Raw genomic sequence first — 71,702 nt, 5'->3', positions numbered from 1 at the left:
ACCGACCTACACCCACAGCCCCACACTGCCTGTCTTTAAACTTCAATTTGCGGCCCGGCTTTGCGGTGCACATATGTAATCCCAGCTTCGCAGAAAGCTGAAGCAGAAGAATCACAAGTTTGAGACTGGCTTTAGCAACACAGCAAGACCCTGTCTCAAAAAAAAACAAATGAAAAAAAAGGACTGGGAATATAGGGAAATAGCTCAGCAACCCTGGGTTCAATCCTCAATACCTGCCTCAAAAATGAGTAAATAAACTGGGCATCATGGCACACGTCTGTAATCCCAGTGGCTTGGGAGGCCGAGGCAGGAGGATCACAGATTCAAAGCCAGCCTCAGCAATTTAATAAGGCTCCAAGCAACTTAGCAAGACCCTGTCTCAAAAATTTTTAAAAAGGGGCTGGGATGTAGCTTAGTGCCCTGGGTTCAATCTCTGGTATAAATAAATAAATAAATACATATAAATAAATAAATTTAAGTTTCTAAAAGAAAGGATTACAAAAGATGAGATCAGGTTAATTTTTTTTTCTAGAATTGGGGATGGAACCCAGGGTTCACACATGCTGGGCAAGTTTCCAGGGAAGATTTCTGATCCAAACAAATAGTATCATTGACTAACATAAAGCATAACTAACATAAAGTATAATTGTTTTCCTTTAAAAGTAGGTTTATTCTTGAGTAGGGCACCGTGGTGCACACTTGTAATCCCAGTGGCTCAGGAGGCTAAGGCAGGAGGATCACGAGTTTAAAGCCAGCTTCAGCAAAAGCGAGGCACTAAGCAACTCAGTGAGACCTGTCTCTAAATAAGTTACAAAATAGGGCTGGGGATGTGGCTCAGTGGTTGAGTGCCCTTGAATTCAATCTCCAGTACTAGAAGAAAAAAAAAAAAAAGTAGGTTTATTCTTGTTTTTCTAGTTATAAGAGAAATGCTGGAAAAAAAGAGAGAAATGATAGATAATAAACAATTTGCAAACTATAAAAAAGTAGAAAGAAAAAAATTTCTGTCCCCACCATTCAAAGGTAACTAGTATTAAAATGTCAGTTTATTTCTTTTCTTTCTATATGTATATATTTCTTTTGTTTTGATATAGCCATCATCAAACCCTGTGTTAAATATTGGGTTTAGTTTTTCTTTCTTTTTTCTTTTTTGTACTAGGGATTGAACCCTGGGGGGAATTTTACCATTGAGCTACATTCCCAGCCCTTTTTATTTTTTTATTTTGAGAGAGGGTCTCATTAAGTTGTCTATGGTATACCTAAATTTCTGAGGCTAGCCTCAAACTTATAACCCTCCTGCCTCAGGCTTCCAAGTCACTTGGATTATGGGTGTGCATCACGGTGCCAAGCTAGTTGTTTCCATTTATCTCATTAAAAATCACTTGATCATATTATATTAAACTTTCCATGGATACAACTCATAGGTTATATTCTTATATTTGATTGTTTACATCATTGCTATTTTTGACATTAATAGGGGCTGGAATTGGCATTTTAGTGCAGAAAGCTTTTATTATATTTAGAATTTTTATTCAGTAGATTTGCAGAATTAAATTACTAGGTAATAAAGTACAAGTATTTTGAGGTTCTTTACTCTTACTGAAACATTATGCTGCATAGCATTTGTTCGTGTATACTCTGGCCAGCAGTACATGAGGACCCTTCTCACTGCTGATTCTCTTCATGAAAATATCTGCAATTTATTGGACGTGGAAAGTAAGAAAGGGGAGGCATCTCATTGTTTTCCTGATTTGCATTTCTTTGATCTTTGGTGTGAGCATTTTCCCCCGTTTGGAATATAGTCTGAATCAAAAACCTCAACATTGGCTAAGCCCCAGGGGGTGAGTCATTTGGGTTTGGCAGATTAAATGGAACAAATCACCTTCCCTGCATCTGACAAATCCCTGTCTGGAATGCCAAAGGCCAGAAAACTGCCAGACGCCCTGGTAGAAGCCAGGGATACAGTGAGGTCCCTGTGGACCACATTCCTCTCGGCTCTCACGACCTGGGAGAACATTCCCAGCCATGACACAGCAGCGTGGGGACTCCCACATTCGATTCTTGCCCTGCTGGGGCACTGCAGGCGAGAGCTGTGGTTTTGATCTGTAGATGATTTGATGATGAACACCTCCAGTGGAAGAGGGCAGTCCAGACCAAGTGAGGGGGACAGAAGCAGGTGGGTGGGAAGGTGAGAGACACCAATGTCAGCGTTACAATGAGCGCCCAGTGCCCAAGCAAGAGGCGTGGGGAGTCCTGCCAGCAACAGAAATCTCCAGTGGAACTGGCAGCATCTGAGTGCTAGTATCCAACGCAAGTGAATAGAGAATAGTTGCTTTTCTCCCATTACTGAACATACACTTAAGACAAAGGAAACAGAGCCATCTACAAGTAGATTGGGCCACCAGTGTAGGGTGACCTTGCTTTATAACTACCCACTTTTGCTAAAACTAGCTCACTCCTGAGACCAGCATTAATCCCTTCTTAGGCAGTGGCCTGCAACCTAACCACTAGGTCCACCTCATATATATTAACATTTTGCCATAGGGAGATATATATATATGGAGATATATATATATATATATATATAGATATATATAGATATATAGATATATAGATAGATATATAGATAGATATATAGATAGATATATAGATAGATATAGATAGATATAGATATAGATATATAAAATCAAAAATATATATATACCTATTGCAAAATGTTAAGAGTGATTATTTCTGGATTTGGGGGGATGATGAATGCTCTTTACATTCTTTATACTTTTAAATTATTTGTCATTTTTTTAAAAAAATAAACAATTACTATTTTATAATTGAAAATAGCCAAACACTACAAATCATTGTAAAAATAGTTCAAGTGAAAATTGAATTGGAAGGAACTTCTAGTGGCAGAATGAACACTGGAATTTATCTCTGCTTTCTACATGAAATGTCACTAAAAGGTGACAAAAGAATCAAAGCAGGGCTGGGGTTGTGGCTCAGCGGTAGAGCTCGAGTTCAAAGCCAGCCTCAGCAAGGGCAAGGTGCCAGGCAACTCAGTGAGTCCCTGTCTCTAAAAAAAAATACAAAATAGGGCTGGGGATGTGGCTCAGTGGCCGAGTGCCCCTGAGTTCAATCCCTGATGCTAAAAAACAAACAAACAAACGAAAAAAAACCCACGGGTTATAAAATGTCTGAAGTGTTAGACATGCCACTTACTCTAATCTGAGCATTACATTTGTATTGGAATGTCAAGCTGTACACCACATGTACAATTTCTATGTGTCAATTAATATATATATATATATATATATATATATATATATATATATATATTTTTTTTTTTTTTTTTTTTTTTTTTTTTTTTTTTTTTTTAATGCAGGCTATGCTCCTTAGAGGGCCTGGTATGACATCATAGGTGTTTAATAAGTATTTGTTAGTGAATGGGTGAGTGGGTAAAGGATCAGCCTTGCTTTGAACTGAGGCCTCCGGTTGCCCTAACTTATGGTAAGAAATCACCATAAGAACTTTCCCACATGGAGATACTGTGTCTGGTTCCCCCAGGGCCAAGGCCAGGGTGAGGTGAGCATTACGGCTCCATGAACCTGCACCCCATCCTTAGGGTCAATGAGGCTTCTTGGTGCAGCTGCTCCCCCCTAAAAGTATGGGGCAGAACCAGGGCTGGGTGGTGAGGAGAAGCTGAGGGCTGGACACGGAGGGGAGGCAGGCTGGGAGGTACACCCAGGGGAGTCCCTGCCCTCGACTGGGCCAAGACAGGATTTCACTGTATTACCATGTTCTCTTCTGTGATGTGTACATTTAAAAACTCTATGCCTTTATTTCCTATTCAAACATCCTTCCTGTGTGTGTGTGTGTGTGTGTGTGTGTGTGTGTGTGATACAGGGGATGGAACCCAGGGCCACTTACATGCTAGGCAAGTGCTCTACCACTTTAACTCTCTTTTTAAAAAAAATACTTATTTTTTAGTTGTAGTTGGACACATTACCTTTATTTTATTTATTTTTATGTGGTGCTGAGGATCAAACCCAGGGCCTCATACACACACACACACACACACACACACACACACACACACATATATATATATAAAACAGACTAGTGAATGGATAAACAAAATGGTATACCTGGGCCTGGTGATACATACCACTAATCCCAGCAGCTCAGGAGGCTGAGGCAGGAGGATCGTGAGTTCAAAGCCAGCCTCTGCAGGAGCGAGGTGCTAAGCAACTCAGTGAGACCCTGACTCTAAATAAAATACAATATAGGGGGATATAGCTCAGTTGGTAGAGTGCTTGCCTCTCATGTAAAAGGCTCTGGGTTCAATCCCCGGCACCATAAATAAATAAATACATAGATAGATAGATAAATAAATAAATAAATAAATAAAAGAAATAGGGCTGGGGATGTGGTTCAGTGATCAAATGCCCCTGTATTCAATCCGCGATACCTGCTCCCCAAAGTTTGAGGCCAGCATCAGAAACTTAGCAAGACCCTAAGCAACTTAGTGAGACCTTGTCTCAAAGTAAAAAAAAAAATTTAAAAAGCAAATAGAAAAAGGGCAGGGGATGGAGCTGATTGGTGGAATATTATTAAACCTAAAAAGGGAAGGAAATTCTGATCATGAATGAACTGCATCATGAATGAACACTGAGGACATTGTGCCGTTCACAGAAGGCAAATGCTACATGATTCCTTTAGGTACCTCTGTACCTGGTACCTAGAGCAGTCAAATTCACAGGGACAGAAGGTGGGATGGTGGTTGCCAGGGGCAGGGGAGGGAGAAATGGGGAATGGGTGCTTACTAAATACGGAGTTCAGTGAATGAACAACAGTGATGGCTGCATAACAATGTGAATGTACTTAATGCCACTTAACAGCACACTTAAAATGGACCAAGATGGTAAATATTAGGTACAGTCTGCTGCAATTTAAAAATAAAACAGTACAAGGTGTACAGGATAGTACTGCGTTGTTCCATGTGAGCGATGGAGGGAACGCAAAGGCTGTTCCCTGCTACAGGAAATAGAGGAGGCTGTGCCAGTCTGCAGGGAAAAATGAAGTGAGTTCTGGAAGGTGACAATTCTACTCTTTAAAAAAAATTATATATATATATATATATATATATATATATATATGTATATATATATAATTTATATAAAACAGTGGGATTTTTTTTTTTTTTTGCACAATGCTACTTTTAATCCAGGTCCCCTTGACTGCATTTCCTGTTTGCCACACATGGAAGCTGCTTCCTGCTACCTGGCTCAGCTTCCCAAGGCAAGCACCTTGTTTTCCCTTCCCAGGTGAGCTACCTGCACGTAGCCAATAGGCACCCCCAGGCCTGCCATCCCATTGTGCCCAGCGGAGTTCAGAGCATCCGTGGTCAAGCTTATGATATGGCCAGCAGGCAGGTGGGCTTTCTGGTGATTTGGAAACAGCTGAGAATCAGAACAGCTGCCGTTTCCTGTATGAGATCCTGGTAAAGCCATGTGCGAGACTGGGCCAGGAAGGGTGAGAGAGGAAGCGGAGGAGGCTGATGTTCATCTACGACGGGCTCCGGTCCCGGGGGCTACTGTGACCTCTAGGAGAAATACCCATCCCAAGGCCCCCAAATCAAGACCTTGGTCTTACTTCCCAGCTGGCTGGGGCCTCCACTAAGTAGGAGAGGAGCCTGCTCAAAGTGACCTCATTTAGATCAGGCCACTCCATGGATCCCTGTCAACACTCTGGACAGCACTTGGCAGTGAGGAGCCAGGCCAGAGGAGGGGAACACAATGGACTTCCTTGGAGACAGAAGTAGCTCACAACATCTGCAAAAGGGCCAGCCATGCTCTGGAGCAGCCAAGTGCGGGAAGGTTCCGGAGGGGGCAAGGCCACTTCATGGACTTGGTTTGGTGAGTTGGAGGCTGCAAGGTCACTGTGTGATTCTCAAGCTGAGCAAAGGTTTGGACAGTTTTTGAGGAGGAGGTCACATACGAGCTCTAAATAATAGAAGCATCCAGAAGGAAATAACCAAAGGTTTCTGCCAATTGATCTGGAGACTGGGAAAAGGTCCCACAGTTATTAATAACCTCTGTGTTCTGGGAACTCATTTCATACTCCAGACAAAGGGATTAAAAAGTGGCTGTTGGATGCAAAGGTACTTTTAGCCAAAGCTCTACTTTCAGTTCTCCCAATAAATGAGAATGAGCATTTTCCCCCCCAGAACACTGAGAGTCGATGGGCCCCCTGACAGATCTGGTGAGCTGGGATCTGGGCGGTTGATTGGCATGTTTTTATAACCACTCCATCTCTGTGGTGTGGTTTCTTGGGGGCAATTCCCATTCCAATCTGCTCTGAGTATGGGGGTGAAAACATTTCCTTGTATGGCTTCTGGGAAAGAGAGGCCAGGACAAAGCTCACTGCAGGCCTCAGAACTTAGTTCCACATCTTGGAGATAGTCACTCTGTTAATGTATCCTTGAAAGTGAAGGCGATGAACTTCGTCTTGTCCAGCAGAGTTATGGTGATGTTGGCTGTGTGGCTGCCCTTTTGTCATCTTGAGGTCTTCTGCCTACTTTATAAGAGGCTACAAATACATGGATTAGACACCTGAGAGTGTTACAGAGACATGGTTTCCTGTAGGGACAGTTGAAGAAATGATGGTGAACAACTTTCGGTCACTTACTAAATTATGAGCAGCTTGAGGTTAGGGTAAGTGTCTCACCCATCGCCAGACCCGACAGAGTGCCCATTGAGAGCAGCTGCTCTGTAAATTAGTACTGAACCCATGGAGTGCTGTTGTAACATGGTAATATTTCAGAGGGTAACTAGCCACTACTTCTAACTCATTTCTGGGAGGATTTATTTCAGTGTCCCTGCTAAGGAGACGAGAACTGTCTCTTGGCCTTATTCCTTTCCTGCTCCCATTGCTGGAGTCCTCAGTCTTCAGACCAGGAGTAAGTCCATGCCAGGTTCTACCAATGGTTCTCAGTCCAACCCCAGCCAAGTCCACATCTCCTCTGTGAACTTTGCACATTCGAAGATAAGACTTTCTGGGCTGTGGTTGTGGCTCAGAGGGAGAGCACTCACCTAGCATGCGTGAGGCACTGGGTTCGATCCTCAGCACCACATAAAAATAAAATGAAGATATTGTGTCTACCTAAAAGTAAATAAATAAATATTTTTTAAAAGACTTTCTATACTGTCCTTCTTCCTGCAGCCGTATATGTCTATGGATGTGAAAGTTGGCTAGAGGTGTTCTAATTCTATCAAATTGTCCGGCCACCTACATTACTATAACCGGTCTCCTGCTTCTTTCCACCTGTTTTCCTTACTGCAGGAAGAGTAAGTATTAAAACATAATCTGAATAGCTAAAATTAAAAAGTGGCATAACAAGTGTTGGCAGGGATGGGGAGGAACTGAAAAGCTCATGATGATTTCATGAGAATGCAAGAAATGGTTCAGCCATTCTGAAAAACAGTTACCTGCCTCATAAAGGTGAACACCTCCATCCCAGAAATTCACTTCTGAGCATTTATGCAAACTTTGAAACAAATCAGGTGTGGGTTTTTTTCTCCTCGAGATATTTTGTTTCTTCCATGTTTTGACTTGAAACCCTGGAACTGCCTCCTCCAGCTGCGGCCTCCAACAATACTATGGGTGCAGAGTTCTAAGCTCTGACTCTTCTCTCTCTGATTCTCTGTCTAAATGAGGGACAGGCCAGGTGTGGTGGTGCACACCCATGATCCCAGTGACTCAGAATGCTGAGACAGGAGGTTTGCAAGTTTGAGGTCAGCCTCCACAACTTAGGGAGAACATGTCTCAATAAATTAATTAATTAATTAATTAATAAAGGGCTGGGGATGTAGCTCAGAAATAGAGCACTTCTGCATTCAATCCCCATTACCTCCCCACACACAGATAATAAATAAATAGGTAGATAGATACATAGATAAATAAAGGGCAGAAATTAAAACTACACTGAGATATCTCTATATATCCACTGGGATGGCTAAAATTTAAACTCTTCAATAGCAAATATTGGCAAGGATGTTGAGCAACTGGGACTCTCACACATTTTGCTGTCCAATAGTGAGGCAGGTTCCTATAAAGTTTGAATATACTTATCATATTACCCAGATATCCCACTCCTTGGTATTTACTAAGGAGATGTGAAAACATGTTTATCACTTAAAACTATATACATGAGCTGGGGTGCAGTGGCGCCTGCCTGTAATCCTAGTGACTAGGAGGCTGAGGTACGAGGATTACAAGTTTGAGGACAGTCTCAGCAATTTAGCAAAATCATCAGCAACTTAGTAAGACCCCATCTCAAAATAAAAAATAAAAAGCTGGGGACCAGGCACAGTGGCACACACCTAAAATCCTAGTGAGTCAGGAGGATTGAGAGTTCAAAGCCAGGTACTAAGCAACTCAGTGAGACCCTGTCTATAAATAAAATACAGAATAAGGCTGGGAATTCGGCTCAGTGGTTGAATGCCCCTGAGTTCCATCCCTGGTACCCTCCACCAAAAATAAATAAATAAAAGCTGGGGATGTAGCTCATTGAAAACATTCCTGGGTTCAGTCCCTAGCACCAAATACATAAATAAAACCTCACACATGAGGTAGACACTGAGATGCATACCTGTAATACCAGTAACTCAGGAAGCTGAGACTGAAGGATTGCAAGTTCAAGGCCAACATTAACAACGTAGTGAGATCCTGTCTCAAAATAAAATGAAATTAAGGTGCTGTAGCTCAGTGGTAGAGCACTCCTGGATTCAACCCTAATACCCATAAATAAATATTTTTAAAAAAATGTGTGCATGAAAGTTCAGTGCTTGATTCATGCTAGTAAAAAATCGGAAGCAATTCTGATATATATCAGCTGGTGAATGGGCAGACTATACTCCATTCCCACAGTGGGAAATTGTCTAGAAATAAAAAGAAAAAGAAAAAACACACAAAAATGAATCCATGCTGCACGAGTCCATTCATATGAAATAAAAGTCTGTAATATCCTCGGAAATGAGGTCAGTGATTGTCAGAACCAAGGGAAGGGAGACTGGGTGCAGAGCATCCTGAGGGAATTTGAGGGGTGGTGGAAATATTCTGCACCTTGATTGTGGTGCTGGACACACAAATGTGTAGATGTGTGAAAATTCATTCAACACTCCACTTAAAATTTTTTAAATACAATAAAGTTTTATTGCATGTAAATTATATTTGAATAAAGCTAATATTTGAAAAATGAGGGACAAAGAGTAATTACATTGAAAACACGAAGGGTAAAATCAATTTACAATTCTTTTCCCTCTACTCTCCCTGATCCCTAGAACTGGGGATTGAACCCAGGGGTGCTCTACCACTGAGCAGCATCTCTAGCCCTTCATATTTTTTTTTATTTTTTATTTTGAGACAGGGTCTTCCTAAATTTCCCAGACTGGCCTCAAACTTGCTATCCTCCTGCCTCAGCCTCCTGAGTAGCTGATATTACAGGCATGTGCCACTGCACCCAGCTTTTTTCCCTACTTAAATTAAAACTTTTCCATTTCTTGGGGCTGGGGTTGTGGCTCAGCAGTAGAGCACTCGCCTCGCATTTGCGGGACCCTGGGTTTGATCATCAGCACCACATAAAAATAAATAAGTGAAATAAAGGTATTGAGTCCAACTACAACTAAAAAATAAATATTAAAGGGGGGAAAAAAAAACCTTTCTGTTTCTTCATTAAAGTGGGAGCAGGTGTCAGGAAGTGGACAGCACATAGGATTTGGGTCCAACAGGCTCAGAGAGGGCTCTCTTGTCCACACACCAGGACTGTGACCTTGAGCCCCTTGCTTAGCCTGTCTGTGCCTCAGTTTGCTTCTGTATTATACTTTGGCATTAAAAAATAAAGCAGACTGGGGATATAGCTCAGTTGGTAGAGTGCTTGCCTCGCATGCACAAGGCCCTAGGTTCAATCCCCAGCACCACAACATAAATAAAAAATAAGACAAAACTCATGCAATGTTTGGTGGGATCCTGGGGATGGAATCCAGTGCTTCTAGTATGCTAATGCTCTACCACTGAGCTGCACACCGAGATCTATACATGTAAGTTTTATGGGTCTACATATACAGTAAGTATATTTAAAGTGTCTCTTGGTACCCGGCATATAGTTTAAGTCATGTTATCCTCCCAGGAGCAAGTTCTGTACATAAAGCGACACTAAAATTTGTTTAGTTTTGGAGGAACGTGTGTGTGGGGGGGGTTCAATGCATTTGAATGATCTTTTAATCTCTTGAAACATGGTTTTTGGAAGGAAAAATAAAGAAAAACTTAGCTATTGGGCTTGAGTCGCCTACTTAAAGGATCTGGCTGCTGAACAAATAGAGAATGGGTTTAACATCAGTGAAAGCCCTACTTCCCGACACATGTAGCATCTGAGCCGAGCAATTAATTGAAACCTACACCCTCTGCACAAGTGACTTTTATGGCTTCCCCCCCACACCCCCAGGTTATTAAAAGGAAGGGTCAACTTCCCTCCTGGTTAGTGGGAAATTTTTCATGACACATACCTGCTCCGTGATTTGTTGGCCAATTTTCCATCTAGCAGGCAGCTGTGAGTAATGTTTAAACAGAAAAAGAGGCTGAATTATGCAAGACATGTTTACAATGTAAAGAGGGGGAGAATTTCCCCCCCCTGGCCACACCGGGGATGTATGCATGGGCTTCCTTGCATTTTCCTAGCAAAACAGATGTCCAACACCTCCCCCTGGACTTCCGACAGCCCTTGCTCTCAGTTCACTGAGACCCTTGGAAGCTCTGTTTGAAGGCAGCAACACCTGCTAACAGGAAGACACAAGGAGGGAGGTTTCTGTTTCCTGACTTTGTTGGGATGAGAAGAATGTTCTGAACCCACGGCAGCCTCTATACCCTGATCACTCAGTCCAGCAGGACCAGGAATGGCTTTGGCAGCTTGCTTTTTCCCTCTTGAGCTCATCTCTGCCAGTAAAATTAATTTCCAGGGCTATGTGTTATGATCAGACTTACTCTCTTAAACCTACAATTGTTTCAAATCTGCCAGTTTTTTTTTTTTTTTTTTGGCGGGGGGAAGCAATTGCTTGTATTCGGATATTTTTGTTTTCCTATGACAAATAGGAAACCAAACTTTTTCCTATGACAAACTACAACCTGGGGAAATCCGGAAATTATTGGCACATGGGGGTGAAAAGTCAAGGGAATGTCAGGCATGGCTAGATCAAGGCGCTCAAGGGTGCCAGGAATCTAGCTTCTCCTATTGTTTGGTTTAGTGTTAAAAGTGATAGAAATCACAAGGTGCTGCAAGTAATCAAACACGTGCTCGAAAGTGGGTGGGGAAGGCAAACCTTTACTTCTGGAGGAAGGGTGTGCAAACGGAACCTGGCTAGCAAGCGAGCCTGAGCTGCCAGTCCGCCGGCTTCTAACTCTAATCTAACCCAGCATAGCCCTTCACTCTGATTGGAGGAGCTTGGGGTGACGATCTACTGGATTGGCCAATTTTAGAATTAGGGCGGGCAAAAGGGAAGAGCTAATGGGATCCAATTAAAGCTGAATACTGTGTTCTGAAAATGGACCGCCAGACTTTCTATTTCTCACAAAAGGACCCAGAGCAGCCCCAGGAGCTGCTGAAGCCCTGTGGAAAGAGTCCCTATTCACAAGGTACTACACAAAGTACTAGCAAGAATCCTGGGGGGACAGGGGGTGTCTTGTTTGCTCAAATTCCATAATATGCTGTTCCCTGTGATGTGGGTCTTACAGCCACTTGCAAGACTTCTGGTTGGGGTCACTTTGTACAGTGGTCCGATTTATGCTGTGAATATAGCATATATTGCTGTTCTGCCCCTGCAACTGATTTTTTCAATGCACGTTTCTTTCTCTTCCTCTCCCCAAGCTCCTCCCTAATATCTCCCCCTCTCCAATCTCAGGAGAAATAGGATTACCTTTCTTTCCCATTTAAAGCAGATGTGTCTTTAAAGGGTGTGTCCTTGAGCACCCACCCACCATAGGAACAAAGTATTCCAGACTTTGGGAATGGTACCAGAAGATCTCAGAAATGACCATCTCCCAAATTAAGAAGTGAATGACCACTGCAACGGAACAAGTGGAATGTAGTCTTTGAGTCACCTCTTTAAAAGCCTGCAGTCCCTACTGAGGGACAGAATCACAGCCTCTGGGACAGGAGTCCCCTGTGTTTCTTATTCCTTTTTCTCACAACCGTGTCCTCATTATTGGATTAGCATCAGTGAAAAGGATCTAGTTTCTGGGAACAGCTTCATTCCAGTCTCATTGGTTGACAGTGGAGAAAGATGGTGAATTCAAGAAAATTGGGGGACTGATGGACAAGGGAAGGGTCCTGGGCAACTGAAACCACAGACGTCTGCCCCAGCGCTCTTTCCTAGTAATTTCTTAGCACAGTGTTCTGAATCACAGGTCTTCCCTGAACCCCACAGCGGCATCAAGTGGTTTCCTCCTTTCCTTATTCCTTCCCAGTGACCTAGTTCGGTCACTGTCATTAGTCACCCACAGAGGCCCCTTTCACTTACTGGGCACTTCCTGGGTACCTGTTCGGTGCAGCTAATTGCCAAGATGGAGGAGAAATTGAGATGGTCACAGGGCAGGACAAGATACAACTAAAGAGAGACAGACACAGGCAGGCAAACACTAAGCTTCAGTGGGCCCTGTCCCTTGACCCCTCACAGTTTGTGTCCCTGTCCTGTGTTTGTCAATCAGAAAAGCTCTCTGGATGTGACACCCCAATCTGGTGGGGGTGAGCCTTGAGAGGTGCACGGTGGTGGCATGGAGGAACCAATTGCTCAGACCTTGCGTGGTCTCAGAGCTGTCCCTCAGCCCAGCTAGCTAGGGCCGCATCAGAACTTCCTTGTCAGTGAGGATTTGTGATTGTTTCAAATGAAGAATGTTGGAAGTTAGAAGGACCTCAATGAAGGGCCTTCTCTGTCTGATGCAAATACCTAGGCCCAGAGAGGGCAAGGAGCTGTTCCACTGCAACCCAGTGAGTTTCCACGTGATCAGAAGAGAGTCCTAGCCCTTGGCTCCCTCCCGACATCTCCTGCCCCCGTCTTTGCTAGAGCCTGGGCTGTATGTAATATGGATTGATTTCATTTCCTGGGATGGGAACAAATTAATCAAGTGAGAGATGAAATAAAGGGCAAAAATCTTTGGTTTCCAGAGTGCCAGAAAAGGAAGATAAATTACAGAGAAACATGTTTGAATGGGGGCAATAAGAAAGTAGACTAGCTAATACTGACTGGAAGTGGGAGTGAGGGAGTACACAGAAGGAGAACCTACAGCCCCTAGATAGCAATAGTTTGAATGTGGCCAGTATCATAATGTATTGATTCCAAGACACTTGTGAATTCTAAGGCACTTCATTATTTTATGTACCCACTGTATCCACTGAAGAAAGAAAACATTTTGCTGAGTACACTTTGATACATCATTGGTTAATTTCTATGGTTAAATCCATGGCCCGTAGAGACAAGCTCTCTTCTGGTCTGTTTTCTGCTGCTATAACAGGATATTATAGACTGAGTAGATTATGAACAATAGAAGTTTATTTGGCTCACAGTTCTGGGGGCTGGGAAGTCCAAGATCTAGAGGTTGCATCTGGGGAAGACTGTATCACATTGTGAGAGAGTACAAGAAAGAGGAAAAGGGGGCAGGGTCCACTTGGGGACCACCCCTCTTTGTAACTAACTCACTTGTGGGATGGTAGCATTAACTTGTTCATGAGAACAGAGCCCTCCTGGGCTAATCACCTCCTAAAAGACTCTGCCTTTCAAAACCATTACATTGGCAACTAAATTTCAACATGAAAAAAAAAAAAATTGTTTCAACATGGGTTTTGGAGTAGACATTAAGATCATAGCAGGTTCCTTAGCATTAGACAACCAGAAATGGCCTTCTGTGAGCTTGGATCCTTGGTGACTCTAATAGAATCCTCTCATTTTTAACGTGTCCATGAATGGCTTGGGTATACAATTATTGATTAGAAAAATGAAAATTTTCAGACCAATCAGCAGCACAAAAATGTTTGCAGAGAAAATAAGCAACCCGGAAGACTACCCAAGAGTACAGTTTCACATCTTCCTAAAACAGAACAAAAGATACAGAAGAAAATTGATTTGGAACTTCTAGAAGTTTTGGTGCTGAAAATATCGTACTCTGTAAAGACATAGCCTGGTGTGGGGGTGTGCACCTGGAATTGCAGCTACTCAGGAGGCTGAGAGAGGGAGTTGGCAAGTTCAAGGTCAGCCTGGGCAACTTAGTAAAACCCTGTCTCAGAATAAAAAAATAAATAAAAATAAAAAGGGTTGGGAATATAGCTCAGTGCTTTAGCACCCCTGGGTTCAATACCCAGCACTATAATATATAGCTAAATAAAATGTAGCGAGGGGAAAGGAACACAGGCCCTGGAGCCAGGTTGACCTGAGTTTCAATCCTGGCTTTAAGCTCCGAGCCCCAAGTTGAATTAATATCCCCAGGAGTGATGAGGGTGGTGACAAGTTCAAGAATAGCTGGGGGATCCTGTGCTTCCTACCCTTTCTCTGCAATGTGGGAGGAGCCAAGCTACATCTGATTTGGGGAAGGCTTTAGTTTCTTTTGACTCTTCCTTAATTAATTATTTAATTTGAAGGATGGCAGCTCACAAAAACTAGAAGGATAATTATAGAATTTCAGGGTTGGAAACAACCTTAGCTTTCTGATTAGTGCAAGGTCACTGCCAAAGTGCTAAATTCAAGGGTCCATTCCCAGACTCCATTTTACTTAATCTGCTCAGCAACCTGGGATCCAGCTGGTCACTCTCTCCTCTGTGTCCTGGTTTTCCACCCACCTCACTATTTCTGCCTCTTTGTGTCTTTTGCTGGTTTCCTGCTCATTGCCCTGACCTCAAAACATCAGGATGCTTCTTCTGGGCATTTGCTGCTGCTTGTGATCTCATTTTGGCCCCTAACTGAATCCTGAATCGGTGTCTCCAGCTCAGAACTCTGCTCTGAACTTCAAGCTTGATCTCCAGCCACAGACTCTATCTTTACTTGATATTCTATAGACACCTCCAACCCAGCATTTCTAAAACCAAACTACTGATGATAACTCTTTCTTCAAACACCTTCTTCCTATAGACTTCTCATCTCAAAGCAGCTTCCTTATTCCAGTAGCCCACATCTCCTTTTATTAAAAAAAAAAAAAAAAAAAAAAAAATATATATATATATATATATATATATATATATATATATATATATATTTTTTTTTTTTTTTTTTTTTTTTTTTTTTTTTTGGTCAGTGGACCTGAGCAGAAGGAAGACAGCTGGTGAGCCAGAGCAGAGGGAGCATCAGGTAGGGCCCAGACTGCCGGCTCACCTGACATATGGAGCTATGGGAATGTGTGCACCACTTGCCTGTGTTAGCTTTCAGGTAGTAAATTGAAGGGGAAAAAGTCACCTTGAAATAATGAGCCCAGTGAGCGACTTATGACTTTCCAGTGCTGATTCTGTGTTAACATTGAATCAGATAATTGGTTAAGTGCAATTTTGCAAAGTAGTAACAGTTATACAATTTGCATGGACTAAACTATTAGAGGCAGTCTTAATTATACCAGGCATGTATCAACAAGAATTTTATTTTAAGTGAATTATAGAGCTGGTATTGATGCTCAGTGGTAGTGATAGGGGACACACAGACATGAGTGGCTGGCACAATGTTCTATAGATTGTGCTGACCCCACATGCTCTCACTTTTTGTTGTTGTTGTTGTTTAATAATTTTTTTAGTTGTAGATGGACACATGCCTATATTTTATTTATTTTTATGTGGTGCTGGGGATCAAACCCAGTGCCTCACATATGCTAGATGAGTGCTCTACCACTGAGCCACAACCCCAGCCCCACATGCTTTCTCTTCAAAAAGCAACTGTCTGGCTTAAGTCCACAGAATGTGTCACATTCCTCAGCAAATAACCTGTTATCTCAAGGAGAAATGCAGCCCCCAAATACTAATAAGAAGAACACAGATCACAAGTTACCCTGAAAGGGAGGGGTCTTTTGTGATCCTTACACAGACCAGATCCCAGAACTCAGAGAGATAAGGAAAATTCCCTCAATCATAAAATTGGTCAGAACAGGTTCCAATTGGAACTGCTCAGCTCGGGCCAAAGTGACTTAGGGATGCCTTGCACAATGGGGACTTGAAAGTCTGATGTCATACTTTTGTCAGTCAAAAGTCAAGAGGTGATATGACCAATGTGATTCTGCAACCTATACCATCAGAAAAGTCAGAAATTATACCCCATTTGATTCAAAGGTATGAATTGTCAAGATCATTGTATTGTCATGAGTAACTAATAAAAAAAAAACCTTAAAACAACAAAAAAAAGTCAAGAGGTGAATCTGGGAAAGACTCTCTGAAAACTTCCCTGGAACTCCCCAGTATACTGGAGGGCAGGAAGAGTGCATCATCCCTGTTCTCTCTGAAAGGACCCACTCTCTCATTTGAGAGTGTCCCTTTACCCCCTTTTCCATCTCTTCTAATAAACTCATGCCTGTTTCTCTGAGTGACAGGTCTGAAGTCTTTCTGCCATGATTGCAAAAATCAGGGTAAAGGGGGACCTTCTTGGGCTGGGGTCGTGGCTCAGTGGTAGAGCGCTTGCCTAGCATGCACGAGGCACTGGGTTCTATCCTCAGCACCACATAAATGTAAAATAAAGATATTGTGTCCACCCAAAACTAAAAAATAAATATTAAAAAAGGGGGACCTTTATGCTGCCTCAGTTTCCCAGGAAGGCCCTGTAACAGTAGAGTACTTGCTAGTATGTGTGAGGTCCTGGGATTTGATTTTTTTTTTTTTTTTTGGTGGAGGGAGAATACTTCGATATTTACTATCTAGCTCAGTTGTAAAAACAGAAACAGAAGAGAAATTGACATATTCCTTCAGGAGAAAAAAAAAATCAATGATTAACCTATATTGCTGCCAAAATATCTCAACAGTTTCTCTTTGGGTACAAAAAAATTGGGTGCTTTCTTTGTTTCCTCTTGTAAAAATCCGGCTTTCCCCCAATCCAGTCTTATACTGCACTTTCCTTGTGAATAACCAAATCACAAAAGATCCTGTGAATGAAGCTACCCAAGGACAACAGCATTACTTATGGCACATTTGCTACGGAAACTATGTTTGGCAAGTATCGAATGTCTGAATTTCTTTTCCTGGGCATCGCAGGGTTGACAGCATTTATTTATAACCAGAGAGATTCTAAATTTGGCCACTATCAGCACAGAAAAGTAGTGTCTATGCCACCGCTGCAAATTCATTTCCTTCTGTTAGCACAAATAGAAGCAGAACAGGTCACCAAGGCACTTGGTAAACAAATTAATTATAAAGCAGATTGGTTACTGGAATAAGAGAAATTTGTATGTAGGTATGTGAAACAGTCTTTAATTGGATCTATGGGACATTCACTCTGGACTTAAGGTAAGCCCTAACTCCCCAAACAGGGTTTTTAAAGTTTGTTTTTGAGAAGAACAAGGCCACAAATATATCACTCAGCTATAACTTGAAAAAATGGTTTCAAAATGTTGAGATTTACTAACTGAGGTAGGGAAATGCCACACATTCTAAGTGCAATGTGTACTTTGTGCTTCTAATTTAGACTTCATAAACCAGAAAGAAAACCAGATTGAGCACAGCAATTGGAAAATAGATCAAGGGCTAAAGATTGTGTTTAGGGATTATGGCAGTAGAGTTCTCTTGTATGGCAATAATGTTTTCTTTCTTTCTTTCCTTCCTTCTTTTTTTTTTTTTTTTTTAATTAAAATAAAGCTAGGCACCATTGGAGAAAGGCCTCCTGGAAGCCTGCTTGCCTTTGACCTCTACAATATTAACTCTTCCTTGGATTTCAATGGCTTGTACCCTGTTGCTCAATCCTAACAGATTCCAGACTGCCAGCCCTTACAGTGAGCCAATTCTAAATAAACTCACAAGGAAGACCAGCATGTATTTTGGAAGGACAGGTAAAATGGTGAGGAGGCAGGTGGAATGGACAAAATCCTGAGCCTCATGGACCCTTATCTATGCTGCCCACCCATAAACAGAACAGGAGCTTCTTGGGGTGGAAGGAGAATACTTTTTTTTTTTTTAGAAGAGGATCATCCAGGGTACCCTGCCATGAGGACACTCATGTGCTCAATTTGTTCCTTTTTCTCTGTTTATTCCTAATTCCATTGCTTTGGACATTAGTGTCCCACTTTGGAGAATTATCAGTCATAGCTCCTAAGCTGCAAAGGGAATTCCGGGTTTCTTACAAACTTTAGATGTTCTCTGGACTATTTCAATGCCAGTTAACCCTGGGCCACTAAAGGGGACTATGGAAAAGTGTTGAGAGTCCCAAGAGCTCAGACCTTGCTGGGATTGGTATCTGAAAATGGCTCAATGACTATAGAAGGTGGGGGAAGAGGCCTCATCAGGAAGAATATGTGCTGCTCAATCCTCCCAGGGCTAGAGTCTGAACCAGGATACGTGAGTTGGGAGGGTGCCAGGTCTCTCAAGGTACCAGATAAACATGTGAGTCAATGTCATTTCCCTGTAGCAGCAGGAAGGATTTTTTTTTGCTGAGTTGAGATACAACCTAAGGCCTTGAGGATTACTTGGCCAATGCTTGGCCTTTGAGCTGCACTCCCTGTGTTTTCCATTTCTTTAGGAATGTCACCCTGAGGATTGTGCCAATACATTCTTAGTATTTTGTGATGATCCTTTGCATCCACTCTTGTCACCTATTTCCCCCTCTCTGTACTGGGGACTGAATATAGAGGCACTCTCTCACTGAGCAACTGATGAGATGAAAGTCCTTTCTCCACTTCTGCTGGAGGGTGGGGCTGGCAAGCAGCAGGACTCTAGCTGAGAAAGCCCTTCTTAGTGTTAGCAGCTCATCACAGAAGAGGATGCTTGTTGGCCTCAGCTGCAGGGATCGCAGCTCCAGGGATCGCAGCCAGCAGAGCTGGATTCTTCTGGGCTACTGTCAAGTAGGGTGTTGTAACTCTGAATAGCAGACCCTAGCAGCTCACCACCAATTTCCTTCTGGGGTTTTGTCTTGCAAATTTGAAGAAGGAAATCCAGTCAACAACAGGAAAGCAGGAGTGAAGGAAGCAGCATTTAAGTGTGAAGAAAATAGGACAAGGTAAGAGAACCTGAAAACAGCTTGCTATTTAAATATACTAACTTCATGGATTGGCCTTTATACATTATTTTTTTTTAAATTTTTAGTTGTAGATGAACACAGTGCCTTTATTTATTTATTTTTATGTGGTGCTGAGGATCAAACCCAGTGCCTCACACATGCTAGGCAAATGCTCTACCACTGAGCCACGGCCCCAACCTTATATTTTAAAAGCCTTAATTGGGCCCCATTAACTGTCCTATCTTATTCGCTATATCCTCTGTCCTTTTTATTTGTTGAGACAGGGACTCCATAAGTTGCTGATGCTTTCCTGGAACTTGGGATCCTCCTGACTCAGCCTCCAAGCTGCTGGGATTACAGGCGTGTGACACCATGCCCAGCTCTATTTTCCTCTTGATACGTTTATTTATTTTTTTTTTTTGTAGTGCTGGGTATTTAACTCAGGGCCTCACACATGCTTGGCAAAGGCTCTGCAACCATGCCACACTCCCACCTTAAATGTTATTTTAAATAAATCATGTTTTAATAAAACACAAACAAAACAGATTTGGGGCTGGGAGTGCAACTCAGTAGTAGAACATGTGACAAGCATGCTTAAAGCTCTGGGTTCCAGCCCCAGGACCACAAAATATAAATAAGATAAAATAAACAACAGAGCCATCATTCTAATATATACTGAAGGACAGTAAATTATAAAATTATTTGCTCGTAAATATTGTACAGTTAATCTAAGCTATATTTATTCATGAAGTTTTAAGCTAAAGTTTTTCATGGTTTGAGCGGCCACATTCTGTATTGCATGTATTTTCAATAATTGGCATATATTTTCAATAACTATCAAAAATTTGTTTTTGAAGTACCCAGTTGTTTAAGAGCCATTTGATTGTGGTAGTTTCTGGCTCTACTCATCTAGAAATTGGTCTGCTCTTTGTGTGTGTGCATACAGTGATGTTTTGGAGAGCATTGTTTTAAAAAAAAAAGGTTAAAATTTGAGTATAATTTGATATAATTGATAATTAAAATTTGTTTAATAATTATAATTATAATTTTGATTATCCTTTTCATAGTTTTGCATTTTTCCCCATCTCTGTAAGTGCTGAGTTGACTGTCCATTTTTGTGCTTGGGATCTGTTGCCACCTAGCGTTATAATGTGCTTGGTATTTCAAAGCTAAGAACCTAAGAATGGAAATCTTTTTGTCTTCTATCCATGCCTGCCCCAGTGTGATCTTGCCAATTCAGAAAACTGTCACGTTCATACATGCAAGGCTTCTTCCTCTTTCCTTTCCATTGCCACAACCAATCTAGCATTCATGCTTATCTTGTGGAAAATAAATTCTGAGGGCTTGAGTTACTTTAACAGGCTCAACTTTCATTATATGCAGGCAAGTTATCCAAGCTCTCAGACTTTAATTTCCTCATTTTTAATTTCTTCTGTGGTACCAGGAATTGAACCCAGAGCCTCACATATGCTAAGCAAGCAATTTATTGCTGAGTTATATCACCAGCCCTCACTAGCAAGTTTTAAATTTGATTTAAAATTTGATTTAAAATTCACTTTATTCATTTTTTTCTCTTATAGATCATGCTTTTGATATTGTATCTAAGAACTCATTGCCTAACTAGAGGTCATGAAGATTTTTTTCACCTGTATTTTAAGCTTTCTAATTATGTTTTACATTTAGGTAAATGTAAATATTTACATTTTGAGTTAATTATTGTAGATGTGAAGGTGTTTCCTGTCATCATAATCACTTGCAAAGATTTGCCTGTTGATGTTGATTTGCAACAAGATTTTATGTTTTTGATCTTTGAAAATGATCTTTTCACAGCCGGGAATGTACTCCTTCTGCTGAGGAGAAGGATCACAAGTTTAAGGCCAGCCTCAGCAATTTAACAAGACTCTAAGCAACTTAGCGAGACCCTGTCTCAAAAAATAAAAAGGGTCTGGGGATGTAGATCAGTCGTTAAGTGCCCCTGGGTTAAATCTCAGTAGAAAAAAGAAAAAGAAAGAAAAATCATAAAACTGATAATGGCCAAAAACAAATTAACTACATTGATCACTGTGATTCAATAACAAGCTTCCTTCCTTCCTTCCTTCCTTCCTTCCTTCCTTCCTTCCTTCCTCCCTCCCTCCCTCCCTCCCTCCCTCCCTCCTAAGGGTTCTCTATCACTGAGCTGTATCCCCAGCCCTATTTATTTCTGACACAGGTTCTTAGACTGGCCTTGAATTTGTAATTCTCCTATCTCAATCTCCCACGTAGCTGGGATTACAGGGATGTGCCACTGTACCCAGCCAGGTTCATGTATTTTCTGTAAAATACCTGTTGTTGAATAATTTAATGAACAATAGACTCCAGTTTTTTTTGTTTTTTTGTGTGTGTGTGTTTGTGTGTGTGTGTGTGGTGCTGGGGATTGAATCCAGGCCTTGTACATGCGAGGCAAGCACTGTACCAACTGAGCTATGTCTCCAGCCCAACAATAGACTCCAAACACTTTAGGTTTCACCAACTATTAATTTGTCCAAATAAACCTTAGAAGCCACTTCAGGTGGTACTGGCTCTCTTCTCAATGCCAAAGATATTTTTTTTTTTGTTATAATTTCTCCACACAAACTACTGATGAGCTAATTATTCAGTCATTTCTAAAGCAATGGACTGTTCATTTCCTGGCACGGAGAAGGTTCTCAGAATGTTGGATTCCCAGTGTTAAAACCAGAATGTATCTAGACAAACTGGGATGACTTGGTCACTCTGTCACTTCGAGTTTGGCATTGACTCAGATAGTCAACTGAGCAGTGTTGATAACACCTGTTAACCCACGAAGCCAAGGAAAAACCTTCCAAATCATTTGCCTTAGCAGATAATGAAACCCAAGCAAGCGGAGACCAGATATTCAGCCGTCTAGGATGTCTGGAGGTTTTGTCCAGCAAGGAATCCCCCAATAAAAGGCAGAATGCCAGACATGGAGCTGGCTAGTTAAAAATATGATGTCCACTACCCGCAGACTGCTTTTAGAAACTTCCAGCATCCGTGCTGGCTAGGGGGCAGCAGGAGAGACAGCTAGAGTAGCTTCTGTCTCTCAACTTCACTACTAATGACTGACACCAACATACCAAAGGACAGTAGCTGCAGTTTAACTCCTTCTTCCACAACATTCACCAGGCATGGAGGACCTCATTAGATGTGGGTACAGTATTGTGGAGAGCCTGAGGGCCAGAGCTGACCTTGAAAGGGCTCAGAAAAAGATCCTTGCCATTGCCAACATGCTGCGCTTGTCTAACATGGTGATGGGGCACGTTGAGAAGAGGGCTTTCCAGAAAGAACTTCTTGATAGGCAGGATGCTGCTCACCTATGTGGTCAGTTCCTGCGGTGCACTACCTGACATGAGCCAGTCACTCCCAGCCACTGGACAGCAAGAATGTGCGTGTGTGTGTGTGTGTGTGTGTGTGTGTGCAGGCACGCATAAGAGAGAGAAGGGCCTGCAGCAGGAGAGACAGCAAGAGGAGCTTCTGTCCTGCACCTTTACCTGGAGGCTGCCTTTTGAAATGTATGCTCGCCTTAACCGTGAAAACCACTTGGGAGTAATGGTGCTCAAACCTGCTCTGTTTTCCATGACATCTTGGAGGGGGAGCTAGTGCCACCAAGATGCATGGTGCTTAGGAAATAAAAGAAATCCTGGTTCTCTCACCCTCACTCTTACTGGGGGAGGGAAGGGATGGTTTTGGTCGTTTTGTCCACATGACTTGTGCACATCTGGAAAGGCGTTGCAGTGTGCCTTGCGTGCACGACTGTCCACACTGCTCACACCTTGTCATCAGCCGTCTTTGTGTTTCCTAATGGATAGGCTGGAGCAAAAGCAGAAAGGAAAGAGGCCTTCTCTTCCTGCACTGGTTTAGTGTTTCAGTTCCCATGCTCCTGCCCCTGGCCATCACCCCCATCCCCACTCTGAAACAAATAACATGTAGACTACTAACTACTAATGTTCTCATCCTTCCCTGAAGCAGCTACCTAGAGGAAGCAGTTGTTGAGGATAATGGGACAGAGGTTCTTAAACATTCTTCCTTGGCCTGAGGCTGAGATGATTGCCCCAGAAGCAGCTGGAGAACTTTTTAAAAATTAGATTTTGCTGGGAGTGGTGGTGCACATCTGTAATCCCCGTAATTCAGGAGGTTGAGTCTGGAGGATTATAAATTCAAGACCAGTTTCAGCAAATTAGTGAGGCTCTAAGGACTTAGCAAGACCCTGTTTAAAAATAAAAATACAAAAAAGGAGCTAGGGATGTGGTTCAGTGGTTAAGCCATCCTGGGTTCAATTAGATTCTTGGGCCTATCCCAGACCTTCTGAATTAGAACATTTTTTTTTTTTTTTTTGTCTCTAAGGTCATTTTTATGTATTTAGAAGGTTTTTCTTTTAATTAAAGACAATAGCATTTGAAAGTGTGTGCTGAACTAAGAATTCATGTGTGAAGGACCTGCGTGTGTAGCTCAGTAGAAGAGCCCTTGTCTAGCATTTGCAAGACCCCGAGTTTGCTTCCCAGCACTAAAGAACACCTCTCTGAAGAGCAAGACCTGTCAAGTTCAAAATAAAATCTTATTAATAGCCTACCTTTAAAAAGAGTAAATAAACAGAAATAAAAGCACTGGGGAGGGCTGTGGCTTAGTGGTAGAAGGCTTGCCTAGCACTTGTGAGGCCCTGGCTTCGATCCTCAGCACCACATATAAATAAAGGTATTGTGTGCAACTACAACTAAAGAAAAAAATATTTAAAAAAAAAAAGCACTGGGGATATAGCTCAGTGGGAAAGCATGCTTTACTGGTTCAATCCCCACTTCTGCAAAACAACAAAAACAAAAACACCTCAAATTCATAGCAGTGTGACACATGTGGCACTTGAAGTGACTGAGTTTAAACTGCACTCTGCCATGCGTAATGTACTCCTTAATAGCAGCGATAAGCAGAGAACCCCATATGATCTATGTCACAACCAAATTCTTTTTTCCTCTTTTCATATTTTTTATTGGTGCATTATAATGGTATATAATGGTGGAATTTGTTGTTACATATTCGTACATGCACATGACAAATTGGTCAAATTATATTTGGCCAGTGTCATTCCCTAGCATTTCCTCTTTCCCTCTCCATAATCCCCTTCCTCTATTCAACTGATCTCTCTTTAATTTCCAAGGGGTCCCCTCTCCCCATGTCTCTTTTTCTTTTTCCTCCTTAACTTCCACATGATAGAAAACATACAACATTTGACCTTCTGAGTTTGGCTTATTTCACTTAATGGTCTCAAGTTCCATCCATTTTCCTATAAATGCCACAATTTCATTTTTATTTATGACTGAATAAAACTTAATTATGTATACATATCACATTTTCTTTTTCCAGTCATCCATTGATGGATGCCTAGACGAGTTCCATAGTTTGGCTGTTGTGAATTGTGCTGCTATAAACATGGATATGCATGTATCACTATAGTTTTATGATGACTTTAATTCCTTAGGATAAATACCAAGGAATGGTCTAGCAGAGTCATGTGGTGGATCCATTTTGAATTGAGTTTTTTGCAGGGTGAGAAATAAGGGTCTAGTTTCCTTCTTCTACACACGAATAACCAGTTTTCCCAGCACCATTTGTTAGAAAGGCTATCTTCTCTCCAAAGTATGTTTTTGACAGCTTTGTCAAGAATGAGATGATGTTAGGTGTGTGGATTTTTCTCTCTATCTTCTGTTTTGTGCCCTTGCTCTATGTGTCTGTTTTTATACCAATGTCATGCAGTTTTTGTTACTATCGATTTGTAGTATAATTCGAAAACAGGTAATTGTGATGTCTCCAGCATTGTTTTTTTTTGGCTTAGAATTACTTTGACTATTCTGGGTCTTTTATTCTTCCAAATGAGTTTGAGGATTTTTTTTTCTAGTTCTGTGAAGAATGTCATTGATATTTTGATGGGGATTGCATTGAATTTGTATATTGCTTTTGGTAGTATGGCCATTTGAACAATAGTAATTTTGCCTGTCCATGAACATGGGGAGGTCTTTCATCTTCTAAAGTCTTCTTCATTGTACCATAGCTTTCATTGTAGAGGTCTTTTACCACCTTGGTTAAATTTATTCCTAGGTATTTTATTTTTTTTTAATATTTATTTTTTAGTTTTCGGCGGACACAACATCTTTATTTGTATGTGGTGCTGAGGATCGAACCCAGTGCTGCGCACATGCCAGGCGAGTGAGCCACAGCTTGAGCCACATCCCCAGCCCTAGGTATTTTATTTTTGAGGCTATTGTGAATGGAATTGTTTTCCTGATTTCTTTCTCAGTAGATTCATTACTGATACATAGGAAAGCTAATGATTTTTGTTTGTGGATTTTGTAACCTGCTACTTTGCTGCTTTGTTTATTATCTCTAGTAATCTTCTGGTGGAGCTTTTGGGATCTTCTAAGTTATAGGATCATATCGTTGGCAAACAGTAATAATTTCATGTTTTCCTTTCCTATTTTTATCCCTTTTATTTCCTTCTCTTGTCTAATTGCTGTGGTTTGAATTTCTAGTACAATATTAAATAGGTGTGTGGGAGAGTGAACAACCTTGTCTTGTTCCAGCTTTTAAAGGAAATGCTTTCAGGTTTTTCCCCATTCACTGTGTTGTCTCTGGGATTTTTGTATATTGTCTTATGATGTTGAGATAGGTTCCTTCTATCACTAGTTTCTTCAGTGCTTTTTTTTTTTTAAATAATGAATGAGTATTGAATTTTGTTGAATGCTTTCTCTGCATATATTAAGAGGACTAAGTGATTTTTGTTTTCATTCTATTTATGTGATGAATTACATTTATTGATTTGCATATGTTAAGCCATTCTTGCATCCTGGGATAAATACAACTTGGTCATGATGTACCATCTTCTTAATATGTTGTTGCATACAATTTGCTAATATTTTTCTTTTGCATTAGTTCATCAGGGATATTGGTTTGTAGTTTTCTTTCTTTGTGTTCTTATCTGGTTTTGGTATGAGTATAATACTGGCTTCATAGAATAAATTTGGAAGTGTTCAGTTTCTTTTTATTTCATGGAATAATTTGAGGAGCATTGACACTAGTTCTTCTTTAAAGATCTAGTAGAATGGTTGAGAATTCTTCTGGTTCTGGGCTTTTTTCCCCTCTCTCTTTTTTTGGGGTGGTGGTGGTGGTTACTGGGGATTAAGCTCAGGGGCACTCAACCATTGAGTAACATCCCCAGCCATGTTTTGTATTTTATTTAGAGACAGGGTCTCACTGAGTTGCTTAGTGCTTTGCTGGCTTTGAACTCATGATCCTCATGCCTCAGCCTCCTGAGCCACTGGGATTACAGGTGTGCACCATTGTGCCTGGCCCTGGCCCTGGGCTTCTTCTGTTGGAAGTTTTTTTTTTTTTTTTCCTCGTGTGTGTGTGTGTGTGTGTGTGTGTGTGTGTGTGTTTGTGGTGCCAGGGATTGAACCCAGGGCCTTATGCATGCTAGGCAAGCACTCTACCAACTGAGCTATATATATTCCCAGCCCTGGAAGTATTTTTTATTACTTGTTTTATCTCATTGCTAATTATTGGTGTGTTTAGGTTTTTCCTGTCCTCTTGACTCAATTTTGGCAGATTGCATGTGTCTAGAAATGTATTCATTTCTTCTGGTTTTCCAATTTGTTGGAGTGTAAGTTTTCAAAGTATTTCCTAATTATCCTCTGGATTTTGTAATGTCTGGTGATTTCTCCTTTTTCATCTCTAATTTTATGAATTTGGGTCTTCTTTTTCTTTTGCTTAGGCTGGCTAAATGTTTATTAGTCTTGTTTATGTTTTCCAAGAACCAACTCTTTTTCTCATTGATCCTTTGCATTGTTTTTTAATTCTCAATTTCATTGATTTTGGCTCTGATCTTATTTATTTCCTTCCTTCTACTGGTTTGGGAATTGGTTTGTTTTTCTTTTTCAAGGGTCTTTAGATGCACCATAGGTATAGATGGTTGTAAACTTTTTTTCTTAAAACTGTCTTCAGTCTAAGAGGTTCTGGTATGTTATATTATTATTCTTGTTTGATTTTCAGATTTTTTTCAATTTCTCCCATGATTTGTTAACCCATTCATCAATTGAAAGTGTATTGTTCAATCTTCATGGGTTTATATAGCTTTTGTAGGGTTTTTCAGCATTTTATAATTTCATCCCATTATTATCTGATAAGAGGCAAGGATTTATTTATTTATTTATCTTATATTTGCCAAGATTTGCTTTGTGGACTAACATAATCTATTTGGCAGAAGGTTCCATGAACCACTGGGAAGAAAGTGTACTCAATTGTTGTTGGATGAAATATTCTATAGAATATTTCTGTTAAGTCCATTTTTCAGGTCCAACAAGTCTTTATTGAGTTTATGTCTAGATGACCTGCCTATTGATGAGAGAGTTGTGTTAAAATCACCCAATATTATTGTATTGAGATCGGTTTGAGGCTTTGAGTAGTGTCTCTTTTATGTAATTAGTTATACCAATGTTAAGTGCACAAGTACTTACTATTGTTATATTTTCTTGTGGGGTTGTTCCCTTTACCAATATGAAGTGACCATTTTTGTCTCTTCTGATTAATTGTGGCTTGAAATCTGTTTTGGTAGATGTGAGAATAGCAACTCCTGCTTTTTTCAGGCTCCATTCTCATACCAATTTCCATCCTTTGACTTTCAGCCTGTATCTGTCTTTGCCTGTGAGTCTCTTGCAAACACATATTGTTGGGTCTTGTTTTTTAATCCAGCTTTCCAGTTTTTACTCTATTAGAAAGATTTTCAACTAAATATTTTGACTTGTGTCTTTCAATTCCAAGATTTCTGTTTGAGTCTTTTCAATATCTCTAGCTCCTTATTGATTTTTTCATTCATATCTTCACTATGTCCTTGAGTCATTCAGTTGTTTTTCAGTGTCCTCTTGGAATTCATTCATCATTTTTATAATCATTCTTTTGAATTTCTTTTCTGATATTTTATCCACTTCCGTGTCTTTGGAGTCAGTTGCTGGTGAACTATAAACTTAAGGAGCATTGTGTCACCTTATTTCTTCATATTTCTTGTATTCCTGTTTTTATACATTTGTTTTTGTGATGGATTTCTCTTTCTCTCTTATGTGTGGGCCTTTTCAGTCTGTGACCTTTTCTTGCCAATGTGTCTTAGAGTGATGAGATCCCCTTGTAGGTGTGGTATCTAGAGCCATTGTGTTATTTTTGCTGTAGAAGTTGATGTCCATGAGAGGGACCTTGAAGACATACCCCTAGTTGTTCCTATTTGGAGTCTGATTGTTAGCTTTTTTATCTCTTCTATTTGTTGTATTTATTAAAGTATAGCTGAAGTTTGAGCATTGTTAATTTGTATGGAATAAGGTGTGCTTTCAAATAGGTTTAGTTCAGCAGCAGTGCCTCTACTCTGTGAACCTATAGTGTCCTTGTAGATTCCCATTACCTGATAGAAAAGGGAAAAACAAATAATGGCAATTGATGCGAACAATATACAGCATTAAAATAAATACCCAGTGCCTAAAATGACATCTAAAATACTAATTAACACAGAAACAGGAATGGCTAGGTCAGTAACCACATCAAAACCAATAAAGAACTTCAAACTAGATCTGGCATTAAAGTAAATAGCAGGGATCACCTGTCATCCACAGCACTAATAACTGCAACAACATAATTGGTGGAGGCAGGTAGTATGCAAACCAAATAGTTCTAAAAGATGGTGAAAATACAGTTAAGAGAAAAGAAAATGTGATAGGAAAGTAGAAGAGTTTAGAATGTTCAAAATGTGAAGAGGGAGAATGCAGAAGAGATATAGGAGGAGAAAAAATAGGAAAAAAACAAAGTAAAGGAAGAGAACAAGAGAATTGGGCTGTTTGCTGGAGACAACAGAATCAAAAAACAAAACAAAAACAACACAAAACTCCAAAATAGACAAAGACCCTTACCCTCAAAATACAAGGCAAGGAGAAATATTGAAAGAGAGGAAGGAAAAAAAAAAAAAAGGAAGCTATGTGGGAGGCCATCCTCGCATGTGATTTGAGTTACCTCCCTGGCTGGGTGAGAGGCGCTTAGACATTTTCACACAGTTGTGTTAGAGCTTTCCTCAGCCTTTTCAAGGTCCGAGGGCTTGTCCATGCAGAGGCACGTCTGACCACTGCCCTGAAGACCCAATCGTCGCCCCTGACTTTGGGATGCTGCCCCCCCTTAACCTTCATTGGATGGGATTTTCCCCAGAAGTTTTGTTCCCCAATAAAAGCTAAAAGCCCACTCCCTGCCATGTTCTCTCTCCTCTCTCTCTCTCTCTGTCTTCTGTAAACCTCTCCATCGCATTAGGTGGCTGGAGGAGGGAGCTAGGAGAAGCTGTCTCAGAACTGGTATTAAAGGTAATGAGAGTCTTGTCTCTTTAATTTAAAACTCCCTAGCAATTACTTAGGAACCTTCTTTCATGAAGTCAGCATTGGACACGTGGCAGAAAGTTACAAATGAGATATAGTGTATTTATATGTCCATCAAATAACATCAAATAAGTAATAAGAGATTCTTATGAAAGAATCATCTCCAGAGGTGGTCAAAACTGTTTTTAAGAATCACTCTTGGGTAATGATGTCCATCTCATTCCACTGACTTTTTAGCCCCCTCCCCCTCCCCCCTCTTTGCCCTATCTAGAGTGTGTCTAATCCTCCCATGCTCCCCCTCCCAACCCCATTATGAAATCAGCGTCCTTATATCAGAGAACACATTTGGCATTTTTTTGTGGGGGGGATTGGCTAACTTCACTTACCATTATCTTCTCTAACTCCATCCATTTACCTGCAAATGCTGTGATTTTATTCTTTTATTGCTGAGTAATATTCATTGTGTATATACCACATTTTCTTTATCCAATTGTCTACTGAAGGGCATCCTAAGAACATACATGAAGACATGCATGGTGTGAATATACTTTGTATACAACCAGAGATATGAAAAATCATGCTCTATAAGGGTAATACGAATTGTAATGCATTCTGCTGTCATATATAACAAATTAGAATAAAAAAAAAACAAATTAAAAAAAATAGATTCACTGTTGGGCTGGGGTTGTGGCTCAGTGGTGGAGTGCTCGCCTAGCATGTGTGAGGCCCTGGGTTTGATCCTCAGCACCACATGCAAATAAAGAAAGGTATTGTGTCCACCTACAACTAAAAATATATTAAAAAAAAATCACTGTCTATGCCCAATTATCCTTTCCATTTCTTGGGTTGCATACTGAGAGACCAAGAACACATAACCCAATTCTTCCAGCACAAAAGTAGCCACAGATAGTATATAAATGTGTGGCTATGCTCCAGTAAACATCTACTTATGGGTACTGAAATTTGATTTCCACCATTTCCCTGCCCAACAATTTAAAAATACAGAAAACAGGTAGTTGGTTGGACTTGGCCCCACTGGCTATATAGTTTGTTACTATGTGGTCCACAGGATGCCCCATGACATTCAATTTTGGGCCATAAATATTTCTGCCTATAGAAAAGTAGAAATGGCATAATAGTCCAGGATAAAGCAGTCTACAATTGCCACATGGACAGCTGCCCAGATTCTGCCTTTCAATGAGAAACACCCTTTGCTGTATGCAAGTGGTAATTTAGAATCCATATTAGCAGAGACAATCCTTATTTTTCAAGTCTCAAACTGGCCAGATCTACAATTTCCAGTCATAATCATCAGTTGCCTTGGACACTGCTACACACATTCCAAATACCATGGAAGAAAACCCAATCTTGAACCTCTAAGTTTATTCATTTGCCATTTTACCTGCAATCGAAATTTGTTTTATTTAATAATTTATACTTCATCTCATGACATATCTGGCTCCAACTGAACTTTACCTGTGGATTCCTTTTCAACTTTGTTATGATTACACACACACACACACACAAATGCCAAGTACAGTACTCATGGTTTTTAAGAATTACAAAAAGGGGAAAACAACCTGTAATTCCAGAGCATTACTTTGTGTACATCTTTATAAAAAATGCTTTTGAATTGCTGTGGTCATGATTGCACAATTTTAGTTTTATTCTCATCACCTTATTTGTACTTGACTTACTATAGACTTTTCTTATTATATTGGCTGAGGGATTTCCACTTCAGGTTCCACTACTCTTACGAAATGTAATCCATGCCACTTTTGATGATTTTCTGAACAACTTCATCTACTATTCTGTGTAATTGTATAATTTTAGCTCTGCTAATTAAAAATATCCACTTCACTGCTCCACAGGCAGGAAGTTCTTTCCCACGAAGGGCTAATGAATGGCACCCTACCTGTGGGGTGGGATGGGTGACAGGTTGGTAAGGAAGAAACATTCATTTCATCTTGTCTTTTGTGTGTTTGAATGCACATAATCCTTGGGGTAGTAAAACATGACATGTTTCTGAAGAGAAGCTTATTTATTTTCAGAATGGTAATCAAGGAAATTTCAGATCCACAAAGTTCAGAATGCTTCAGAAAGTTGCTACCCATTCACTGGACCATATGAACATTTTCTATGTGCCTATCACTGTTCTTTGTATACACTTGAAACCAACTGTTTTACATCAGAGCATTTATGTTACAAATTTAACAAATACTGGGTGATAAAATGGTAGGGAAGGATAGATTTTAATGAATTTGGATTAATTAACACAACAGCACATTTCAAGGGTACAAACTTAAAAAGGGAAGCAAGAACACAGAAATTTGCCCCCTCCAAGCTCCTTAAGTCTTGTTTACAAATAATGTGTAGAAAAATTTTATTTGCTGTTCATGGTTTGTATCCTGGACACAATTTCATGTTTGATACTGATTCAAAATCAATTCATGCTGGCCCACCCAAAACATTACTGGTAAAAAATGAGTACTTGTGAATCTGTATGAACATCTGAACCATATTTTCACTCTCCATATAATCTTCATTTCAGCCACCTGATGCTGAAATCTAAAATACTCTGATGGCTTAAATGTGCACAAGAACCACACAGATGATAAGCAGGATTGACTGTCTTTATTTGGTGGCGATAAAAATAGCTTCAGATTAGTTGTTAAATGTACAGTTAACAGTGACCCTTTAACACAGGCAAAATAAAGAGGGGATAGGAAAACTGAGACCAGGGCAAAGGCAGTGTGAGCCCAACCACTGCAAGCTCTGATGTACCCCTGTATTTCAACAGGGGCAAAAAGGCCAAAGGACTGATTGCTTTCCAAATAGCATGTTTTCTCTTTTGAGTCTATTGATGGTTGCATTTCATTGTACCTTGTAAAATATAGTCAGCCACTGTAAGAAAACCATCACATTTTGTCAGAAGATATATATTCATATAATATGTTCAGAATCACTGCTTGGTTTTTGTCTTCGTCTTTTCTTCCCTGACTGTTTAGGTGTTGGAGTCTCTACTGCTCCTTCTGCATCATATATGGGCAGCTTGAAAACTATTTCATCATCTTCATCATCATCCATTCCCGCCACTTCAGATTTTCGTTTCTCTAAAAATGTTGGTGTACAAACTGGTGTGGGGCCCTGGAATCAAGCAGATTATAATACATAAATGTGGAATGATAGCGGAAATGACTTTAACCAAAAATATCAGCTCCCTTCTCGTTTTAGAAGTTGTGCAATGTTATATTTGGCTTGCATCTATCTTTCAGTAATATAATTGCAGAAAATAAAGGGCGTAGGTATTTTATCAACTTGAGTATGGAAACTCATTAAGTGGAATGTACTCAATTATTTTAGATAATAAACTGCTATCATCAGTTAAGAACTACCAGATGAGCTGGGGCTGTAGCTCAGTGGCAGAGGACTTGCCTAGCATACGTGAGGCACTGGGTTTGACCCTCAGCACCACATAAAAATAATCAAATAAAATAAAGGCATTCTGTCCATCTACAACTACAAAAAAAAAAAAAAAAAAGAAAAAGAACCTACCAGAAATGTCACCAAAATGATAATAGCAGAAACCACATTTCTTCGTTGAAATTATTTCGGAATACCTGTGCCCAGAATATGAAGACAGGTTACCTGGCTATCTATAGACTTGTCAGGAGTGGCAGCAGTGCCTTTAGAAACTCGCTTCTTCTTCTTCTTTGGTATGCCTGAAGACTTTTTCTTCTTTGTAGGTTTATCTGAAGGATCTTTGGTCTTACTGGATGATAAAACCTTAAAATAAATTAAGACTTTAACAATTTGCATTTTTTTCCAGCTATTTTTGACTATGCCTACCTATTTCTTTCTCTACTATCTGGAATATAATATAAATACAATTTTACCTGGTTAATTGTAGATTTCTAAAGATTTTATTATTTGAAACGTGTTCCCCCTTGTTTTGCTAAAATTTCAAACAAAGAAGTTACAAATGCTACCCCTATAGGCCCACAGGGCTAAGCTCAGGATTGTGGCAATGAAGCCACACTGCTTTTCTAAGTACAAAGAGGGTACAGAAAAAAATACTTATTTTCCCATTTTCAAGTTTTACAGTCCAACTCCCACACAGTTCAGTTGGCCAAAGGCCATGACGTGAATACTCCAGTACCGTTTAAGACTGTGATTGGGATTGTGTTTGGCAAACAATTAACAACCAGGAAGTGGGCTGGGGATGTGGCTCAAGCAGTAGTGCGCTCGCCTGGCATGCATGTGTGGCCCGGGTTCGATCCTCACCACCACAAACAAAGATGTTGTGTCCGCCGAAAACTAAAAAATGAATATTAAAAAATTCTCTCTCACACTTAAAAAAAAAAAAAAACAACCAGGAAGTGGGCCAATGGAAGATAAATTGGTCTTCTAGTTTATGGATAAAGTTAAAAGATCTAAAGAACTTGGGAAAAGATGTCATTTCTCTCTTTTTAATATTTTTTTAGTTGTTGATGGGCTTTATTGTCTTTATTTTTATGTGGTGCTGAGAATCGAACCCAGTGCCTCATGCATGCTAGGCAAGCACGGTACCACTGAACCACAAGCCCAGTCCAAGATGTCATTTCTTAAGAATTAATTAGTTACTGTGACTGGAGAAAGTAAGATTCAGCAAGGCCGCCTCAGTATTCCTTTACAACCAAGTCAGAACTTGGTGAACACCTGTGCCAACTCATCTTCCTGTATGTTGGCTTGTGTATTTCAGCACATTTCTGTATGTTTAAATCTCAGAATTGATGCTTACTAAAGAACACGAGAAAATTTTAACTAGAATGGCGTAATAGGGATGAACTATTTACAGTCTTGATATTTACTGAGAACATACAGTAAACATTTCTGGTAAAGTCACATTTAAGTAGTAATCTAAGAGCCTGATGGCTTTTGGTTTAACAGTGGTTCAACTTCAATAAATTAAAAACTAAGGAAAGTCATGCAAGTCGGGGGTGGTAGTACACGCCTACCTTTACCCAGAAGGCTGAGGTAGAAGGAAACACAATTCAAGGACAGCCTGAACAACTTAATCAAACCCTGTCTCCAAAATCCCCAGACCGAAACAAAACAAAAAGGGCTGGAGATATAGCTCAGTGGTAAAGTACCACTGGGCTCAACCCTCAGTGGGTGTGGGGGGAGGGTAATGCAAATCAAGTAATTCCTTAAAAAAGGATTTTCTCTTCCATATAATGGAAGAAATAAGATCTGTTACCAATTGTTTATGAAGAATCCACAAGCTGTTTAAAAGACAAACTGTGCCAGGTGGCACAAGTCTGCCATCCCAGTGACTTAAAAGGTAAGGCAAGAGGATTGCCAAGTTCAAGGCCAGCCTGGGTACCTTAGTGAGACTGAGTCTCAAAATTATAAAAAGGGGATGTGGCTAAGTGATAGGGCACCCCTGGGTTCAATCCCCATTAACACAAACACATATGTAAATTAGTCAAAGCCTACTAGGTGGGGTTAAGAGTATGGAGTGCAGCTCAGTGTTAGAGCACATACTTAGTTGTGAGAGGTTTGGGCTGGGTTCAATCATCAGCACAGAAGGAGAAAAAGGGAGGAAAAAAACAACAAAAAACTCAAAACCTAAAAACCCAACGTGTGATAAGTACTGGATTACTTTTTATAGGCACAGACACATTTTATAACTAGTGAGGTACAAAGTCTACCTCTAAGAGAAACCACTGAAACAATTTCGTGAAGGAATGCTTACCAATGAAGGAAAATCATAATTAATTCCTTTTGCTGCTATTTTTTTCCTGAGCAATTTTTCTTTCTTTTTAAATCGCTCTTCCATTTGCAGTTTTTGAAAAAATGTCCGCTTCCGATTATACCGCTTCACAGCTGGATACGATGGCTGACGAAATGGAGTATTCCACTCTTTAAAAAGTTCTTTGTGTACTTTTTCTGGTGGCATAAAACGACCTATTTTTAAGAAGTAAAAGTTTTCAACCAAGTGGTAGGAAAAGCTTTCCATGTTAGTTTTAGAAATTTCCCTAGTGTTATTTCTCACATCATGATCATGATGTGTAATCTCACACTAGAGCAATAGATAAGCCAATTATACCCTAATGGAGTGAGTTAATACTTTGGGGCAGAACAACCAATTGTTTGGGATCCTTTCTGCTATCTTCCACAGTCAGACTCAGTACAGCACTGATCTTGTAAGCACAGGCAACATTATTCACTTCACCTACCTGAACTACTTCCTCCCGGCAAGCCATTCTGTTACTATGAGAAGAAACCCGTGATCTCCCCCAGGCTTCTGGAAGTCCCTCTAACAGCAATAGGAACTGGGATAGAGATATGCTACTTGGGCAGCCCTGTCAGCTCAAAAACCTGGAAAAGTGGATGGCCAGAAACTGATCCCTGCCTCCCAAGTATGGTGAAATCTGGAAGGGATGCTCTTATATCTCTGGGAATACAAAAATTACTGTCTCCATTTGCCAATTTTTTGTGGGAAGAACTTCTAATCTGGTGTTGTTGCTCCTGTACTCCCTATATGGCTTGTGTGAAAGAGTTGCAGTCATTGTCATTTAGACTGATTTTGAAATGTGATTCCTTACTTTGCTGTTAGCCCATCATAAATCTCTTCAGAGTAAGAAAATTCCCCTACACAACCACAATATCATAGTATATAATGTCTGTCTTTAGGTTTCCTTAAAAAAAAAAAAGTTTGTATAGTTGCTGAGGACGGAACCCAGTGCCCCATGCATGCTAGACAAGAGCCCTATCCTCCTTTATGTTTCTTTAGTCATCTCAAAACTGTGTTTTAGGGGCTGGGGATGTGGCTCAAGCGGTAGCGCGCTTGTCTGGCATGCGTGCGGCCGGGGTTCCAACCTCAGCACCACATACAAAGATGTTGTGTCCGCTGAAAACTAAAAAATAAATATTAAAATTCTCTCTCTCTTTAAAAAACAAACAAACAACAAAAAAAACCCTGTCTTTTAGCCAGGCACAGTGTATCCCAGCATCTTGGGAGGCTGAGACAGGAGGATTGTGGGTAGTTTTCTCACTACCCACTGAGGATAGATTAGCAGCTTTCCTCAAACATCCCTGAAGTAATTTGTTTAATTCCATCTCAGTGAAAATACTGTTCTCATGCTAGAAAAAAATTTTAAATTTCCACTATAACCTTTCTGGAAAACTTACATCCTTGTACCACTCCTTACAAAGCCATTTAATGTTCTAGTATTATGACTGTTTATTTCAAATAGATCAATGAAACAAAAGTTGAGTATGTTTATATAGATGAGGAGAGATAAAGTCAATGTATCAGAATATTTTAAAAAGGGTGAATGCAAGAGAGCAGTGTGTTCTTCATGCTGCTCTGTTTCTCTGTAGACCTGAATTCAAAATATAAAGCTAGGAAAACAACAAATAGAACAGAGCGAAGGGTAACAATGACTACAATGCAGTATGCAAATATTCACAAAATAATGTAACATGGAAACTAGAAAAGAGTTTTTGTGAAAGATATTAAGCCAAGGCAAAAGATATGAACAGACAATTCACAAAAGATGAATCCCCATGGTCAGTAAGTATAATACTCAACTTTACTAAGAACAAGGCAAATACAACAATCATGGCCACTCTATACTCAACGACATGATGTAAAAGCAATATTTTTCAAACTCACAGTGGCCTTTTGGGGCAATAAAATCAATTTAGCTGAAGAGAACACCAATTCTTAAACAGGGGTTTAAGAATTATGTCACCGGACTTTTTCTTTAGTTATGTTTACATACATCTGTACGTTCTGGCTTGAGCTGTAAAATTTAGTCCTTTTTGCATGCTAGAGTCCCCAAAATACTATTCTAGAAAAACCTGCCTATGCCTACAACTACATAAAGAATGTCAAAGCAGCTTCATCATTCCCACCCCTTCACCTGGTTCCCTCCTGCTTAATCTCCAGGTTTCAATTTAAATAATACCTCCCAAAGGAAGGTTTTCTCACTACCCACTGAGGATAGATTAGCAGCTTCCCTCAAACATCCCTGAAGTAATTTGTTCAATTCCATCTCAGTGTATATACTGTTTTCATGCTAGAAAAAAATTTTAAATTTCCACCATAACCTTCCTGGAAAACTTAGATCCTTGTACCACTCCTTACAAGAACCATCCCAGAGATGAAGTGGCATATCCAAAGCAGCTAAGCCATCTGTCTTTCACATCAGTCATGCACCACCAGAAGCATCCACGAAACTCCAGGGTACGATAAGAGCACTTACACACCAAGAGTCTTTCACCAAAAAGGTAGTTATTCATTGTTTCAGCAACTATCTTGGCAACATCTTCAGACTTAAACTCCACAAAGGCATAGCCTCTGCTATTTCCAGTCTGCAATGGAAATCCACCACAAAAATAATTATACTCTAACAAGTCATCAACCCCTAAGTTGCCTTAAATTTAAATAATACTCATTAGTACCTTATCAGCAATTTTGATACCTATAATTCCAACTTTAATCCATGTATTCCAGGGATTGTCTGGGGTGGGGGTGGGGGAATACAAAGTCATCCAAACAGTGGATTTTTAGGTACTCGTATATTTTTATATAAACATATGATTACTATGGCTAGAATATTTTCAATAGCAATGTCCCATTTATAAAGGAAATCTGGCAGGTTCCCACAGTTCTTTGCTAACTGGCAGTCTTACTAGTCATAAATTCCTAATACCCAGCATGTTATATGATGCTTTACCAATAGAAAAACTATGGCTGGAGATATAACTCAATGGTAGAGAGACTGACTGGCATGTGCAACACCCTGGGTTCGATCCTCAGTACTGCCGAAAGAAAAAAAGTGTGAAAAACTGTAGAAACCTTAGCGCTTGCCTAGCATGGGTGAGGCACTGGGTTCAACCCTTAGCACCACATACAAAAATAAGCAAATAAAATACAGGCAAAAAAACCAAACCAAACCAAACCAAAACAGAATAATGCACCAGTTACATGAATAAAGCTCAAAACAGATTACTAAAGGAAACAAAAAACAAAAAAACAGAAACAAACAAAAAAACCCCCAAACACACACCTTACAGAATGCTATAGTTTACAATTAATAAAAAAAAACAAGTAAATAAACATCAACATTTATCAATAATAAACATTTAGTAAAGATCTAAAACACATATAGCATTGAAAAACACTAATTTTATACAGACTTAATTTCCTGAGTGCTGGAAGGAGGCGAGGAAGATTGGGGAAGGGTATAAAATTTCAATTTCACCTATACTCCATTTTTTAAACAAGAAACATCTAAAGCAAATGTGGTATCAATTTGATATTTGATAAAGCTGTATGGTGGACACCTAATTTATTCTCTAGTCAACTTCAGGATATTTGAAATCTCCATATAAGAAACTATTATAAGTAGGTAATGGAGAAAAAGAAGACAGAGGGAAACACAAAAAAAATGTTATTCTGGTGAGATGGAAATTTAAGATTCCCTTTTAAAACATATGTAAACTGGGTGTGGTGGTGCATGCCTGTAATCCCAGGGGCTCAAGAGGCCAAAGCAGGATTCCAAGTTCAAACTCAGCAAGATCCTGTCTCAAAAACAAAATAATGGAAGATAAAACGAAACATATATAGCACATAGTGCTATATAAGGCAAGTTCTCTACCACTGAGTTATATTCCAGCATCAATTCATTTAATGTTGAGATGTTGCTTAGACAATATAAAATTTAAAACCTGCTGTTTTAGGACAACTAGCAGAAAATGGGTATATATCCTAGATGTCTCAGCTACAACCAATAAATGTGTGGAGGAAATAAATAAAGTGGGCCACTCCTTTGTTCTTGAAATAAACCATATAAGTCTTTTTTTTCTTAGAAGATTAAGTATGATAAAACAATAACATTTGTGGTATTTAATTCTAAGAACTTTAAATTCATTACCTCTTTGTTCTTTGTTAAAATATTTTAAGAAAATTGTGGGTTTTTAAAATTTTATTTTAGATCACAAAAAATGAAGCAAGAAGAAGTTATATAATTTGTCCATGGTAAGACAAGCAGTTGCTAGTTACTAGTATAGCTAGGCCTCAAACTTAGGTAGTCCAACTACAGAATACTTATCCTTAACTACTTACTATATAAACTTTTGCTATTAAAGAGTTGGCTCTATGAGGCATACAAGATGAACCCGGTCTTCGAATTTAAGTTCATTTATCCCTGGGCCTAGGAACCACAAGGTAATATGGCTCATTTACCAAGACTGTCAATTTAATTTGAGGATTTGGGACAATCACTTTGGCAAAATATTTACAATAACACTGACTTTTCTCAAAGCTGTTTAAATCTCATCCCCTTTTCTGAAATCTGATAAGCACCAAAACTATCAATTCAATTTGGCTTAAGAAAACTTACCTTTTTACTTCTGGATAGTCTAAATCTTGTAATAGTGCCAAACTGGGAGAAATATGCTTTGATTTGGGTTTCATAAAGTGCTGGAGGCAGATGGCCCACAAAAATTACTCCAGGAATAAGTTTTTCTTGCTTTTTTGGCTGAAGACAAAAAGACCAGATAAAAAAAAACATTTAAAAAAAATGAACACTGTAACAAAACTTTCAAAACTCTAGTGCTCTGGTGAAGAACCTACCCTATATTTTTACTTATTATAGCAATAATTTAAAGAATTAGTTGTTAGTTGTTTATATCCCCACAAGGACAATCGCCACTGTTTTCTCAGGACTGAATTCCCATCACCAGCATCAAGTACATGCTTTGGAGGTTAGGCTGAGTGGATAGACAAGCAAGTAAATATCTGATTACATCACTTTAGATCTTCCACCCAGAGAATTCCATAGAGTGCGTCCTTCAACTTTCGACGCAAATCACTGTTTATTCCTATCTAATGGAACATTTTTCCAGAAGCTTGTTAACCTTCACATGTAGACTAACCTCTGAGTGTCTCTGTGACCACACCCTTATCTTCCGTAAGAAAAACTTAGTTTTTTCACAATATATATTGTGCTATAAACCAAGGAAAATATAAACTTGATGTCAAGGGCTCCAATCAGCAAAGGGAACTTAATAATATCTTAACTCCCAAACTACCGGGCATGTAATTTTGGGCGGTAAAGCACAAGCCTGACATCCCCTAACATGGTATTAATCTGTGGGAACCCCTCGGCTGGTTCCCTTCTTCTCCTGCGTCACCCCATGCCTCCCTCTAGTCTCCACAGGAACACCCTAAAACTTAGCGACCAAACCCCACAGTATTTCCCCATCAGAGTAAACCTCCTCGTCTCGCGCACCGTAGCCTCTAAACTCATAAGGTCGGTCCCCTCTTCGGTCGGGAGCTCACTGTGGAAGGCCCTGGAGGTAGCAGAAGCCCCGGGAAGGCAGGTAGCGTCCGAGCCGCGAACCGCGCGATCCGGAAAGCTCTCGGCAAGACTCACTGCCTTCCCCCGCAGCCCGGACCGTGCGTCCGCTCACCTGGGTTACGCGCTGGCGGACGTGCTGCACCTCCTTCTGAAACTGGACGTCTTCCTGCGGGTTCAGAGAAAGAATCGGCCCGGGTGGGACGACGAACGGAGACCCCACCATGTTGAGACCCGCAGCAGCACACCTCCACGCGGCGCGCTCCCGGAAATGCGGGCCCTCGACTCCTCGGAAGCGGAAGTGGAGGCGGGAGAGGGGCGTGGCACAAAGTATAGCGCCCCTTGGCGCTCCCTGCTGGCCGGGCACGATTTCTCCTCCTCGTACCTTTCACCTGTCAACTTGGAACGTCCAGAACAGTCACGTTTCAAAACCGTTTTCTTTTTCTACTTTTCATACTGGGGGGTTTGAACCCAGGGGCGCTTTATCTCTGAGCTCCATCCACAGCCCTTTATATGTATATTTTTTATTTTGAACAAGGTCTCACTAAATTGCTCAGTCGGTTTAAACGCGTGCACCATGATGCCCGTTTCAAAAAGAATTTTTAAAAAATAAGTACAAAACTATATCCGTGCCCTTCAGATCTTGTTAGCTATTCCTCCATTAGTTTGCTCTTTCCTTTTTTCAGTCATGTGTTTTAGTTTTTTGGAAACAGGGTCTCACTATGCCTTCCAGGCTGGGCTCAAACTCCTGGGTTTAAGTGATGCTCCTGCCTGGCCTCCTGAGTTAACTGGTACCACAGATGAGCGCCAATACTGCCCAGCTTAGAGGGTTTTTTTTTTTTTTTTTAAATCTCCTTTTTTGTTGTTTTGTTAACAAATTAATATTACCATTAAAGTCAATTCAGCTCCGAAGAAGTGAACTTTGAGTTTCAAATGGAAGGAGTTAAGAAAACAAGGAGCATACTATTTGAGTTAAGGCCACTTCAAAAACAGCAGGTGCAAGATCACTCTGACCTTTTTCTTGAAAGCAAGAGATGAAACTCTTTGTCCTTGCTATACCCAAAAGGAAAGTACCATTCTTATCAAGGACAGGAAGTTGAGGCAGAGGGAAATCTGTATAACCAACCTTTTCTAGACTAATCCTGATTCTCCCATCCATTTTACCAATTAATTGTCCCAGCTCAATTATCTCTGCTTTTCCTGTCTTCATAATTTACTACTCATTATCTAAGCTGCCATATATTTATATCTGTGTCTTTGGTTCTTCATGTCCTTATGAAGACTCCTGTACCACAGAAAACTTGAATTAAATAAATTTGTATTCTTTTTCCCTGTTGATCTTTCTTATGTAGATTTAATTCTCTTACCCAGCTGAAAAAAGTCTCTTAAGAGAGTAGATGTAAAATTCTGCCTTTGCTAGCAAATGTTCTTTATGGCAAGGTTACTTATATAAAATTCCAGATACTGGGCTGGGGTTATGGCTCAGTGGTAGAGCACTCGCCTAGCACAGGGGAGGCCCTGGGTTCGATCCTCAGCATCACATAAAAATAAATAAGTGAATAGTTAAAGGTATTGTATCCAATGATGACTAAAAAATAAATCAACATTTAAAAAAATAAAAAAGTAAAATTCCAGATACTGTTCTGGAAACAGCATCAACTAGAGGACTACCTTTATGCTGTCTAGAAATTCAAGGAAAGAAAACATAGGACTCAGAAAATTAAATTCTAAATAAACCATACCTACAAAATATAATCTTAAGAATTACAATTTTGCTGAGCTTCCTTTTGAGCAATTATATATACACATTTAACTTCAGCAGTGGAACTAAAAAGGAGAAAATTCAAAATTATTCTACAAGAAAGACCAAAAAATGCTGTTTTGGATCAACAGAAAAGTCTTCCTAACTAGCAATAAAAATTTACTGATTTCATTATGTAAAAATCAAACAAGATACAAACAATTTATAATATTAACATTTCTATAGATGTAAATTTAAAAAACACTGTCCGAGGAATTATCATCTTATGACATTTCCATTTGAGCTGTTGTATAATCACTTAAAGCAATAAAAACAAATGAGAAAAATTATTTTAGAACATAAAAAATGATTGCCATATTTCTGGATTACTTTAGTGAATTTGTTAACAACTTCAAAAATACTATAAGTGTGGTGTGGAGTTGTGCCCCTTGTAATCCCAACTCCTTGGGAGACTAAAGAATGAAAATTTCAAGTTCAAGGTCAAGCCTGGGGCATTTAAGGAGATTCTATCTCAAAACAAAACAAAACATCTAGGGATGTAACTCATTAGTAGAGGGCTGCCTAAAACATTTGAGGCCCTGGTCCAATCCACAGTACCACAAACAAACAAAAACCCTATAATTACATGATCTACAGATGAAATGGAAGCAACGAACTGTGAGATTCATATATATTCTACAGTTGTAAAACATCTTACAAATTGTAATTTTGTCACACATCCATGTGAGCCATTGTGTTATCACATTAACAGCACCAAAAGGAAGGAGAAAAGTCATTTTAATAGAGAGAGAAGAAATTATCTTCCCGAGGTTCTAGAGCTTCAGAAATGGTTTCATTACAAGCTAGAATTAACCTGGAATGTGAGCTGCATCTGTCACCTGGTTTTGTGGACAGAGGCTGGAATTTCTTACCACTGGAGGGGGTAATGGACCAGTGAAGACTCTCAGTCTTCATTCCTGGGGAGGTTCTGCCTCACTTTCTAGAAGTGGGGGAAGGTTTTCAAGAACTGTCTCCTGGAATATCTTAGTAATACCTGACTCAGACAGAATGCTGTGGAGGACCCAATCTTAGGCATGTGGCATTCATTTGTGTGGGGAGGGGTTAATAAAGAGGTTTCCTGTGTTGTGTAGTGTGGAAAAGACTGCTCTGTCTTGCTCTTGTGGAGGTCCTGCTATGGTCCTAACCTTGGGTTGGTGCCATCTGGTCCAAATGGGGCACTGTTACCTGGATCCTGGGGTCATCACAGCCTGTACATCCTTCTTCAGGGACCTGATCATCCAGGGGATTCTCTGAGCAACATCTGAGATATGATGATACTCCTCTCCTGCTCCCACCCTGGCTCCATACTGGGGATTAGGCCCAGAGGCATTTATCACTAAGCCCTCTTAATTATTCAGTTATTTTGAGATAGCATCTTGCTAAATTGTTTAGGCTGACTTTAAACTTGTAATCTTCCTGCTTCAGCCCCTCGAGTTGCGGGAATTACAGATATGAGTTGACCTGAGGATACTTTCTGAAATATTTGTATTCTTCCTCAATATTTTTTGGTCTGACATAGCATTTTCTTTTCTTATCAAGGTCTCTTTCAGGCAATGCATTCCATCAACATGATGTCATAAGCTTTTCTCTCATGGGACATAAGCTAGCTTTGATAATAGTGGTGCACCCCAATTTTTCTTGAGAAATTTTGTCTTGTCTTTTGTTTGGATCTTTACATACATGGCTCATCTTTTCATCTGCTCTGCAAAGATTCTTTTCTTTTCATGGGAAGTTTTCTCTAAATGGGTATTTGGTGAAATTTTCTTCTTCTTGATGAGGTTTGGGAAGATCCTGCTGGAGTTCTCTCTTCCTGTCACTTTTCTGATGGAAGCAGGGATTTCTAAGTTTGGAGACTTAACCACGATCTTCAAGTACATTCTATTCCCTAAACATGTTATGAACCTTGCCCCTGCATCCAAACACTTCCTGAGTACAAGTCACTGATGGTAGTGCTGGCATAGAAAGAAGAGACTGCAATTCATCAAATCTTCCAGGTGCTGCTTTCCTGAGAAGGATGGGTGCTCAGTTAGCAAAGCTGCCTATTAAGTATAGGGAGCCCAGGAGATGGCAGATTAACTCCTGGGAAGTCAATAACTCTTCCTAAATTGCCACCTTGCATGTTCAATCACTTTAAATGGAGGGCTACGGTTTGGTCAGTTCCCTTTGATTTCATCATTGCCCTGCTCAAATGCCTATGGCTGCCCTGCCTAGAACAGAACTTGGTTTTCAGAATTCTTGACATGTGTCAATTTCTGTCATACAAATTCTCCATGGAGAATTCTGCTTCTGGAAAGATGGAGTAGATAAATTTTCCCTTATTCCTTCCTTAAGTGCAACTAGAATCCCTGGGCATTATATATAAACTAAACATAATGAGACCCTGAAAAGTAGAGAAGAAGGCAGAAAGCTAGGGGCCTCAGGGCCTATGAAATGACACAGTGGCAAGTTCCACTGTTTATTTATTTACTTTTTTTCTTATATATCTCAGACTTGGTGCTGAAGAAGCCGGTCACCAAGAAATGGCAAAAATCTGTTCTCTTTGGCTGAAGGATCAAGAAGGGGGCAGCTATAAAGAAATACAGGTAATTTAAAAGTTAAGTTACTTTTATAGTGCTGGGCAAGTGCTCTATCATTGTGTTACATTTCCAGCCCTGTATTTTACCTTCTGCTCTTTCTCTGTTTTTTTTTTTTTTTTTTGGTGACGGGGGTGGGTGGGTGGGTGAGTTGGTGCTGGGGATCTAACCCTCGACTCTAACCCTCGACTCTAATGCATGTCAGGCAAGGACTCATCACTAAGCTGCATCCCCTGCCTGACAGAAAACTTTTATGATACTACCTCTATTTTAGCCAACACCACAGAAAAAAACTGTGATTTTTTTCTGAAAAAAAAAATGCTTTTTTTGGGGGGCTGGGGATGTGGCTCAAGCGGTAGTGCGCTTGCCTGGCATGCGTGTGGCCCGGGTTCGATCCTCAGCACCACATACAAACAAAGATGTTGTGCCTGCCGAAAAACTAAAAAATAAATATTAAAAAATTCTCTCTCTCTCTCTCTCTCTTTAAAAAAAAATGCTTTTTTTTTTTTCAGATAAAGCTGGGATGCTCTCCATTCCCCCAACCATGTGCAGACAAAGTCTGAGTGGAGAGCCTAGACTTCTTCCTTCAAGAGGCTCGATGATGTGCTCTAACACCCCTGTCATCATGGTGTCAGAGAAGACCCTGAAGGAAGTTGGGAACTTCATCCCATCAGTTGATAATGTCACTTACTAGTAACAGTGTCAGTGGAGACCATGTGTGAGACTGGACATCCATCCCTACCCAGTAATAATGAGGAGACCCTTCCCTGGGTGCCAATGGAGGCCAATGGGAGGGGAGATTGGTCTTATTCCCCCAACTGGCAGCAAAAAGCAGTGTTCTCCATTCCTTGCTGGAGCAGTGTCAGAAAAAGCCCTTTAAAACAGATTTAAATAAGATCCAGAGTCTTATAGCATGATACAAAAATGTTCAGGTTTCGACTGGGGTGTAGCTCAGTGGTATGGCACTTGCTTAGTATGTGCAAGGCCCTGGGTTCCATCCCCAGCACCCCAACAATGGTGAAAAAAGTTCAGATTTCAGAAGAAAGCCTCTTGCCAAACCAAGAACCAGGAAGAGCTCAAATTGAACGAGAAAAGATAATGAATAGATTCTGCTAGTCTGAACACTTGTGTTCACTGCCTCAAATTAGTATGTTAAAAACCATAATCCCGAAGATGGTGGTATGAGGAGGGACCTTTGTGACCTGATAAGATCACAAGATCAGAGTTCTCAGGAATCTGATGAGTGACTTTTAAAAGAGGCCCAAAAGCTCTCTACCTCCTTCCACTATATAAGGACACAGTGAAAAGATGGTCATTCGTGAACCAGGCAACCGCCCTCAGCAGACACTGAATCTACTGGTCCCTGAATCTTAGACTTTCCAGCCTCCAGAAGTGTCAGAGTAAATTTTCATTGTTTATAAAACACTGTTTTTTGTACTAGATATTGAACTCAGGGGTGTTCTACCACTAAGTATACTCCAAGCACTTTTTATTTTTTGAGATTGGGTCTCACCAAAGTACTGAGACTGGCCTCAAATTGTGATACTTCTGTCTCAGATTCTGAGTAACTGGGATCACAGGCATGTGCCATAGCCCTAGTCAAGCCATTCAGTATTTGATATTTTATTATAAAAGCCCAAAAGGACTAATATGATTATAATACCAAGGTGACATAGATGTTAGAATTATATGACAAAGATTTTAAAGCAACCATGATAAAAATTCTTCAATGAGCAAATATAAACATACTTGAATGAAAAAAGTCTCAACAAAGAAACAGAAAGTTCGGGCAATAATATAGAAGATAGAGTAAAATGGAAGATAGGTGTGGTGGTATGCATACTTGTAATCCTAGCTACTTACAGGCTGAAGCAGGAGGATGGCAAGTTTGAGGCCAGCCTTGGCAATTTAGCAAGACACTGTCTCAAAGTAAAAAATGAAAAGGGCCTGGGAATATAGCTCAGTGGCAGAATGCCTCTTGTTCAAGCCCCAGTTTTGAAAAAAAAAAGAAAGAAATAAAATGGAAATTTTAGAACTAAAAAATAATTCCAGCTACTCAGGAAGCTGAGGCAGGAGGACCACGAATAAGAGGCCGCCCTGGGCAATAAATTTAGTGAGATCCTATCTCAAACACACACACACACACACACACACACACACACACGTGCGTAACTATAACTCATTTAATATTAAATAATTTGAGTAGTACTATAAATGGAATTTGCAATAAAATTTCCCCCAAAGAAATCTCCAATCCCAGTTTTCAATGGAGAAATTTACCAAATGTTTAAAGAAGAATTAATACTAATTCTGTATAATCTTTTTCAGAATATGAAGTAAGAAGAAACACTCTTTAGTTCATTTTATGAAGCTAGTGTTGAGGAGGAAAAACTTTTCCTCTCTTTTGTTCAATGTATAAGGACTAGCAAATTAAACTGATAAAAGATTAACAGAACAGAAAATCAGCAAGGGCACAGAAGAACTCAACACCACCATCAACTTATAGTTCCGAATAAGTCTTTTTATAGAAAACTCCCCCAATCCTAGCATGCATGAGGCCCTGGGTTCAATCCCTAGTACTGAAAGTAAACAAACAAAAAACAAATCATCAACAACAAACTCCTCCCAAAGACTTATTTTTATATACGCTGATGCTAACAAAAGGAGGAGCTAGTTACTAACTGATTGAAGTTAGAGGCTTAGTAGATATAAGTTGGGAAAAGGGAATGCGGGGGAAGGTTTCTATAAGAACAAGAAGTAGGTGTTTTTTTTTTTAATTGAGGTTTTGGGAGAAGATAAGAATTTGTGATAACCACTTAAGCGTATGGTTTTTCAGACTTCTTTACAACATGAAATTCCCCTGAAGAAGGAAATTATGGCAGCTTCAATTCCATGAGGTTGCTTCTTTTAGGATGATAAAGGAAGCTCCCAGAAGGATTTTTTTTTTACATCTTTTGAATTTGCAATGTCTGCAGCTTAAAATAATCTTCAAACCAATTCTATGGCTCAAAGTGGGCTCCCTACACTAGCATTACCTGATGTCCAAACCAGACAAGAAAAGTATGAAAAATACACTTACACCATTCTTAAAATGAAACAAAGAATGAAACATAAGACCAACCACTATAAAACATTTAGAAGAAAATGGGAAAAGCTTCATGACATTGTATTCAGTAATGATTTCTTATATATGACATCAAAAGCACAAACAAAAAGGGAAAAGTCAGTCAACTGGATTTCATCAAAATTATGAAGCTTTGTGCATGAAGGGACACTGTCAACAGGAGCAAAAGGCAAATGCTAGATACATCTGATAAGGGACTAATATCTACAGTATGCAAACTATTCCTAAAACTCTGCAAAAACAAACAACTCAATTAAAAAATAGACAAAAGGACCAGGTGCTTTAGCGCACATCTGTAGTCTCTTGTTACTCCCTACTGAAGTAGGAGGATCATGACTCTGAGGCCAGCCTCAGCAACATAGTGAGGCAAAGCTTGAATGGACTACATATTTATCTGAGGAAGATAAACAGCTGACTAATAACAAACACATGAAAATGCTCAATATCCTAATCATTAGGAAAATGCAAATAAAAAATACCACTTCATATCCATTAAGATGGCTGATATAAGCATGTGTACACATACAATCACACAGAAAATAACAAGTGTTGAGGTATGTGAAGAAATTGGAACCCTTGTACATGGAAATGTAAAATGGTGCAGCTGCTGAGGAAAACATTTTGGTGATTCTTTACAAAATTAAACACAGAATTACCTTATGATCCAGCGATTTTACTTCTGGATATATACCCATGAGAACTGAAAGCAAGGACTTCACAGATATTTGTACACTCATTTTTATAGCATTATTCACAATCAAAAAGTGGAAGCAACTTGAATGTCCACATATGGATGGATCATAAACAAAATATGGTATTATCCAGATTTACAAAGGAATTTTCTTCTGACATGGAAAGACATGGATGAACCTTGAAGGCATTATTTTAAGTGAAATAAACCAGGCAAAAAAGGACACATATTTCAAGACCACGCTCATTTTAAGTATCTAGAATAGTCAGATTCAGAGATAGATAGTGTTTGGTATATATCATTTAGAAATCTCATCAACTTTTGTTTCTTTTACTTTTTTTTCTTTTGAGATGGGGTCTTGTTATGTTGTCCAGGCTGGTCTCCAACTCCTGGACTCAAGTGATCCCTTTGCTTCAGCCTCCCCAGTAGTTGGGACTATAGGCCTACACCACCTTCGCCCTTATCCTAGTTTGTAGAGAGAAGGATTAATTCTGACTTGACAAAAAAAAAAAAAAAAAGAAAGAAAAGAAAAGAAAAAGAGAGACAGACCCTCAGGGGATGCTTAAAAAAAGAATAAAAACCTTCTTAGGAGTCTGATGCTCCCATGCCTTATGTACCTAATAAATTTTGTATGTTTTTTTTTCTGTTTTTTTTTTAATTTTTAACTAATTTAGAATTTCAGGGGAGAAACGATTTGGCAGATTCTTATTCCTGCTAGAAATTTGAAAGTCATACTTTTTGAGTTGGCATGGAGAGGCACACTGAACTTGAAAAATGTAATTTGGATTTCTATGAAGTCAGTTAATACACAAAGAATATGTTTGGCAGGTATTGAATCTTAATAATAGTTCCTACTGCTATCTTCATTGTGTGTGTGAGGGGGAGGAAAATATTATAAGACTCTACTCTGGAGAATCTTGTACCACAAATGGCGCATGTCTGAGCGACACAGGCAAAACATTTTAAAAAATCCTGTCTCTGGGGAAACTGTGAAAATTGAGACTGTCTGCTTACGTAATAGGAGTGTGGGGATTAAATCAGATAAAGTTTGTTTTTGTCTTGGGGATTGAACACCTGGGCGCTTTGTGAGCTACTCCAGCCTCTTTTGTTTAATTTTGAGATAGAGTCTCACTAAATTGTTTAAGGTCTCATTATATTTGCTGAGATTGGCCTCCTGCCTCAGCCTCCTGAGTGGCTGGGATTACAGGCTTGGGCCACCCCACCAGGCTGGGATAAGATATTTTTAAAAACCCGCGACTATTACTGTGAAACAGTAGCGGCGATAATAGCATAGTGATTAAGATCAAGCGTGTGGTTCCCAGCTTCAACACTTAGTTACACTAGACTAATTTGTAACCACAGTAACGTCATTTGTCAGGTATCTTCCCAAGACTATAATGAGAATCAAACATGATCTTTCATATAAAGACTTTAGAATAATGTTGGGTACGAAGCAAATAACCCATTATCATTTCTTTGATGAGAATTTTTCTAATTCATTTGGAGAATGCATCATACACACCCACACACCACACATTTATTTGTAGGGTAGATGCGCAGAAAAACTCTGAAGGGACAAACGACTCGATTGACAGTACTACCCTCAGCAAAGGGGATCAGCGGAAGGAGGTGTTAGCGGACAAGAGAAACTTTCATCGCACACACTTAAAACAAAATATTTAATTTAAAAATAGGTAATTGAATCAAAGATCTCAGAATAAAAATGATGTACCGAGGAAATTTTCCTTCCCATTCCATCCCCTACTCACTCCGTCCTTTTACTTTTCCGTGTATTTTTTTCAACGACGAAAGCATTAACTCCGTAGCTTCACACGAAGACAGCCTTTCTCTACCTCCGTCTGCAGGTGGACGCCTTCCCTTTGGCTGTGACGGATTCCACCCCCTCCCCGCCCCGCCCCGTCCGATGTTGTAAATAAAACACACACACATGCACTAGCGGACAGCCCGGCGAGCCGGCACCAACTCCAAGCCGCCCCCGCCTCCCGTAGGCTCACGTGCTCCTTAGGCCCCCTTCACAGGCTGTTTCCGGCGATGCCTGTCTGAAGCGCCAGTCTGAAGCCCCGCCTATTCTCTCTTTCCCGGTCTTTGGAAGCACCCCTTAGCGCCGGGCACGTCGGGCGGCGCCTCAGGCAGCGCGGTGGACAGGCCGGCCTCCGGCGCGCCGCGGGCTTCGGAAGACCCCAGCGACGGCCGTGGCGTAGAGCCGGGTGGACGCGGCGGTAGCGGCGGGCGTAGCGGCGGGCGTTGCGACTGACTGCGCGGGTTGTCTGCAGGACTCGCTTCCCTGGCCGCCCTCGCCGTGCTGGCTGATTGTTGTGCGGCCGGCGCCATGTCTGTGAGCGAGATCTTCGTGGAGCTGCAGGGCTTTTTGGCTGCCGAGCAGGACATCCGAGAGGCGAGCCCCTCCCTCCCATCCCCTTTTCCTTTCCTTGCCTAGCTGGGCCACACAGCCCGGCCCTCCTGCGTCGCTCAGTCTCGGGCGGTGGGGACACCTCCGAGGGTGGGTTGCTTCCCCTTTAGTGTCAGGTTAGGGCACCTCCCTGCCCCGGCCCTGGATTCCACTGCTCCCCTGATTCCGTGTTCCGGGTCTCCGCATCTCAGCATCACCTGCTTCATATGAGTGTCAGTTTTCCTCTTTTTCAGCATTTGTTTATGTCGAAGGCTTGGTTAGTGTCCGGGTCTCTGTCAACACGTTTTCTCTGTTGTTGGTGTCTTAAAAGCACATGTGACCCCACCTTTTAAAATATCTCCTATGACTTCTCTTCCCACGTAGAATAAAAATGCGGACTCGACTCTAATCTACAAGGTCTCTCTCCAATCTAATTTTACAGTTTCTCTTTCTCTATTATGTTCAAGTAACCTTCTTTTTGTTCCTCTAGCGATCGAAATAGTTTCCTGCCTCAGGACTCTTGTATTTACTGTTTGCTTTTCTTGGAATTTGCTTCTTTCATCATATTCAGCTTTTGACCTCGCAGTCTGATTGGTTCTCCCTTATGTTTTCTAGTAGCACGTTAACTTTTTAAAAATTTGTGTGATAGGGCTGGGGTTGTGGCTCAGCGGTAGAGCACTCGCCTAGCATGTGCGAGGCCCTGGGTTCTATCCTCAGCACCATAAAAAAATAAATAAAATAATGATTGTGTCCGACTACAACTAAAAAATAAATATTAAAAAAAATTGTGTGATAATTGTTTTTTAAATGTCTGTTTTTCCTTTTGTTTGCTAAACTGCCAGAGGGTAGGGACGGTCTGCTTGGTTTCCCTGTATTTATACAGTTTTTAGTACATAAATATACTCAGATATTTGTAAAATAAATGAAATGAAAAATATCTAACCGGCCTATTGCATCCAATTCTTCATTGCATTCACATCTTTTAATTTTTATAGTGTCTTATGTGAAGAATGATGGATGGCTATTATCTTTTTTTTTTTTTTTCTTTTGGTGCTGGAGATTTAAACCCAGGGCTACTTTACCAATGAGTCACATCCCCAGTCCTTTTTATTTTAAGACAGGGTTTGCTAAGTTGCTTAGGGCCTCAGTAGGCTGGCTTTGAACTTAAGATCCTCCTGCCTTAACCTCCTAAGCCACTGGGTTTACAGGTGTGGGATGCCCAGGGTCTATTATTTTTTGAAGGCCACCTGAGGAATCTGACTTTTTAGTAATCTCCTGAACGTCTCACAGGGGAAATAAATGGAAAAGTCAGTATTCAAACCTGATTACTTACTAATTAGACAAATAAAAACATTTATTTTCAAAACAAAACAAAACAAAAATAAACAAACCTGATTATTTTTTATACAGGTTCTATCTTTGTGAAGGATTTTGTATTTTAAATGTATATGACAGTGTGATCAAATCTAGTGTGTTTGGTATGAGTCTGTGATAGTGATTGTGCTGAGTTTATCTGATTTTGATTTTTAATTCTCTCTAGGAAATTCGTAAAGTTGTACAGAGTTTAGAACAAACAGCTCGAGAGATTTTAACTCTTCTGCAAGGGGTCCATCAGGGTGCTGGGTTTCAGGACAGTAAGTTTGTTTTGATTTTGAATATCTGTATCAAAATTATTATTAAAATTTTAAAACTCAAATTAGTTATCCATGACAGTAGATTGCCTTTTGACACATCATACATAAATGGAGCATAACTTGTCATTCTTCTGGTTGTAAATGATATATGTATCAAAACTTTTGATTTCTTATTTAGTTAATTTCCATGCAGAATGCATACTTGGTCTGTCTCATTTTATTGTGAAAAATGTCCATTATGCGTTCTGGTGAATAGAAATTGGAACAGGTGTTTTGATTAGACTGTAGGTTTATAATATTTTTTTGGTACCGGAGATTGAACTCAGAGGCACTTGACCACTGAGCCACATCCCCACCTCTATTTTGTATTTTATTTAGAGATGGGGTCTCACTGAGTTGCTTAGTGCCTCAGTTTTGCTGAGGCTTGCTTTGAACTCACGATACTCCTGTCTCAGCCTCTGGAGGTGCAGGGATTGCAGGCATTGCAACCATGCCTGGCCCAATGTGTTTCCTAATATATTCCCTTCACACAAGTTTTTGTTTATTTTTTAATTTGGTTAATTAGTAGGGGAACTAGTTATATGAGTTTTAGAGCCAGATGGAAAAGCAGAGATCTGTTTGTGAAAGTTTTAAAGAAATTTTAACTTTCAGGTAGACTACATAGATTATTAAGCAAGAACTGTATTTGAAATTTGGTAAGTTTTTCACATTTGATCTTTTGTGATTAGTTCCAAAGAGGTGTTTGAAAGCTCGAGAACATTTTGGCACAGTAAAAACACATCTAACGTCTCTGAAGACCAAGTTCCCTGCTGAACAGTACTACAGGTTTGTTAAAAAAAAAAAAAAAAAAAATCATTGTTTTGTAATGTTAGGTAAAAAATGCAGGCCAAAAATTATAGGTACTGAATGATTGCTTATGACCTTAAAAACCTCTGTATATAGAGGAAACAACAAAAAGAATCATACTGATAGTAGTGGCAACTAGATTGATTTTACTTTCTTCATTTTTGAAAAATTTCTTAAGAAATATGTCTTATTTTTCAGTGGAAAAGTAATTAGGAAAATATCTATTGTATGAAGGTCAAATTGAGAATATATTTTTGCTATATTCATGTTTCTTACAATCAGGTGAACTGTATTTATGCTATGAGATCAGGTTGAATTAGATATATGGAGTTAAATTTTATCTCAAAACTTGAATTTTGCTGCCAAGGAACTTTTTTTTCTTTTGGGACTGGAATTGAACTTAGGTATGCTCCTCTACCATTGAGCTATACTCATGTCCACAGTCGTTTTTTTTTTTTTTAAATTTTAATACAGAGTCTTGCAGAGTTGGTTAGGGCTCCTCTAAGTTGCTGAAGCTGACTTTGAACCTATGATCCTCTTGCTTTAGCATCTTGAGTTGTGGGACTGTAGGCATGCACCATTGTGCTTGGCCCAGAGGGCATATTTAGTTAATATTTTATGCTATATCTTATTGAATCTACAACACCTTTATTCTTATAACCACTGTTATTTTATATACCTATAGGGAAGAAAAAGGTTGCTAATCGTGATTGTGAAATGTAGGTCATAAAATATATATCTAGGTATTGTAGATGTTAAACTGGGAAAAATTGCATCTGAGTGTTGATGAGATAAATAAGAGTCAACAATTTCTATGTTCTTTTTTTCTTTTTTACTAAAAATGTTATTCTTTTGAAACATAATTAATAAAAGGTTGGGATGTATATGAGGGGTAAATAATGTAACTGCACAAAAAAATTCTTTATGGCAGGGCTTGGCAAACCATTAGTGGCCTACTGCCTCAAAGATAAGGATGGCTTTTATGTTTTAAAGGATTGTTAAAAGAAAAACTCAAGAGTGTGTGACAGAAAGTGAAAGTGGCTCACAAGGTGTAAAATGTTCACTACCTGGCCCTTTACAGAAAAAGTTTGCTGACCCTTGCTGTAAGGTAATGACTGAAACTCACAGAGGTAGGACAGTAGAACTGGCAGGGTCCTTAGAAACCAATTACTCTTGAGGTCACACATAGGTTGCCTTTTGGCTGGGTTTGCCCTCAGAAAATTTTGTTGGACCTACATTGTGTTGAGAAACTTTTTTTTTTTTTTTTTGCTTTTTTGCTTTTGGAGAACATTTTTAATTATAAATTCAGTTTTAAAAAGAGAAAGATTTTTTTGAATTTGTTGCAACATTTGAAAATCAGCAGGCTTGGAATTCATATTCAGAGGAATAAGTAAAACTGCTATTTCTCTGTCAGGCTTTAGCTTAGTATCAAGATTTTTTTTCTGGGTGGGAAGGGGGGTTTCTATGTTTCCCAGTTTGGTTTTGATTATCCTGAGCTCAAATGATTTTTCTGCTTCTGTTTCCTGAGTGTTGGGATTACAAGTGTGCCATTGTGCCCAGCAGTATCCTGAGTTTTTAAGTTCTCTATTTAGTGATTGGAAATGATAATTTTGTGAATTAGGATTTTCTTGATGCCCTATATTCAAAATGTAGGAATAAATTAGATGGTGGCTGATATACAATTGCAGTTTTCATCAGTCTTCAGTTGCAATTTTTAATATTTTATATTCTGTGGTATTGGGGATCAAACCTAGGTCTTTGCACATGCTAGGCAGCACTTTACCACTTAGCTACTTTCAATTTTTTTTCTCAGAGCAGTATAACTTTTTTTTTTTTTTGGTGCTAGGGATTGAACCTAGGGGCACTTAACCACTGTGCCACATCCCCAGCCCTTTTTATTTTTAATTTTGAGACAGGATCTTGCTAAGTTGCTGAGGCTGCCTTTGAACTTGTGATCCTCCTGCCTCAGCCTCCCGAGCTGCTGGGATTACAGGTGTGTGCCACTGCACGAGCAAAGCAGTATCACTTTTTAAATACCCTTACCCTTGTCATGGATAATTTTTATTGTAAATTTTGTATTTATCAAAATTGGATCATGCTTCTCATTGATTAAACTTATAATATAAGTAAATGCTATAAGTTTGAATTTAAGAAAGTTTTACTAAATTATTTAATATATCTGAACGTCCTATTGCTCTTACATGTTTTATGTATTGGGTTTCACATAAGATTGTATTTGAAAATTTCTGAACATTTAGACATGCTTGCACTACACTGTCTTTCTGAAGATCCCTCACAACTTGAATGTGCTTACTTTTACACAGATTTCATGAGCACTGGAGGTTCGTGTTGCAGCGCTTGGTCTTCTTGGCAGCATTTGTTGTGTATTTGGAAACAGAAACATTAGTGACTCGGGAAGCAGTTACAGAAATTCTTGGCAGTAAGTGTCTTCATTAGGGGGATTTGCAGAGTCAGGCATGGTAGCTTAGTTTTTGGTGGGAGGAGCTGTTGCTTGTACTTTCTATTTATTAAAACAAAGGAGAATTAAATAGGAAGCTCCTTTCTTGGAAACACAAAAATTGAAAATGCTGTGTGGCTTACTTATATCTGAGTAATCCTTTTGTTTTTAAAATTTAATTTAGAAATATTTCAAGTCTAGAGAACAATTTAAAGAGGAGTAAAACGAACATGTGTTTACAGTCCACTTAGATTCACCACTTTTTAAGCATTTTGCTGCATCTGCTTGGTTTTCCCACTGTGTGTGTGTGTGTGTGTGTGTGTGTGTGTGTGTCTTGAATCTTTTGGAAGTCGATTATAAATATCATGACTTCTCCATAAAGGCTTCATTTTTCATTTTTTAACAAGAAGGATATTCTTTGACATAACTGGATACTATTCTTTTTTTTTTTTTTTTTAGTATTTTTTAGTTGTCAGTGGACTTTTGTTTATATGAAGTGCTGAGAATTGAACCCAGTGCCTCACAAATGCTAGGCAAGAGCTCTACTACTGAGCTACAAATCCAGCCCCTGGATACTACTCTTGATGGTATTACTTTTTCAGAGAAGACTGGAAGGAAAAAAATGAACTTTGTTTAAGAGCTTGAATAATCCACAGTGATTTCTAGTTACTACAGACGTAAACACCTGAAAAACATAAATTATTTGTCCTTTCTTCATTTACTTTGAAATGAATTTTATATGTATGATACGTTTACATGTATGTTTGTTTTTATTTTTAGGTTTAAGTTGCATTCATATAATGACTTTGTTTTTATTTTGATACGGTTTTTAGTTGAGCCAGATCGGGAAAAAGGATTTCACCTGGATGTAGAAGATTATCTCTCAGGAGTTTTAATTCTTGCTAGTGAACTGGTAAGAAGCTCAGTAATTTGCAGATTGCCTTTTTGATCTTTCTTGCTTTCCTTTCAGTTTTTAAAGTGGAAACAAAACTTAGGAATTCTTAATTTTGTAAGCCATCTTATCGGTCATCAGGTAGTCATTGATTGTATTGTATGTGTTACAGATAATGAGGTTTTCTTATTTTTTTGTGTTTTTTCTGGGGGTGGAACCCAGAGCCTTGTACATGCTAGTCAGTTGCTATACCACTGAACCATGCATCTACCCCTGCATTTTTACTAATATGAAGTTTCAAAAGATGCTAATCCCTATTCATTTAGAGTAGTGGCAAGTCATGTATTCCTAGTAACTGTGTTTTAATCAACTTTTGTGTTGCTGTGGCCATTGTATCTGACAAGAACAATATAGAAGAGGAAGAGTCTATCTTGGCTCATGGTTTCAGAGGTTCAGTCTGTGGTCAGCCAGCTCTATAGCTCTGGTCCTGAGGTGAGGCAGAACATCATGGCAGGTAGGTGTTGGGGGAGGAAGTGGTTCAGGACATGGCATCTGGGTAACAGAGATATCCACTTGCCAGGGATAAAATATAAACATCAAGTGTCTGCCCCTGTCACCCACTTCTCCAGCTACACTCTACTTGTCTATAGTTACCATCTAGTTAATCCATATTAGTGGATTAATCCACTGATTAGGTTACACCTCTCAGTCTAATCATTTCACCTTTGAATGTTCTTATAACATCTCACATATGAGCTTTGGGGGACACCATATATCCAAACCATAACTCTGTATTAATTTATATAATCATTTTAGCAATTTGCCTGTATAATTGTAAGAGGTATTCTTATACATGATCCCCCAATCTGTCTTGGGAAATTATCCTGTAAGAAAAGTCTATAAAAGGAAAAAAGCTGTTAATAGCAGAGTTGAATGCTGTGACAGAGACAGTGCAGCTTGTAGAGTTGAAAATATTTACCGTCTATCTCATTAAGAAAATTTGCCTGTCTTTGCTTCAAATGATAGGAGCCCAGGGCTGGTAATATTTTTTTTTGATCCTTGACTCTAGATTACTTTGGGGGGTTACCAGGGACTGAGTCCAGGGGCACCTAACCACTGAGACACATCCCCAGCCCTTCTTAGGTTTTTATTTTGAGGTAAGGCCTTGCTAAGTTACTGAGGTTGGCTTTGAACTTGCAATCCTCCTGCCTCAGCCTCCCAAGTCACTGGGCTTATAGATGTGCACCACCATGCTCAGCTTGATCCTGGATTCTTGTAGTTTCTAAGCTTCTTTCTTATATTCCAGAACTGTTGCTGTAATTCTGGTAATTCACATCTTCATCCCCGATAGTGGTAGGAGGAAATAGGAAAAGGGCATATCCCTTACTTTAAGGATATTGGTTTGAAGTTTTCCACATAGTTTCTGTGTAATATTCTAGTGCTGTGGGACTGGGAAGGGTAGTTCAGTGGTAGAGTGCTTGCCTAGTATGTGTAAGCCTGGGGTTCAATTCCTAGTGCTGCAAACAAAACAAAAAAGAACATTATAGTGCCTTGTTATTAGGGAAGACAGAAATGGGGTATATGTGTGTGAGGTGAAAATTTGAGGAATTTCTCACTGAGGAAGATGGGGAGAAGGGATATTGGGGCAAACTAGCATGCTGTAGCACTTGACAGGCTTGTTGGAGACACAATACTTGAGTTCTGATACCTTGTCAATATCAGTAATTAGTGTGAGTTGCTTTAAGTCCATATGTGTTGGGAATACACTAAATGGGTACTCTAAACTGGGTTGGATTTTATGGAGAAGGAAAATCTTGAGTTGGGTCTTGAAATTAGTCCTATCTGTCCTTCAAGACAATGTTTCAATGACTGGATTTTAACTTCTTGTCCTATCTCTGTCTTACTGATTTTAGGTGACTGGAGTTGCAGCTCTGTAGTTGCACTCTAAGACTGGTCATTTGGCCTGGAAAACATAGGCAGAGCTGCTGAGAGTATTCTATCATTTCTTTCTGCTATATGTTAGCTCATGAGTTATAAAGATGACACTTGCTTAACTTTACTGCACAATTGCACAATAGCCAGTTTAAGACATTAGTGAAATTATAGAAGACGTTGATTTTATTCAACCTGGTATTTAGCAGAAATGGTCTCATTTCTCGCAGGTTTTTTTTTTTTTTTTTTTTTTTTCTCAGAGAAGCTTCTGTTTTATCTGTGCTTAACCTGTACCTTAAGCAGAGAACATCAGCATAGCTTTCTAGGCCTGAGGGTCCTCTAATTGTGAGCCACATGAAGTTGTACCAAGGAAGAACTACATTGTTACGTGCCCCTGTTTCTCTTTCCTTGTACAGTCTAGGCTGTCTGTCAACAGTGTGACTGCTGGAGACTACTCCCGGCCCCTGCACATCTCCACCTTTATCAATGAATTGGATTCTGGTTTCCGTCTTCTCAACCTGAAAAACGACTCCCTGAGGAAGCGCTACGATGGCTTGAAGTATGATGTGAAGAAAGTAGAGGAGGTGGTCTATGATCTCTCCATCCGGGGCTTCAATAAGGAGACAGCAGCGGCTTGTGTTGAAAAATAGGTGGCTCTCCCTGCTTCTGGCCTAGCTGACTTCAGCAGTTGCCAGAGACGGCTGAGCACATAGTGCCTCTTACCGTAGTTAGGATACCCAGTTGCTAAACACTGCGCTTTATTTTCTTAACCAGTTGTGTGGTGTGAGTATCAGAATTGAAACACTTTTTTGGGGATTAAAAAAAAATAGCCTTTACATGGACAGATTTTTCTTTGTTGTTTCAGTAAATTTGCTCTGTAATTCGTTATATTTCAGTTCTGTCAAAAAGTGTAAATGTCAGTCTCTTGGTAAAGTCCTTTTCTTCCTTACCCTGACTGTGGATGTACTGATTGAGAAGTTCATTGTCTCGTTTGTGATTCTTCCAGAAGTAACTCGATATTTTCTATATCTAATTTAGCCATCCATTTCCAGGTGTAGCCTGGATATAGTATAAAAATAGATAATTAAAAAGGATGGTTGGCAAGCAAGGACTTACTTTCTCTTCCTTATTTTAAGCCTGTGAGTAAATGAGGTGTTGAATTTTTTGCCAAGGGAATTAAAGCCCTGGGTTCTCTTTCACTGCCATCAGAATATAAAAGATTAAACTGCAAAGTCAAACTCAACAGATTATTTTGGAAGTTTTTGTATTAAGAGATTTAGTAACATTTCATCATTTGATTCTATCACTAGGGAAGTAGGCCTTCGTGTTTTAAAATACTTCTGCTTTCTGATGTTGCCTTAACATTCTGCTGTTGCAGCAATTAAAAATAGTTGTCACACACATCAACTTCATGTGATACATTCCTAAACTATGAAACCTTCTTCCTAGCAGCCAGGTAGGTCATTTGATCTGGAAGAGTGAAGCCACGTGTAAGAATTAGCAATACCCTGGCGAGTGTGTCTTAGAGAAAAATGTTTTGTGTGGTCTGGAAGAAAGATGAAGCCTCAGCTTAAAAGGAAATATACATATGTTTTTTCAAGTAAGAAATTTTAAGTTGGTGATGGCTATCCCAATAGATTTTAAATTTACAGTTTGAGGCAAGTCATAAATTTTGTGGATGCCCCAGTTTTCTCCCCATTTTCAGATAGTATTAAGTATGCTTACCAGTCAACTCTTAATATTGAATTGAAATTATTAAAATAGCGGCTTAAAAAAGGGGTGTAGCTCAGTGGTAGAGCACTCACTCACCTAGCATGTGTGAGACCCTGGGTTTAGTTCCTAGCACAGCAAAAAAAAAAAAAAAAAAAGACCCAACATCAAAAAAGGTGACTTGATCCACAGCTGTTTGGCACCCTCTGAAAGGAAGTTGCTAATGTTTCCAGAATAATGTGAAGTATTTAGAAGTATTATCTTTTCTTGTCTAATTACCAATTTAGGCTTCTTGTTTGTACTTTAGAGATACCTGGTGTTTATCAGGCTGAATTAAAGGCTGACTCCAATCATGAGGAAGGATGTGGAAACTAGGTGTGAGTTACTGTGCATTGTTGGATTTTAGAACAGTTTTCTTGACAGTTCTTTCTGCAGAGAGTTTGTAGAAAGAAAAGGATGTTAGATTCTTAAAAGTGCCTATGATGGTCACTTAGAATGTATAGTAATATTACTGCCTGGATAGAAGTCTTTTCAGCTACATGACCAGATATAGAGTTTGATAATAATTTTTTTTTGCCTGTAAGTATTGATTCTACTGGAGAATATTTAAAGTTTTTTCTAGAAGTTGTGGATTTCTCTCTCTCCTTTTTTTTTTTTTTTTTTTTTTTTTAAGATAGTGTTTCCCAGGCTGGTTTTGAACTCCTGGGCTCAAGTGATCATTCTGTCTCAGTCTCTCAAGTGGCTGGGGCTACAGGCATGCACCACCTTATCTGGCTCTTGAATATCAGTTTTGATAAATACAGTTTAAGTGGAGAAGTATATTCTGGTTTTTTAATTCCATTTGAGAGTTGAGAAGAGTCATGTTTGTAATTATTCAGTTGTGTTTCTTGCTGGCTTGTAAAGCAATAAAAAACTTTTTGGTCTTTTTTGTAACTTAGTGTGTTACTTTGAGAACTTTTCTGAAGGGAAAAGAAATTCTGCATATTTTTTTGAGGCTGAAGAAGACAGGAATGATGAGTTGATGCTGCTGTATAAGGGTTATGCTAACCTAAAGACCCCAGCCACTCCCAGTGCTTTACTGTAAAGTTCAGGTAACATTTTTGTGATCTACTGTGGTAGGGGATTTACAAGTATTTGAGCTGAAGATGTTGAAAAACCTTGGCTGTGGTTTTAATACACAGATTTTGTTTTTTCTTTTAACAGTACTAGAGATTAAATCCAGGGCCTTGTGCATGCTAAACGTGTTGTGTCACTGAGCTATATCCCTATCTCCCAGAGTCACTTTTTCAATTTTAGAAAATCATATAGGTTAGAGAAAGTAGAGTTGAATTAGGGGGTGTTTTTATAGCTTTATTTATATGACAAAAAGAACCAGTTGTAAATATTTGGTGAGATTTGTCCTGTCTTAAACTTAAATCATAATATGATTATTGTTTACGGGAATTTAATAAAGAAGGAAAGCTTTGACAGTGTTTTGAGATCTTTCCTTATACAGGTGGCTGAAGACACCAGACAATATGCAGGTTGCTGTTGGCATACTTTCATAATTGTGTACTCCGAAGTTAACTTTCTTATTTCTTGATCAGGACTAAATTCTTTGTCCTCCTTTTCAAAGAGAGTATTATTGGCATTCCTGCACTGAAGTAAGACTGTTTCTAAGCCTGAGGTAATTTTCTTAGCATTTACTGTAGTAAGCACTAAATAAGAAAAAATAGACAATCTCCCCTCCCTAGACAATAGCAAACAAGTCAGGTAAAATTGCCAGGGCTGGTTGGTTGAATGAGGATGGGCAAGGGAGAGTGTGGGAACTAGCATCCCTGCCAGGTTCCTTGTTTGGGCGATTTAGTAGAGAAATGAATTTAGGTGTCATTAACTTAGGTGGGAGTGTAGGTCAGCAAGGGGGCTGAGCAACTGAAGTGTTTGCTTTTAGGTGTGCCTAATTTGTGGTGCTGTGTAGCAAACAGGTGTGTAGATCCAAAGTAGGTGTGCTCTCCCTGGAGAACACGTGAAATGAGATGAATTGTGAACTGGGAACAAAACTCTGGTTTTACAGCTTAGGCAAAGAAAGTAGAGAAAGGGGAGAGTGACTTTGTCACAGAAATCAGGAGAATAAAGGGTCTTGGAAGTTTTGGGGTGAGAGATTTGAAATACATAATTTTACAGCCCTAGAGCTCCATGACTACCTATCAGATCAGGCTAGGCTGTGCTCTGGTAACACCCCCTAAAACTCGAGTGGGGAACATGGTTTATTTTCTCCCTCCTGTTCCTGTGCATTGCTGGCCAGTTGCTCCACATTGACCTGGTGGAGGCTGACACAGAGTGCCCAATTAGAACACTGCTAGTTGTGGTGGGAGAGGGAGAGCTGTGGAGGCTCTGGTGTAAACATATGCTCTGGTTGGGAAGTGACATCACTTTCATAATTCATTGCTTAAAACTAGGCACATGGCCCCGCTGAACCACAAGAGGGCCAGAAAGTGAAATGATATCTTGTAGGATAAGGGTCAGAAAATGGAGAGTCAGATTGACCAAATGTTGAAGGTGAGGAGAATGTTGAGCTCTATTTGTGAATTATAATAATAACAGTCCTGATTACAAACGTTAGTGAGTTTGGGAGGGAAAAAAGATGTCCTTGGGCTACTCTTGCCTTGTGGATAAGGATAATATGTGGATCTGTGTGGATCTTCTCTGTTACAAAGTTTCTTGCTTGAGAGATTTCTCTGGTGTGTGTGCATTTGTCTTGGGTTTGTGTATGTGTGTTTTAAGCCAACATTCAGCAAACTCCACATGTTCCATAGCTTAGAGAAGAGAGGGTAACTTGCTATGAAGTGGAACAGCTGTGATTCAAACCCATTTATTTATTTAGTGGTGCTGGGGATTGAACCCAGGGCCTTGTGCATGTGAGGCAAGCACTCTGCCAACTGAGTATAACCTCAGTCCCAAACCCATTTATTTATTTAAAGAGATGGGGGATGGGGATTTTTTTGTTAAAATCTGGCCCCAAACTACTGGGCTCAAGCTGTCCTCCTGCCTCAGCCTCTGTAGCAGCTAGAACTGTAGGAAGCCTGGCTTAGACCCAGTTATACACATTCACATAAATCATTCTTCCTCGTCGCATTTGTATGACATCACTCTGTAGCCTAACAAGGCAAAAATCAAACCTAAAAGTAGCTGTAAGCACATAGTATACATATGGCTTTGGGCTAGGTGCAGTTTGTCATGAAAATTAGCATGAAAACAAGGGGGATTCTCGGTTCTCCTCCTCAACACATTGAGGTCCTGCTAGGGAAGGAATGCTGGGAACAGATGTAAACAGATAAGAGTGCTACTATGATTTATTTTTAACAACTTTATTGAACTAACTTTTACATATAAAATTGACCCTTACCAAATGTATAATTCAGTGATTTAATACACCAAGTGTAGGAACCATCACCAAGTCCTTGACAACCATGGCTACATTTCTTCTCTATAAATTTGCCTTTTTTGGGCATTTCATGTAAATGGAATCATAGTATATGATCTCAAGTCTTGAAGGTGGGGGCGTACCAGGGATGGAACTCCGGGGCACTCAATCACTGAGCCATATCCCCAGCCCTATTTTGTAATTTACTTAGAGACAGGGTCTCACTGAGTTGCCTAGCACCTTGCTGTTGCTGAGGCTGACTTTGAACTCACCATCCTCCTGCCTCAGCCTCCTCCTGAGCCACTGGGATTATAGGCATGTGGCACCGCGCCCAGCAGATCTCATACCTTTTCACTTAGCATGATGTTTTTAAGGTTCATCCATATCAGAATATGTTAGTAACTTGTCCCTTTTTATTGCTGAATAGTATTCTGTTATATGGATAATCTACCCCATAGTGTTGGGGATCAAATTCAGGGTTTCTTACATGCTGTGTAAATTCTACTGAACTACACCCCCAGCTTGGATATTCCACATTTTATCTATATGTTCATCTGATGAGGAAGATAAGTTTCCACTTTTTGGTTGTTATAAATGATGCTGGTCTCAACACTAGTGTACCAGTCTTTGGGAATGTTTGTTTTCATTTCTTTTGGGTGGATACCTATGATTCTATGGTTAAAAAAGGGTAATTTAATGTTTAGTTTTTCAAGAAGCTGCCATCTTGTTTCTGCAAGTAACTGTACCATTTTGTATTCCCATGGGCAGTATGTGAGGATTCCCTTCTTAATTGAAATTCAAGACAATAATGGTAAGATGTCATAACAATAGTACTTAATTACTAAATAACTGAACACTGCTGAAGGCATTTAGGAGGTATAGCATGAAAGAAGCTTAGATAATCATGGAAGTAGGAGAAGGTCATTGTGGGTGGGCAGAATAATTGAAACCAGAGCAGAGACAACCTATTTATTGAGGATGGGGATGTCACTCATTTGAACAGAAGGGAAAATCTGGCAAGGCCAGATTGTTAGATTTAGAAAAGCCTGAATTGAGAGGTTAAAGAGTTTGCATTTTAAATGATGGGAATTGGAGGACAGTAGGTTTTTTAGAAATGCAAAGGGAGCAGCTTTGGAGTGAGACTGCTCTAATTTTGAATCCTGTCTTTGTCATGTTATTGATGGGGACAGATTATAGATTGGGAGATTTAGGGGCAAGCTCTTGCTGTCTTTGTGTTTTAAGGGTCAGGTTGGGGAACTGGAAATGGGCATGATTGGGAAAGGTGTGTATGAAATACACTGCAGAGTAAAATTTGACCCAAGCAATTGACTAGTAGGGAGTAGGGAGTAGTCAGAGGCGCCCAGTCTTTTCAAAGAACAAATTTGGGAAAGTTGGAGCTAGCTTCTGGGAGAAGAGAAGTTCAGTTTTACAAGTGTTGAGTTTACTGGGATGATGAGACCTTACACAGTTGGCTGTACTCCTAAAAGTACTAGGATTTTAGTTGCCTTGAGACTAGAGAGCGTTATAGTTAAAGCTTTGTCCCAGGGTTTCATAAACTTGACTTCCAGACCACTCACGTATAATCGAATCAAGCCTTTATTGAAGCACACTAATGGCGGATGACTAGAACATAAAGATGTTCCCCTGATCAGCCCAATTGCAAGGCGCTCCTTACAAGCCTGAAAACCGCAAAAGGGATGTTCGGGGGTCTAGCCAATGCAAGCAAGCCAGGTTACAGAAGCGGTAGAGTGCAGTCAAGCAGCAGGAACCCTAACCAATCACAATTAGCCCAATCACTCCAGTTACAGAAACAGAGCCCCGTTACCCTAGTTACAGAAACAATGCCCCATTAGGTAGTTCCGTTCTTAAAGGTTTCTATAGCAAAAGGAAAAGAACATCTTGCCTCAGTCATGACCCTTCTACTTGGCATAGTTGTTTTACAGGATGAAGTCATAAAACAAAATGGAGTCACATTTGTTTCTACTGTCACAAGAGGAGGGAGTCCTTTAGGTAGAGTGGTCAGTTGAGCTTGTGACCACAGAGGAGGGGAGGTATGTGAGAGAAACGGAGAGGTGTTCACTAGTAATCACTTCAGGGAGACCCTGGATGTGATGGAAGACATTGAGGGAAGGATGGGAGGGGACTCAAAGGCTTGTGTCTAGGTTTGCCCAAGCAGGAGCTGGGCTGGGAGCTGGAGCCTCATGTGACATACGCACTAGGAAGATTTTACTGACTGTACTTACTATAAGGTTTTTTACCCCATTTGGGTATTGGGGGTTGGTCCCAGGGGTGCTTTATCACTGAGACAAATCCCCAACCATTTTAATTTTTTCTTTTGAGTTAGGGCCTTGCTAAGTTACTGAGGGCCTTGTTAAGTTGTTGAGGCTGGCTGCAAACTTAGAGTTCTCCTGCCTCAGCCTCCCAAATCACCAGGATCATGGGTATGCGCCATCCTGCCTGGCACTATAAGTTTTGATTGAAGGAAAATAAACCTGTGAAAACAGATGACATCCCCAAATAGGAAAGTTGAGCTTGTTAAAAAAAAAAAAAAAAAAAAAAAAAGACAAAGAAAGCAATTTCTTTAACCCTTATACCAGTTACTCATACTCATCTGGTGTCATTTAATATTAATTTACATTTATCCACAGCTATCTGCTCTGTCTAGAGTTCCACATTCACCCGTGGCAGCTGTGTGTTTCCATGACAGAATGCTGGCCTCACTGTCTGGACACACCAGCTGGACTTGCCAGCCAGACCAGTTCACAAGTTGGAAAAGATTCCCCTTCAGCTTCGTCTGCCATCATACCTCCCACTGACGAATCCCTTGCTCGTTCTGATAGTTTGAAGCCAGGGTAATTTTCACCGTTGAGAAGAAGTACAAAGGCAGGGTGGTTTTGCTTTCTGGGGAAGAGTTCAAGATTGTTATAATCATCTAAGGGCTTGGTTTGGGAACATAGTCCATGAATTGTGCCCTTTTGCTTAATAAACTATTATACCAAGAACCAATTCAACTTAGAGACTCTATCACTCTGTGTTGAAAGTTAGTAACCCTTCAGTATTTAAAAGCTTTACTTTTCAGTATCCAGTTAACTTTCAGATCAGCAGGGTAAGACCCAGGTTCTCTTATTTCAGTTGCCCAAAAGAGTTTGGCCATCAGGGTTCCCAGGAGAGCTGTGGAGTGGACCCCCTAAGGAAATAGCAGGAGTCCTGCCCAGGAGGGTTGTGTGGCCCAGGGAGCCCTTCCATGTCTTATGTTCAGTCATACCCCTCCAAGGACAGGATGTGGTTTTATATTTTAAAAAACTGGCCTAATGGGCCCCTGGGTTCTTGGCTGTGGCCTGCCTGTGTCCTCAAGCAGCCTTAACTTTTCCTTCAGCTGAACACAGTCTGAGAATACCTTCACTGCGGGAAAACAAGAAAACAGGGTTTGTATGAGCTTTTCTGAGCTGACTTCAGAAAGAGAGCTTTGATTTTAATTCTTATTTTTAAAATACACTTTGGAAGGAAGGGAAGGAACAGTTGATATTGCTTGGTATCAAAGATATAGTAAGGGTTGTAGAGACACTTTTTGGAGGATATTTAAGTGTACACACCATTGTTTCACAATGGAATTTGTTCCTCTCACTTTTTGCAGTACTGAGGATTGAACCCAAGGGTGCTCTACCACTTGGCCACATCTCCAGCCCTTTTATTTATTTATTTTTAATTTTGTGACAAGGTCTTGCTATGTTGCCCAGGCTGTTCTTGAACTTGGGATCCTCCTGCCTTAGCCTCTTGTGTAAGCTGGGATTACAGGTGTGAGCATAATGGTTTATCAAAGCCTTCTTACATTCATCACACTATCTGACTTTGAAAACTGGTGTGACCCATTCTGCTTGACTCCTCAGGGATTGAGATCCAGGCAAATGGGGGTGAAGTTACTCCCAGAAGTTTTATTTTCTTCTCAACCATCCTGTCCCCTCCTCTTTGCCATTGTCCATTCACATGCTGATCAACTTGTTCTCTAGATTTGAATTTTGATTTTACCACTTGATTACCTCAATGTCAGGGGTTCAAAACTGATCCTGTGCTGCTTTGGAAAACAGTAGTCAGTCCTCAAAGTGTCAGAGTTGCCATATGACAGCCATTCTGCTCCTAGACTTGTGAAAACTGAAAACCTACAACTGTAATAGCATCATTCACAATAGCTGAAGAGTGGAAACAACCCAAATGTCCATCAACTAAGGAATGAATAGATAAAATGTTTGGCAATAAAAAAGGGTGCTGTACTGATTGGCACATGCTATAACAATGATCTTTGAAAACATTAAGAAAAGTCAATCACAAAAGGCCACAGCCTCTTACATAACACTATAATTTTAGTGGGCTGCTGTCTAGGTAGGAAAAAGAATCAGCAGAGACTGAAAGGACCCTGTACCTGTAGAAAAGGTAGGTGGCATATTTAGATCATATGGGATCATTTCAGTGTCCAGTTTGAGGCTGACCATGGTGCTGCACTGGAGGCATTGGAAAAGGGGTCACTTGAATGTATTGGAGAGAGAATTAGAAGAATTGGGGTGAGGTGTGGCGTGCAGCTCTCTGTCTGCATTAGGTCACATAGCTTGGAGGTATCTTTGCTCCTGATAGTGAGGGAACTGATGGAGAAAATCCACATAAATTCGGTAATGCAAAGGTTATTGATATCTGGACACATTGGATGACCTTTCTCTGTATTTTCTGCAGAATGGGTATCTAGTAACTCCACGATTAGTAAGAGCCTTTAGTTGCAAGAATTTCCAACCATAAATGAGTTGGGAAGATGTGGAGCAGCTTGCAAACATTAAGGGAAAGCTTATAGACTGCAATTTAAAAAATTGTGACTGGGCTGGGGATGTGACTTCATGGTACAGTGCTCACCTAGCATGTACAAAGCTTTAGGTTTGATCCCAGCACCATAAAAAAGAAAAAAAGTGTGGCTAAATATACATGCATAAAATTACCCATTTTAACCATTTTTATTGTCATTGTTTTACAATTTCTCCAATTGAAATTGTGTATCTATTAGTCACCTCCTCCTTCCTTCCTCCAGGCCAGTTGACTTTCTGTCTGTGCATTAGACTACTCCAGGTGCGCACTACACCTAAATTGCACGATACAGTGTATTGTGCCTAGCTTATTTCATTGAGCATATATCTTCCCAGCTCATGGATGTTGTAGCACATGTCAAAATGATCTTTCTTTTTGAGGCTAAGTAAAATTTATTGTGTGCATGCCTCATAGTGTTTGTTCATTTGTTGGTGGACCTTTGAGTTGTTTCTACCTTTTGGCTAATTGATCTATACTTTTGATAGGGCATATTAATCATAGGATAATGATTTTCACAGGCATCTTAAATATGCAAAAAAGTAATTTAATTTTTCTATAACCGATCCTGATTTCTGTCTTCAATCTCTTCTCTATGTTAGAAGCAAATAATTCCAATTAAGTTTTCCTTAGTGACTTCAGGATGTTCTCAGTGATTTTGGATGAGAATCTTGAGTTAGCATCTCAGTTCTGTGCCAGGCATTGTGGGGGGAGAAAAAGAGGAGAGGGGGCAGTGTGTGTGGTCTGAAGTCATGCTCTGCCTTGGGCTGATAGCCTTAGAAGTGTCTGCATTTTCCTCATTCTATCTTAGCATCCACAAGCCTTCTGCTTTCCCTAGCCTATGAATATGGCCCATACTGTCCTTGCTGTGGCTTCCCCATTGCAAGACCAGCTCTCTGTACTGGCTTTTACACCCTACTGGGGATATGAGGAAATTTGGCTTATACCCTTCATGGGGCCTGAGGGAACTTGTTGGGCTTCCTTTGTATAGAACTGTTTCCGTGATGTAATGGTAAGGCCACTCCCTGGAAGTCTTGACAGGGATCAAAGTGAAATTCCTCTCTTCTCCATCAATCTCTGATTGTGTTGGGGTTTGTCATTCTCCTTCTTTAGAGATGACCTTGGGGGTGGTTTTGAGCAGCAACTGTCACCTGCTTCTAAATGGCCCTGAATTTTCTCCAACTCTTTTCCAATTCTCATGCTAGAATGTTTCTATCTCTTTTCTTCAGTAGAGTGGAAAACTGGCTAGGGAAGCATTTCTCCAAGCCCCAGGTTTATACCAAGAAATTGGAAGCTGGACTCCAGGAAGGGGCTTCTTTGGAATCTCAAATTTTCTGCAGTGAGCAGCTGTGTCTGAGGCCTGGAGGCTGGGCTGACACAGTCTATGCACCACTGCCCCATCTCCATCTTCTTGGAGGATGCCCCGGAAGTACATTAAACGACTCCCTTGGTGACAACAGAGTTAAGCTATTACTAACAAAGGGAAACTATAGTAGTCTATGATTTCCCCAAATGCTCTCCATCTTTTACTAAGTTATTCTCAGATAATCCCATTTGGGTGTGCCACTGATTGCCTGTCAGAGGTCTGACTGATAACAATAATCCACCTAGGGGCTGGGGGTATAGCTCAGTTGGTAGAGTGCTTGTCTCACAAGCCCAAGTCCCTGGGTTAAATCCCCAGCACAAAACAAAAACAAAACAATAATCCACCTAGTTTGACAACAATACCACAACCCACTGACTTCTTTGGGAGAGACTTTACCAAAGGAAAACATAGGATTTGTTCCCAGTAAGAGGGATGCTTCTGATTAAGCTAGCCAGATGTTGTCTATATGCGCAAAGTACAGATGTTCTTCAAACATTCGCTTGTTCTCGTAGCCCTCAGATCAGGTCCAGGTGAAAGAATAGGTATGTATTCCCTAGCAATAGAAAGGGAGGAGATTGTTCACTTCTTGCTATTGTTTTTAGAAAAAAAATCCTCTAGCCTCACAGATTTTGAAAGCAGTAAAATATCATTAGTAAACTGAAAAAAAATAGTGATATAAAAATTGATTTTTACCTACCCAGAAGAAACTTAAAATATTGTTTTATATCCTTACAATTTTCTCTGTAGAATTTTATTGAAACTGAACAAAATTTCCAGTTTTTCATAATAATAATGTGATGAATATTTTGATATATAATCTTGATTAAGTTATTCCCCTGATAGATTTCTGCAAGTCATATTTTTGGATTAAGGCTATATTATCTCAGGCTGCCTTAACAGTATACCTTAGATTGGATCACATAAATAATAGGAACAGTTCTGGAGGTTGGGAAGTTCAAGACTAAGATGCTGTCTGGTTTGGTTACAGGTGAGGGCTCTCTTCCTGGTTTGCAGATGGCCTTCTTTTCACTGTGTGTCTTCACATA

At 39.8% G+C, this 71,702-nt stretch overlaps 2 protein-coding genes, 1 long non-coding RNA gene and 1 pseudogene across 6 annotated transcripts; 3 read left to right on the top strand and 1 right to left on the bottom strand.

Annotated features, from left to right (window-relative positions):
• Positions 1–17,359: 17,359 nt before the first annotated feature.
• Positions 17,360–45,903, top strand: LOC143407101 (uncharacterized). The gene is made up of 5 exons (XR_013092323.2): positions 17,360–17,500; positions 17,849–18,039; positions 19,130–19,202; positions 45,264–45,357; positions 45,861–45,903. It is a non-coding gene; the product is annotated as an uncharacterized LOC143407101 (long non-coding RNA).
• On the top strand, positions 21,853–32,179 carry LOC143407202 (Golgi SNAP receptor complex member 2 pseudogene; annotated as a pseudogene).
• Nifk (nucleolar protein interacting with the FHA domain of MKI67) lies at positions 31,727–51,171 on the bottom strand. Of its 4 annotated transcripts, none has more exons than XM_076866202.2 (7): positions 51,112–51,171; positions 41,090–41,373; positions 40,018–40,155; positions 37,876–37,984; positions 35,358–35,569; positions 33,269–33,406; positions 31,729–32,767 (listed from the first exon to the last, which is right to left on the bottom strand). In XM_076866202.2, the coding sequence occupies exons 2-7, from the start codon at positions 41,198–41,200 to the stop codon at positions 32,564–32,566; spliced, it is 912 nt and encodes a 303-aa protein (XP_076722317.2). In that variant the 5' UTR covers positions 41,201–41,373; positions 51,112–51,171; the 3' UTR covers positions 31,729–32,563. The 4 variants fall into 4 exon arrangements, with proteins under 4 accessions (XP_076722318.2, XP_076722317.2, XP_076722316.2 ...); XM_076866201.2 differs by lacking the exon at positions 51,112–51,171 and adding an exon at positions 50,933–51,081; XM_077110295.1 differs by lacking the exon at positions 51,112–51,171 and adding an exon at positions 51,017–51,033.
• A 202-nt stretch (positions 51,172–51,373) lies between these two features.
• Positions 51,374–60,284, top strand: Tsn (translin). The gene is made up of 6 exons (XM_076865827.2): positions 51,374–51,579; positions 53,114–53,207; positions 53,936–54,032; positions 56,378–56,493; positions 57,345–57,424; positions 59,752–60,284. The coding sequence occupies exons 1-6, from the start codon at positions 51,514–51,516 to the stop codon at positions 59,983–59,985; spliced, it is 687 nt and encodes a 228-aa protein (XP_076721942.1). The 5' UTR covers positions 51,374–51,513; the 3' UTR covers positions 59,986–60,284.
• The last annotated feature ends 11,418 nt before the right edge of the window (positions 60,285–71,702 follow it).

Source organism: Callospermophilus lateralis, chromosome 9 (genome assembly GCF_048772815.1).
Source record: "Callospermophilus lateralis isolate mCalLat2 chromosome 9, mCalLat2.hap1, whole genome shotgun sequence".
NCBI classification, from domain to species: Eukaryota; Metazoa; Chordata; class Mammalia; order Rodentia; family Sciuridae; genus Callospermophilus; species Callospermophilus lateralis.
Note: the sequence above shows the minus strand (reverse complement) of the source record. Positions and strands in the feature narration are given on the sequence as shown.

Excerpts from the sequence above, each read along its gene's own strand:
- Nifk (XM_076866202.2), bottom strand. The coding sequence starts at position 41,200 with ATGGTGGGGTCTCCGTTCGTCGTCCCACCCGGGCCGATTCTTTCTCTG. Across the intron at positions 37,985-40,017 it reads GACTATCCAGAAGTAAAAAG|ACTGGAAATAGCAGAGGCTA; the intron begins GTAAGTTTTCTT and ends TTTCCATTGCAG. Across the intron at positions 32,768-33,268 it reads ACAAGTCTATAGATAGCCAG|GGCCCCACACCAGTTTGTAC; the intron begins GTAACCTGTCTT and ends GCTTGATTCCAG.
- Tsn (XM_076865827.2), top strand. The coding sequence starts at position 51,514 with ATGTCTGTGAGCGAGATCTTCGTGGAGCTGCAGGGCTTTTTGGCTGCC. Across the intron at positions 51,580-53,113 it reads CCGAGCAGGACATCCGAGAG|GAAATTCGTAAAGTTGTACA; the intron begins GCGAGCCCCTCC and ends AATTCTCTCTAG. Across the intron at positions 57,425-59,751 it reads TAATTCTTGCTAGTGAACTG|TCTAGGCTGTCTGTCAACAG; the intron begins GTAAGAAGCTCA and ends TTCCTTGTACAG.